Source organism: Macaca mulatta, chromosome 3 (assembly GCF_049350105.2).
Source record: "Macaca mulatta isolate MMU2019108-1 chromosome 3, T2T-MMU8v2.0, whole genome shotgun sequence".
NCBI classification, from domain to species: domain Eukaryota; kingdom Metazoa; phylum Chordata; class Mammalia; order Primates; family Cercopithecidae; genus Macaca; species Macaca mulatta.
Window position 1 is genome coordinate 69,273,192 of NC_133408.1, and position 69,304 is coordinate 69,342,495.

Consider the following 69,304-nt stretch of genomic DNA (forward strand, 5'->3'; position numbering starts at 1 on the left):
GAGGTCAGGAGGCGGGCACTCCTCCATCGTCTTGGGATTTCATTCCGGGGACGGAGAGGGTGGGCAGCAGTTTGTTCAGATGGGGTGAGGATGCAGTCTGGTGAGGTGTGCCTGGGGTCCCCCACCTTCATCTGCTAAACAGGTGCTTCCAGATGAATACGGAAGGTACTTCCGACTCCACCCCTGCGTTCCCTTGGTGGCACTAGCGGTCCGCACCCTGGCCCGGTGCCCATGTGGGAGGACTCCAACGTGCTGGGGGATCAGTTGGAGCACAATCCCAGGCCATTCTGGCTAGCTTTCGATTTCGACTGTCATTCCGGGAAACACGTGGGAGTGAGATGCACTGAGGCTGGCTGGGATGGGGCCTGCATAGGGGCCTCCTCTTTTCCTGACTCCCACGTTTCTCGTGGGTCTAGGGTTTCCTGGGTCTGGCTCCAAGACTTCCACAGTCAACGTTTCCCTGTTCACGGAGGACGACCGTCATGGGGACCGTTGTACGCGTGTTTCCTTCTAAACGCCGTCACGGTGCAAGGACTCGGCTGCTGTGATTCTTTTGGAAGAGTGAATTCCGGCGACATCTGCCCACAAGGAAACTCTGGTCCTCCCAGTTCTCTCAGAGTGCTGCGTGATTCCCGTAGGATGAGAAGCAGGCAACCGTGTCTGGCTTTTGCCTGGTCATCTAGGTTCATTTCATCTGCACGTCCATTGTCCTCGTGGAGGGGCTGTTGCTGGGTGGAACGGCCTCTCGCCTCGGATCTTTGGGCTGCCAGGAACTTCAGGGGGCACAAGGCTCTTGGAGTGGGCTGACTTCAGTCCAGGTCGTGGGTCGTGGTCTCTTTGTAGGGCCCGGGATTGTCTGCACTCTGCTGGAGGCTCTTGATTCCTCTGGCAAGAATCCGTGAACTTGACTTGGACTCCAGCACAAACCTTCTCGTTCTCCCAGGCGGGCCTTGCTTTTGTCTTGCTCTCACGGGGCCCCTCAACAGCACTGGTGGACAACCACTTCAATCTTGCAAATGCCGCAGACGGCCTCTGAGACCCTCTCTCCAACTCACGTGCCCCCGTGGGATGCCAGTTCCAGGGGTGAGACCCCTTCTCCACCGTGTCCTTCCCTTGGTCGCGGTTCCCACTTCTCTCCGACTGCCGTGCTGAGAAGCAGGAGTCCCTAAACAGCCCAGGATGAAGGGAGGCAGTGAGCTCAAGGGTCCCGCAATCTTCCGCTGACACCCTCCTCTGGGGTCTCAGGTATTCATCCATCAGCCGGAGAGCCCTCAACGACTCACCAGACTCCATTCCCAACCCTCTGGGATCCGATTCCTGCACAGAGCCGTTTTCGGGAATGAAGTCTGAAGAGCCCTTTCCAGAGCCCTCCTCGCAGTCTCCCATCGCCTCCTCCTCCAGGGGGAGCCGACCACGGAGACGGCCTCGGGAGGCCCTTTGGGGGAGACTTTTCTCGGCCCGCAATGATGGTCGGAGGCAGCCTATTTCCTCAGCCCAGGCCGGCTCTGCCTGCACCGTGTTCCTTGCTTAGGCAGGCTGACAACCATGCCAGCCTGGCGCCCGAGCCAGCCCCTCCAGTGCGCATGCGCCAGTGGCCGGGCACCTGCCGCGAGTGCTGAGCCCTGGCTTGCGTCACAGTGAAGGTCTTCGTTGCCTGGCGACGAGTCCCTGCGGCTTAGCGGAGAGGGGGGACCTCTGTGATGGGCGTCGGTGTTGGGCTCCCGCCTGCGTTCTCTTGGGGATCCACGGTATAGTCCCACCATCTAGGACAGGGCAGGGCAACCCAGCCTGAGGAAACGTCCAGGGAAGGCCCAGGGATCCACCGCGAAATCCCTAACCATCCAAAAGGATCCGCGCCATGCGTCAAGCCTGCCTGGACCCAGTGAGGGTCAGTCTCCTTAAACGTTGCCCCCTCCCCTCCGTGATTTCTGACTACAGCAGGCCTGTGTTCTCGGGGTGCTCTCTCCTGGGAGGGGTTTCCTGGCGGAGGAGAACCGCGCAGCCTGAGACGGTGCCCGGAGGTGTATTTGTGCGGGATTGTTTCGAGTGTTGGCTGCCCGTGTGTATAGGCGGCACTGGGTGTGTGTGTGTGTGTGTGTGTGTGTCTGTGTGTGTGTGTGTGTGTGTGTCTGTGTGTGTTTGTGCTTGCACGCGCGCGCGTGCTTGTGTGGCTGTGCGCGCGCGTGTGTGTTTGGGCGTGTGTCTCTGTGGGCCTGTGTGCTGTGTGCGTGTACGTGGCGTCTGCCGATAGGAAGATGGCTCAAGCACTGCAGCCCTAATTTGTTTTTTCTTTTCGTGTACCCCTCCCGCCCCCGAGTCCACCGACCTTCTTGTCCGCCACTTTGTGAGGCTCTGCTTGGGTTCCGGAGCTCCGTGTCCTTTGTTTTTTTCCGTGGTTCCTGTATCCGGGGTGAACTGTGGGACTGGCTGAGACTCGCAGGAGCCCTAAGCACCTCCCCCGCCGCAAAGCAGCAACTCTGCTAGCAAGGAAGAGGAGCACACCACCCCCGAGAACAGAAACCTCCGAGTGCCTCATTTTCCTGTGGCCAAGCCGGGGCCCGACCCTAGCAGTCCTGTGCGCAGGGCTCCTCCAATCCCCCTGGAATTCGGTTCCTAGCCGAGCAGCCGCTTCACGTCGTGAGGTCAGGAGGCGGGCACTCCTCCATCGTCTTGGGATTTCATTCCGGGGACGGAGAGGGTGGGCAGCAGTTTGTTCAGATGGGGTGAGGATGCAGTCTGGTGAGGTGTGCCTGGGGTCCCCCACCTTCATCTGCTAAACAGGTGCTTCCAGATGAATACGGAAGGTACTTCCGACTCCACCCCCGCGTTCCCTTGGTGGCACTAGCGGTCCGCACCCTGGCCCGGTGCCCATGTGGGAGGACTCCAACGTGCTGGGGGATCAGTTGGAGCACAATCCCAGGCCATTCTGGCTAGCTTTCGATTTCGACTGTCATTCCGGGAAACACGTGGGAGTGAGATGCACTGAGGCTGGCTGGGATGGGGCCTGCATAGGGGCCTCCTCTTTTCCTGACTCCCACGTTTCTCGTGGGTCTAGGGTTTCCTGGGTCTGGCTCCAAGACTTCCACAGTCAACGTTTCCCTGTTCACGGAGGACGACCGTCATGGGGACCGTTGTACGCGTGTTTCCTTCTAAACGCCGTCACGGTGCAAGGACTCGGCTGCTGTGATTCTTTTGGAAGAGTGAATTCCGGCGACATCTGCCCACAAGGAAACTCTGGTCCTCCCAGTTCTCTCAGAGTGCTGCGTGATTCCCGTAGGATGAGAAGCAGGCAACCGTGTCTGGCTTTTGCCTGGTCATCTAGGTTCATTTCATCTGCACGTCCATTGTCCTCGTGGAGGGGCTGTTGCTGGGTGGAACGGCCTCTCGCCTCGGATCTTTGGGCTGCCAGGAACTTCAGGGGGCACAAGGCTCTTGGAGTGGGCTGACTTCAGTCCAGGTCGTGGGTCGTGGTCTCTTTGTAGGGCCCGGGATTGTCTGCACTCTGCTGGAGGCTCTTGATTCCTCTGGCAAGAATCCGTGAACTTGACTTGGACTCCAGCACAAACCTTCTCGTTCTCCCAGGCGGGCCTTGCTTTTGTCTTGCTCTCACGGGGCCCCTCAACAGCACTGGTGGACAACCACTTCAATCTTGAAAATGCCGCAGACGGCCTCTGAGACCCTCTCTCCAACTCACGTGCCCCCGTGGGATGCCAGTTCCAGGGGTGAGACCCCTTCTCCACCGTGTCCTTCCCTTGGTCGCGGTTCCCACTTCTCTCCGACTGCCGTGCTGAGAAGCAGGAGTCCCTAAACAGCCCAGGATGAAGGGAGGCAGTGAGCTCAAGGGTCCCGCAATCTTCCGCTGACACCCTCCTCTGGGGTCTCAGGTATTCATCCATCAGCCGGAGAGCCCTCAACGACTCACCAGACTCCATTCCCAACCCTCTGGGATCCGATTCCTGCACAGAGCCGTTTTCGGGAATGAAGTCTGAAGAGCCCTTTCCAGAGCCCTCCTCGCAGTCTCCCATCGCCTCCTCCTCCAGGGGGAGCCGACCACGGAGACGGCCTCGGGAGGCCCTTTGGGGGAGACTTTTCTCGGCCCGCAATGATGGTCGGAGGCAGCCTATTTCCTCAGCCCAGGCCGGCTCTGCCTGCACCGTGTTCCTTGCTTAGGCAGGCTGACAACCATGCCAGCCTGGCGCCCGAGCCAGCCCCTCCAGTGCGCATGCGCCAGTGGCCGGGCACCTGCCGCGAGTGCTGAGCCCTGGCTTGCGTCACAGTGAAGGTCTTCGTTGCCTGGCGACGAGTCCCTGCGGCTTAGCGGAGAGGGGGGACCTCTGTGATGGGCGTCGGTGTTGGGCTCCCGCCTGCGTTCTCTTGGGGATCCACGGTATAGTCCCACCATCTAGGACAGGGCAGGGCAACCCAGCCTGAGGAAACGTCCAGGGAAGGCCCAGGGATCCACCGCGAAATCCCTAACCATCCAAAAGGATCCGCGCCATGCGTCAAGCCTGCCTGGACCCAGTGAGGGTCAGTCTCCTTAAACGTTGCCCCCTCCCCTCCGTGATTTCTGACTACAGCAGGCCTGTGTTCTCGGGGTGCTCTCTCCTGGGAGGGGTTTCCTGGCGGAGGAGAACCGCGCAGCCTGAGACGGTGCCCGGAGGTGTATTTGTGCGGGATTGTTTCGAGTGTTGGCTGCCCGTGTGTATAGGCGGCACTGGGTGTGTGTGTGTGTGTGTGTGTGTGTCTGTGTGTGTGTGTGTGTGTGTGTCTGTGTGTGTTTGTGCTTGCACGCGCGCGCGTGCTTGTGTGGCTGTGCGCGCGCGTGTGTGTTTGGGCGTGTGTCTCTGTGGGCCTGTGTGCTGTGTGCGTGTACGTGGCGTCTGCCGATAGGAAGATGGCTCAAGCACTGCAGCCCTAATTTGTTTTTTCTTTTCGTGTACCCCTCCCGCCCCCGAGTCCACCGACCTTCTTGTCCGCCACTTTGTGAGGCTCTGCTTGGGTTCCGGAGCTCCGTGTCCTTTGTTTTTTTCCGTGGTTCCTGTATCCGGGGTGAACTGTGGGACTGGCTGAGACTCGCAGGAGCCCTAAGCACCTGCCCCGCCGCAAAGCAGCAACTCTGCTAGCAAGGAAGAGGAGCACACCACCCCCGAGAACAGAAACCTCCGAGTGCCTCATTTTCCTGTGGCCAAGCCGGGGCCCGACCCTAGCTCTCCTGTGCGCAGGGCTCCTCGAATCCCCCTGGAATTCGGTTCCTAGCCGAGCAGCCGCTTCACGTCGTGAGGTCAGGAGGCGGGCACTCCTCCATCGTCTTGGGATTTCATTCCGGGGACGGAGAGGGTGGGCAGCAGTTTGTTCAGATGGGGTGAGGATGCAGTCTGGTGAGGTGTGCCTGGGGTCCCCCACCTTCATCTGCTAAACAGGTGCTTCCAGATGAATACGGAAGGTACTTCCGACTCCACCCCCGCGTTCCCTTGGTGGCACTAGCGGTCCGCACCCTGGCCCGGTGCCCATGTGGGAGGACTCCAACGTGCTGGGGGATCAGTTGGAGCACAATCCCAGGCCATTCTGGCTAGCTTTCGATTTCGACTGTCATTCCGGGAAACACGTGGGAGTGAGATGCACTGAGGCTGGCTGGGATGGGGCCTGCATAGGGGCCTCCTCTTTTCCTGACTCCCACGTTTCTCGTGGGTCTAGGGTTTCCTGGGTCTGGCTCCAAGACTTCCACAGTCAACGTTTCCCTGTTCACGGAGGACGACCGTCATGGGGACCGTTGTACGCGTGTTTCCTTCTAAACGCCGTCACGGTGCAAGGACTCGGCTGCTGTGATTCTTTTGGAAGAGTGAATTCCGGCGACATCTGCCCACAAGGAAACTCTGGTCCTCCCAGTTCTCTCAGAGTGCTGCGTGATTCCCGTAGGATGAGAAGCAGGCAACCGTGTCTGGCTTTTGCCTGGTCATCTAGGTTCATTTCATCTGCACGTCCATTGTCCTCGTGGAGGGGCTGTTGCTGGGTGGAACGGCCTCTCGCCTCGGATCTTTGGGCTGCCAGGAACTTCAGGGGGCACAAGGCTCTTGGAGTGGGCTGACTTCAGTCCAGGTCGTGGGTCGTGGTCTCTTTGTAGGGCCCGGGATTGTCTGCACTCTGCTGGAGGCTCTTGATTCCTCTGGCAAGAATCCGTGAACTTGACTTGGACTCCAGCACAAACCTTCTCGTTCTCCCAGGCGGGCCTTGCTTTTGTCTTGCTCTCACGGGGCCCCTCAACAGCACTGGTGGACAACCACTTCAATCTTGCAAATGCCGCAGACGGCCTCTGAGACCCTCTCTCCAACTCACGTGCCCCCGTGGGATGCCAGTTCCAGGGGTGAGACCCCTTCTCCACCGTGTCCTTCCCTTGGTCGCGGTTCCCACTTCTCTCCGACTGCCGTGCTGAGAAGCAGGAGTCCCTAAACAGCCCAGGATGAAGGGAGGCAGTGAGCTCAAGGGTCCCGCAATCTTCCGCTGACACCCTCCTCTGGGGTCTCAGGTATTCATCCATCAGCCGGAGAGCCCTCAACGACTCACCAGACTCCATTCCCAACCCTCTGGGATCCGATTCCTGCACAGAGCCGTTTTCGGGAATGAAGTCTGAAGAGCCCTTTCCAGAGCCCTCCTGGCAGTCTCCCATCGCCTCCTCCTCCAGGGGGAGCCGACCACGGAGACGGCCTCGGGAGGCCCTTTGGGGGAGACTTTTCTCGGCCCGCAATGATGGTCGGAGGCAGCCTATTTCCTCAGCCCAGGCCGGCTCTGCCTGCACCGTGTTCCTTGCTTAGGCAGGCTGACAACCATGCCAGCCTGGCGCCCGAGCCAGCCCCTCCAGTGCGCATGCGCCAGTGGCCGGGCACCTGCCGCGAGTGCTGAGCCCTGGCTTGCGTCACAGTGAAGGTCTTCGTTGCCTGGCGACGAGTCCCTGCGGCTTAGCGGAGAGGGGGGACCTCTGTGATGGGCGTCGGTGTTGGGCTCCCGCCTGCGTTCTCTTGGGGATCCACGGTATAGTCCCACCATCTAGGACAGGGCAGGGCAACCCAGCCTGAGGAAACGTCCAGGGAAGGCCCAGGGATCCACCGCGAAATCCCTAACCATCCAAAAGGATCCGCGCCATGCGTCAAGCCTGCCTGGACCCAGTGAGGGTCAGTCTCCTTAAACGTTGCCCCCTCCCCTCCGTGATTTCTGACTACAGCAGGCCTGTGTTCTCGGGGTGCTCTCTCCTGGGAGGGGTTTCCTGGCGGAGGAGAACCGCGCAGCCTGAGACGGTGCCCGGAGGTGTATTTGTGCGGGATTGTTTCGAGTGTTGGCTGCCCGTGTGTATAGGCGGCACTGGGTGTGTGTGTGTGTGTGTGTGTGTCTGTGTGTGTGTGTGTGTGTGTGTCTGTGTGTGTTTGTGCTTGCACGCGCGCGCGTGCTTGTGTGGCTGTGCGCGCGCGTGTGTGTTTGGGCGTGTGTCTCTGTGGGCCTGTGTGCTGTGTGCGTGTACGTGGCGTCTGCCGATAGGAAGATGGCTCAAGCACTGCAGCCCTAATTTGTTTTTTCTTTTCGTGTACCCCTCCCGCCCCCGAGTCCACCGACCTTCTTGTCCGCCACTCTGTGAGGCTCTGCTTGGGTTCCGGAGCTCCGTGTCCTTTGTTTTTTTCCGTGGTTCCTGTATCCGGGGTGAACTGTGGGACTGGCTGAGACTCGCAGGAGCCCTAAGCACCTCCCCCGCCGCAAAGCAGCAACTCTGCTAGCAAGGAAGAGGAGCACACCACCCCCGAGAACAGAAACCTCCGAGTGCCTCATTTTCCTGTGGCCAAGCCGGGGCCCGACCCTAGCAGTCCTGTGCGCAGGGCTCCTCGAATCCCCCTGGAATTCGGTTCCTAGCCGAGCAGCCGCTTCACGTCGTGAGGTCAGGAGGCGGGCACTCCTCCATCGTCTTGGGATTTCATTCCGGGGACGGAGAGGGTGGGCAGCAGTTTGTTCAGATGGGGTGAGGATGCAGTCTGGTGAGGTGTGCCTGGGGTCCCCCACCTTCATCTGCTAAACAGGTGCTTCCAGATGAATACGGAAGGTACTTCCGACTCCACCCCCGCGTTCCCTTGGTGGCACTAGCGGTCCGCACCCTGGCCCGGTGCCCATGTGGGAGGACTCCAACGTGCTGGGGGATCAGTTGGAGCACAATCCCAGGCCATTCTGGCTAGCTTTCGATTTCGACTGTCATTCCGGGAAACACGTGGGAGTGAGATGCACTGAGGCTGGCTGGGATGGGGCCTGCATAGGGGCCTCCTCTTTTCCTGACTCCCACGTTTCTCGTGGGTCTAGGGTTTCCTGGGTCTGGCTCCAAGACTTCCACAGTCAACGTTTCCCTGTTCACGGAGGACGACCGTCATGGGGACCGTTGTACGCGTGTTTCCTTCTAAACGCCGTCACGGTGCAAGGACTCGGCTGCTGTGATTCTTTTGGAAGAGTGAATTCCGGCGACATCTGCCCACAAGGAAACTCTGGTCCTCCCAGTTCTCTCAGAGTGCTGCGTGATTCCCGTAGGATGAGAAGCAGGCAACCGTGTCTGGCTTTTGCCTGGTCATCTAGGTTCATTTCATCTGCACGTCCATTGTCCTCGTGGAGGGGCTGTTGCTGGGTGGAACGGCCTCTCGCCTCGGATCTTTGGGCTGCCAGGAACTTCAGGGGGCACAAGGCTCTTGGAGTGGGCTGACTTCAGTCCAGGTCGTGGGTCGTGGTCTCTTTGTAGGGCCCGGGATTGTCTGCACTCTGCTGGAGGCTCTTGATTCCTCTGGCAAGAATCCGTGAACTTGACTTGGACTCCAGCACAAACCTTCTCGTTCTCCCAGGCGGGCCTTGCTTTTGTCTTGCTCTCACGGGGCCCCTCAACAGCACTGGTGGACAACCACTTCAATCTTGCAAATGCCGCAGACGGCCTCTGAGACCCTCTCTCCAACTCACGTGCCCCCGTGGGATGCCAGTTCCAGGGGTGAGACCCCTTCTCCACCGTGTCCTTCCCTTGGTCGCGGTTCCCACTTCTCTCCGACTGCCGTGCTGAGAAGCAGGAGTCCCTAAACAGCCCAGGATGAAGGGAGGCAGTGAGCTCAAGGGTCCCGCAATCTTCCGCTGACACCCTCCTCTGGGGTCTCAGGTATTCATCCATCAGCCGGAGAGCCCTCAACGACTCACCAGACTCCATTCCCAACCCTCTGGGATCCGATTCCTGCACAGAGCCGTTTTCGGGAATGAAGTCTGAAGAGCCCTTTCCAGAGCCCTCCTGGCAGTCTCCCATCGCCTCCTCCTCCAGGGGGAGCCGACCACGGAGACGGCCTCGGGAGGCCCTTTGGGGGAGACTTTTCTCGGCCCGCAATGATGGTCGGAGGCAGCCTATTTCCTCAGCCCAGGCCGGCTCTGCCTGCACCGTGTTCCTTGCTTAGGCAGGCTGACAACCATGCCAGCCCGGCGCCCGAGCCAGCCCCTCCAGTGCGCATGCGCCAGTGGCCGGGCACCTGCCGCGAGTGCTGAGCCCTGGCTTGCGTCACAGTGAAGGTCTTCGTTGCCTGGCGACGAGTCCCTGCGGCTTAGCGGAGAGGGGGGACCTCTGTGATGGGCGTCGGTGTTGGGCTCCCGCCTGCGTTCTCTTGGGGATCCACGGTATAGTCCCACCATCTAGGACAGGGCAGGGCAACCCAGCCTGAGGAAACGTCCAGGGAAGGCCCAGGGATCCACCGCGAAATCCCTAACCATCCAAAAGGATCCGCGCCATGCGTCAAGCCTGCCTGGACCCAGTGAGGGTCAGTCTCCTTAAACGTTGCCCCCTCCCCTCCGTGATTTCTGACTACAGCAGGCCTGTGTTCTCGGGGTGCTCTCTCCTGGGAGGGGTTTCCTGGCGGAGGAGAACCGCGCAGCCTGAGACGGTGCCCGGAGGTGTATTTGTGCGGGATTGTTTCGAGTGTTGGCTGCCCGTGTGTATAGGCGGCACTGGGTGTGTGTGTGTGTGTGTGTGTGTGTCTGTGTGTGTGTGTGTGTGTGTGTCTGTTTGTGTTTGTGCTTGCACGCGCGCGCGTGCTTGTGTGGCTGTGCGCGCGCGTGTGTGTTTGGGCGTGTGTCTCTGTGGGCCTGTGTGCTGTGTGCGTGTACGTGGCGTCTGCCGATAGGAAGATGGCTCAAGCACTGCAGCCCTAATTTGTTTTTTCTTTTCGTGTACCCCTCCCGCCCCCGAGTCCACCGACCTTCTTGTCCGCCACTCTGTGAGGCTCTGCTTGGGTTCCGGAGCTCCGTGTCCTTTGTTTTTTTCCGTGGTTCCTGTATCCGGGGTGAACTGTGGGACTGGCTGAGACTCGCAGGAGCCCTAAGCACCTCCCCCGCCGCAAAGCAGCAACTCTGCTAGCAAGGAAGAGGAGCACACCACCCCCGAGAACAGAAACCTCCGAGTGCCTCATTTTCCTGTGGCCAAGCCGGGGCCCGACCCTAGCAGTCCTGTGCGCAGGGCTCCTCGAATCCCCCTGGAATTCGGTTCCTAGCCGAGCAGCCGCTTCACGTCGTGAGGTCAGGAGGCGGGCACTCCTCCATCGTCTTGGGATTTCATTCCGGGGACGGAGAGGGTGGGCAGCAGTTTGTTCAGATGGGGTGAGGATGCAGTCTGGTGAGGTGTGCCTGGGGTCCCCCACCTTCATCTACTAAACAGGTACTTCCAGATGAATACGGAAGGTACTTCCGACTCCACCCCCGCGTTCCCTTGGTGGCACTAGCGGTCCGCACCCTGGCCCGGTGCCCATGTGGGAGGACTCCAACGTGCTGGGGGATCAGTTGGAGCACAATCCCAGGCCATTCTGGCTAGCTTTCGATTTCGACTGTCATTCCGGGAAACACGTGGGAGTGAGATGCACTGAGGCTGGCTGGGATGGGGCCTGCATAGGGGCCTCCTCTTTTCCTGACTCCCACGTTTCTCGTGGGTCTAGGGTTTCCTGGGTCTGGCTCCAAGACTTCCACAGTCAACGTTTCCCTGTTCACGGAGGACGACCGTCATGGGGACCGTTGTACGCGTGTTTCCTTCTAAACGCCGTCACGGTGCAAGGACTCGGCTGCTGTGATTCTTTTGGAAGAGTGAATTCCGGCGACATCTGCCCACAAGGAAACTCTGGTCCTCCCAGTTCTCTCAGAGTGCTGCGTGATTCCCGTAGGATGAGAAGCAGGCAACCGTGTCTGGCTTTTGCCTGGTCATCTAGGTTCATTTCATCTGCACGTCCATTGTCCTCGTGGAGGGGCTGTTGCTGGGTGGAACGGCCTCTCGCCTCGGATCTTTGGGCTGCCAGGAACTTCAGGGGGCACAAGGCTCTTGGAGTGGGCTGACTTCAGTCCAGGTCGTGGGTCGTGGTCTCTTTGTAGGGCCCGGGATTGTCTGCACTCTGCTGGAGGCTCTTGATTCCTCTGGCAAGAATCCGTGAACTTGACTTGGACTCCAGCACAAACCTTCTCGTTCTCCCAGGCGGGCCTTGCTTTTGTCTTGCTCTCACGGGGCCCCTCAACAGCACTGGTGGACAACCACTTCAATCTTGCAAATGCCGCAGACGGCCTCTGAGACCCTCTCTCCAACTCACGTGCCCCCGTGGGATGCCAGTTCCAGGGGTGAGACCCCTTCTCCACCGTGTCCTTCCCTTGGTCGCGGTTCCCACTTCTCTCCGACTGCCGTGCTGAGAAGCAGGAGTCCCTAAACAGCCCAGGATGAAGGGAGGCAGTGAGCTCAAGGGTCCCGCAATCTTCCGCTGACACCCTCCTCTGGGGTCTCAGGTATTCATCCATCAGCCGGAGAGCCCTCAACGACTCACCAGACTCCATTCCCAACCCTCTGGGATCCGATTCCTGCACAGAGCCGTTTTCGGGAATGAAGTCTGAAGAGCCCTTTCCAGAGCCCTCCTGGCAGTCTCCCATCGCCTCCTCCTCCAGGGGGAGCCGACCACGGAGACGGCCTCGGGAGGCCCTTTGGGGGAGACTTTTCTCGGCCCGCAATGATGGTCGGAGGCAGCCTATTTCCTCAGCCCAGGCCGGCTCTGCCTGCACCGTGTTCCTTGCTTAGGCAGGCTGACAACCATGCCAGCCTGGCGCCCGAGCCAGCCCCTCCAGTGCGCATGCGCCAGTGGCCGGGCACCTGCCGCGAGTGCTGAGCCCTGGCTTGCGTCACAGTGAAGGTCTTCGTTGCCTGGCGACGAGTCCCTGCGGCTTAGCGGAGAGGGGGGACCTCTGTGATGGGCGTCGGTGTTGGGCTCCCGCCTGCGTTCTCTTGGGGATCCACGGTATAGTCACACCATCTAGGACAGGGCAGGGCAACCCAGCCTGAGGAAACGTCCAGGGAAGGCCCAGGGATCCACCGCGAAATCCCTAACCATCCAAAAGGATCCGCGCCATGCGTCAAGCCTGCCTGGACCCAGTGAGGGTCAGTCTCCTTAAACGTTGCCCCCTCCCCTCCGTGATTTCTGACTACAGCAGGCCTGTGTTCTCGGGGTGCTCTCTCCTGGGAGGGGTTTCCTGGCGGAGGAGAACCGCGCAGCCTGAGACGGTGCCCGGAGGTGTATTTGTGCGGGATTGTTTCGAGTGTTGGCTGCCCGTGTGTATAGGCGGCACTGGGTGTGTGTGTGTGTGTGTGTGTGTGTCTGTGTGTGTGTGTGTGTGTGTGTGTCTGTTTGTGTTTGTGCTTGCACGCGCGCGCGTGCTTGTGTGGCTGTGCGCGCGCGTGTGTGTTTGGGCGTGTGTCTCTGTGGGCCTGTGTGCTGTGTGCGTGTACGTGGCGTCTGCCGATAGGAAGATGGCTCAAGCACTGCAGCCCTAATTTGTTTTTTCTTTTCGTGTACCCCTCCCGCCCCCGAGTCCACCGACCTTCTTGTCCGCCACTCTGTGAGGCTCTGCTTGGGTTCCGGAGCTCCGTGTCCTTTGTTTTTTTCCGTGGTTCCTGTATCCGGGGTGAACTGTGGGACTGGCTGAGACTCGCAGGAGCCCTAAGCACCTCCCCCGCCGCAAAGCAGCAACTCTGCTAGCAAGGAAGAGGAGCACACCACCCCCGAGAACAGAAACCTCCGAGTGCCTCATTTTCCTGTGGCCAAGCCGGGGCCCGACCCTAGCAGTCCTGTGCGCAGGGCTCCTCGAATCCCCCTGGAATTCGGTTCCTAGCCGAGCAGCCGCTTCACGTCGTGAGGTCAGGAGGCGGGCACTCCTCCATCGTCTTGGGATTTCATTCCGGGGACGGAGAGGGTGGGCAGCAGTTTGTTCAGATGGGGTGAGGATGCAGTCTGGTGAGGTGTGCCTGGGGTCCCCCACCTTCATCTGCTAAACAGGTGCTTCCAGATGAATACGGAAGGTACTTCCGACTCCACCCCCGCGTTCCCTTGGTGGCACTAGCGGTCCGCACCCTGGCCCGGTGCCCATGTGGGAGGACTCCAACGTGCTGGGGGATCAGTTGGAGCACAATCCCAGGCCATTCTGGCTAGCTTTCGATTTCGACTGTCATTCCGGGAAACACGTGGGAGTGAGATGCACTGAGGCTGGCTGGGATGGGGCCTGCATAGGGGCCTCCTCTTTTCCTGACTCCCACGTTTCTCGTGGGTCTAGGGTTTCCTGGGTCTGGCTCCAAGACTTCCACAGTCAACGTTTCCCTGTTCACGGAGGACGACCGTCATGGGGACCGTTGTACGCGTGTTTCCTTCTAAACGCCGTCACGGTGCAAGGACTCGGCTGCTGTGATTCTTTTGGAAGAGTGAATTCCGGCGACATCTGCCCACAAGGAAACTCTGGTCCTCCCAGTTCTCTCAGAGTGCTGCGTGATTCCCGTAGGATGAGAAGCAGGCAACCGTGTCTGGCTTTTGCCTGGTCATCTAGGTTCATTTCATCTGCACGTCCATTGTCCTCGTGGAGGGGCTGTTGCTGGGTGGAACGGCCTCTCGCCTCGGATCTTTGGGCTGCCAGGAACTTCAGGGGGCACAAGGCTCTTGGAGTGGGCTGACTTCAGTCCAGGTCGTGGGTCGTGGTCTCTTTGTAGGGCCCGGGATTGTCTGCACTCTGCTGGAGGCTCTTGATTCCTCTGGCAAGAATCCGTGAACTTGACTTGGACTCCAGCACAAACCTTCTCGTTCTCCCAGGCGGGCCTTGCTTTTGTCTTGCTCTCACGGGGCCCCTCAACAGCACTGGTGGACAACCACTTCAATCTTGCAAATGCCGCAGACGGCCTCTGAGACCCTCTCTCCAACTCACGTGCCCCCGTGGGATGCCAGTTCCAGGGGTGAGACCCCTTCTCCACCGTGTCCTTCCCTTGGTCGCGGTTCCCACTTCTCTCCGACTGCCGTGCTGAGAAGCAGGAGTCCCTAAACAGCCCAGGATGAAGGGAGGCAGTGAGCTCAAGGGTCCCGCAATCTTCCGCTGACACCCTCCTCTGGGGTCTCAGGTATTCATCCATCAGCCGGAGAGCCCTCAACGACTCACCAGACTCCATTCCCAACCCTCTGGGATCCGATTCCTGCACAGAGCCGTTTTCGGGAATGAAGTCTGAAGAGCCCTTTCCAGAGCCCTCCTCGCAGTCTCCCATCGCCTCCTCCTCCAGGGGGAGCCGACCACGGAGACGGCCTCGGGAGGCCCTTTGGGGGAGACTTTTCTCGGCCCGCAATGATGGTCGGAGGCAGCCTATTTCCTCAGCCCAGGCCGGCTCTGCCTGCACCGTGTTCCTTGCTTAGGCAGGCTGACAACCATGCCAGCCTGGCGCCCGAGCCAGCCCCTCCAGTGCGCATGCGCCAGTGGCCGGGCACCTGCCGCGAGTGCTGAGCCCTGGCTTGCGTCACAGTGAAGGTCTTCGTTGCCTGGCGACGAGTCCCTGCGGCTTAGCGGAGAGGGGGGACCTCTGTGATGGGCGTCGGTGTTGGGCTCCCGCCTGCGTTCTCTTGGGGATCCACGGTATAGTCCCACCATCTAGGACAGGGCAGGGCAACCCAGCCTGAGGAAACGTCCAGGGAAGGCCCAGGGATCCACCGCGAAATCCCTAACCATCCAAAAGGATCCGCGCCATGCGTCAAGCCTGCCTGGACCCAGTGAGGGTCAGTCTCCTTAAACGTTGCCCCCTCCCCTCCGTGATTTCTGACTACAGCAGGCCTGTGTTCTCGGGGTGCTCTCTCCTGGGAGGGGTTTCCTGGCGGAGGAGAACCGCGCAGCCTGAGACGGTGCCCGGAGGTGTATTTGTGCGGGATTGTTTCGAGTGTTGGCTGCCCGTGTGTATAGGCGGCACTGGGTGTGTGTGTGTGTGTGTGTGTGTCTGTGTGTGTGTGTGTGTGTGTGTCTGTGTGTGTTTGTGCTTGCACGCGCGCGCGTGCTTGTGTGGCTGTGCGCGCGCGTGTGTGTTTGGGCGTGTGTCTCTGTGGGCCTGTGTGCTGTGTGCGTGTACGTGGCGTCTGCCGATAGGAAGATGGCTCAAGCACTGCAGCCCTAATTTGTTTTTTCTTTTCGTGTACCCCTCCCGCCCCCGAGTCCACCGACCTTCTTGTCCGCCACTCTGTGAGGCTCTGCTTGGGTTCCGGAGCTCCGTGTCCTTTGTTTTTTTCCGTGGTTCCTGTATCCGGGGTGAACTGTGGGACTGGCTGAGACTCGCAGGAGCCCTAAGCACCTCCCCCGCCGCAAAGCAGCAACTCTGCTAGCAAGGAAGAGGAGCACACCACCCCCGAGAACAGAAACCTCCGAGTGCCTCATTTTCCTGTGGCCAAGCCGGGGCCCGACCCTAGCAGTCCTGTGCGCAGGGCTCCTCGAATCCCCCTGGAATTCGGTTCCTAGCCGAGCAGCCGCTTCACGTCGTGAGGTCAGGAGGCGGGCACTCCTCCATCGTCTTGGGATTTCATTCCGGGGACGGAGAGGGTGGGCAGCAGTTTGTTCAGATGGGGTGAGGATGCAGTCTGGTGAGGTGTGCCTGGGGTCCCCCACCTTCATCTACTAAACAGGTACTTCCAGATGAATACGGAAGGTACTTCCGACTCCACCCCCACGTTCCCTTGGTGGCACTAGCGGTCCGCACCCTGGCCCGGTGCCCATGTGGGAGGACTCCAACGTGCTGGGGGATCAGTTGGAGCACAATCCCAGGCCATTCTGGCTAGCTTTCGATTTCGACTGTCATTCCGGGAAACACGTGGGAGTGAGATGCACTGAGGCTGGCTGGGATGGGGCCTGCATAGGGGCCTCCTCTTTTCCTGACTCCCACGTTTCTCGTGGGTCTAGGGTTTCCTGGGTCTGGCTCCAAGACTTCCACAGTCAACGTTTCCCTGTTCACGGAGGACGACCGTCATGGGGACCGTTGTACGCGTGTTTCCTTCTAAACGCCGTCACGGTGCAAGGACTCGGCTGCTGTGATTCTTTTGGAAGAGTGAATTCCGGCGACATCTGCCCACAAGGAAACTCTGGTCCTCCCAGTTCTCTCAGAGTGCTGCGTGATTCCCGTAGGATGAGAAGCAGGCAACCGTGTCTGGCTTTTGCCTGGTCATCTAGGTTCATTTCATCTGCACGTCCATTGTCCTCGTGGAGGGGCTGTTGCTGGGTGGAACGGCCTCTCGCCTCGGATCTTTGGGCTGCCAGGAACTTCAGGGGGCACAAGGCTCTTGGAGTGGGCTGACTTCAGTCCAGGTCGTGGGTCGTGGTCTCTTTGTAGGGCCCGGGATTGTCTGCACTCTGCTGGAGGCTCTTGATTCCTCTGGCAAGAATCCGTGAACTTGACTTGGACTCCAGCACAAACCTTCTCGTTCTCCCAGGCGGGCCTTGCTTTTGTCTTGCTCTCACGGGGCCCCTCAACAGCACTGGTGGACAACCACTTCAATCTTGCAAATGCCGCAGACGGCCTCTGAGACCCTCTCTCCAACTCACGTGCCCCCGTGGGATGCCAGTTCCAGGGGTGAGACCCCTTCTCCACCGTGTCCTTCCCTTGGTCGCGGTTCCCACTTCTCTCCGACTGCCGTGCTGAGAAGCAGGAGTCCCTAAACAGCCCAGGATGAAGGGAGGCAGTGAGCTCAAGGGTCCCGCAATCTTCCGCTGACACCCTCCTCTGGGGTCTCAGGTATTCATCCATCAGCCGGAGAGCCCTCAACGACTCACCAGACTCCATTCCCAACCCTCTGGGATCCGATTCCTGCACAGAGCCGTTTTCGGGAATGAAGTCTGAAGAGCCCTTTCCAGAGCCCTCCTCGCAGTCTCCCATCGCCTCCTCCTCCAGGGGGAGCCGACCACGGAGACGGCCTCGGGAGGCCCTTTGGGGGAGACTTTTCTCGGCCCGCAATGATGGTCGGAGGCAGCCTATTTCCTCAGCCCAGGCCGGCTCTGCCTGCACCGTGTTCCTTGCTTAGGCAGGCTGACAACCATGCCAGCCTGGCGCCCGAGCCAGCCCCTCCAGTGCGCATGCGCCAGTGGCCGGGCACCTGCCGCGAGTGCTGAGCCCTGGCTTGCGTCACAGTGAAGGTCTTCGTTGCCTGGCGACGAGTCCCTGCGGCTTAGCGGAGAGGGGGGACCTCTGTGATGGGCGTCGGTGTTGGGCTCCCGCCTGCGTTCTCTTGGGGATCCACGGTATAGTCCCACCATCTAGGACAGGGCAGGGCAACCCAGCCTGAGGAAACGTCCAGGGAAGGCCCAGGGATCCACCGCGAAATCCCTAACCATCCAAAAGGATCCGCGCCATGCGTCAAGCCTGCCTGGACCCAGTGAGGGTCAGTCTCCTTAAACGTTGCCCCCTCCCCTCCGTGATTTCTGACTACAGCAGGCCTGTGTTCTCGGGGTGCTCTCTCCTGGGAGGGGTTTCCTGGCGGAGGAGAACCGCGCAGCCTGAGACGGTGCCCGGAGGTGTATTTGTGCGGGATTGTTTCGAGTGTTGGCTGCCCGTGTGTATAGGCGGCACTGGGTGTGTGTGTGTGTGTGTGTGTGTCTGTGTGTGTGTGTGTGTGTGTGTCTGTGTGTGTTTGTGCTTGCACGCGCGCGCGTGCTTGTGTGGCTGTGCGCGCGCGTGTGTGTTTGGGCGTGTGTCTCTGTGGGCCTGTGTGCTGTGTGCGTGTACGTGGCGTCTGCCGATAGGAAGATGGCTCAAGCACTGCAGCCCTAATTTGTTTTTTCTTTTCGTGTACCCCTCCCGCCCCCGAGTCCACCGACCTTCTTGTCCGCCACTCTGTGAGGCTCTGCTTGGGTTCCGGAGCTCCGTGTCCTTTGTTTTTTTCCGTGGTTCCTGTATCCGGGGTGAACTGTGGGACTGGCTGAGACTCGCAGGAGCCCTAAGCACCTCCCCCGCCGCAAAGCAGCAACTCTGCTAGCAAGGAAGAGGAGCACACCACCCCCGAGAACAGAAACCTCCGAGTGCCTCATTTTCCTGTGGCCAAGCCGGGGCCCGACCCTAGCAGTCCTGTGCGCAGGGCTCCTCGAATCCCCCTGGAATTCGGTTCCTAGCCGAGCAGCCGCTTCACGTCGTGAGGTCAGGAGGCGGGCACTCCTCCATCGTCTTGGGATTTCATTCCGGGGACGGAGAGGGTGGGCAGCAGTTTGTTCAGATGGGGTGAGGATGCAGTCTGGTGAGGTGTGCCTGGGGTCCCCCACCTTCATCTACTAAACAGGTACTTCCAGATGAATACGGAAGGTACTTCCGACTCCACCCCCACGTTCCCTTGGTGGCACTAGCGGTCCGCACCCTGGCCCGGTGCCCATGTGGGAGGACTCCAACGTGCTGGGGGATCAGTTGGAGCACAATCCCAGGCCATTCTGGCTAGCTTTCGATTTCGACTGTCATTCCGGGAAACACGTGGGAGTGAGATGCACTGAGGCTGGCTGGGATGGGGCCTGCATAGGGGCCTCCTCTTTTCCTGACTCCCACGTTTCTCGTGGGTCTAGGGTTTCCTGGGTCTGGCTCCAAGACTTCCACAGTCAACGTTTCCCTGTTCACGGAGGACGACCGTCATGGGGACCGTTGTACGCGTGTTTCCTTCTAAACGCCGTCACGGTGCAAGGACTCGGCTGCTGTGATTCTTTTGGAAGAGTGAATTCCGGCGACATCTGCCCACAAGGAAACTCTGGTCCTCCCAGTTCTCTCAGAGTGCTGCGTGATTCCCGTAGGATGAGAAGCAGGCAACCGTGTCTGGCTTTTGCCTGGTCATCTAGGTTCATTTCATCTGCACGTCCATTGTCCTCGTGGAGGGGCTGTTGCTGGGTGGAACGGCCTCTCGCCTCGGATCTTTGGGCTGCCAGGAACTTCAGGGGGCACAAGGCTCTTGGAGTGGGCTGACTTCAGTCCAGGTCGTGGGTCGTGGTCTCTTTGTAGGGCCCGGGATTGTCTGCACTCTGCTGGAGGCTCTTGATTCCTCTGGCAAGAATCCGTGAACTTGACTTGGACTCCAGCACAAACCTTCTCGTTCTCCCAGGCGGGCCTTGCTTTTGTCTTGCTCTCACGGGGCCCCTCAACAGCACTGGTGGACAACCACTTCAATCTTGCAAATGCCGCAGACGGCCTCTGAGACCCTCTCTCCAACTCACGTGCCCCCGTGGGATGCCAGTTCCAGGGGTGAGACCCCTTCTCCACCGTGTCCTTCCCTTGGTCGCGGTTCCCACTTCTCTCCGACTGCCGTGCTGAGAAGCAGGAGTCCCTAAACAGCCCAGGATGAAGGGAGGCAGTGAGCTCAAGGGTCCCGCAATCTTCCGCTGACACCCTCCTCTGGGGTCTCAGGTATTCATCCATCAGCCGGAGAGCCCTCAACGACTCACCAGACTCCATTCCCAACCCTCTGGGATCCGATTCCTGCACAGAGCCGTTTTCGGGAATGAAGTCTGAAGAGCCCTTTCCAGAGCCCTCCTCGCAGTCTCCCATCGCCTCCTCCTCCAGGGGGAGCCGACCACGGAGACGGCCTCGGGAGGCCCTTTGGGGGAGACTTTTCTCGGCCCGCAATGATGGTCGGAGGCAGCCTATTTCCTCAGCCCAGGCCGGCTCTGCCTGCACCGTGTTCCTTGCTTAGGCAGGCTGACAACCATGCCAGCCTGGCGCCCGAGCCAGCCCCTCCAGTGCGCATGCGCCAGTGGCTGGGCACCTGCCGCGAGTGCTGAGCCCTGGCTTGCGTCACAGTGAAGGTCTTCGTTGCCTGGCGACGAGTCCCTGCGGCTTAGCGGAGAGGGGGGACCTCTGTGATGGGCGTCGGTGTTGGGCTCCCGCCTGCGTTCTCTTGGGGATCCACGGTATAGTCCCACCATCTAGGACAGGGCAGGGCAACCCAGCCTGAGGAAACGTCCAGGGAAGGCCCAGGGATCCACCGCGAAATCCCTAACCATCCAAAAGGATCCGCGCCATGCGTCAAGCCTGCCTGGACCCAGTGAGGGTCAGTCTCCTTAAACGTTGCCCCCTCCCCTCCGTGATTTCTGACTACAGCAGGCCTGTGTTCTCGGGGTGCTCTCTCCTGGGAGGGGTTTCCTGGCGGAGGAGAACCGCGCAGCCTGAGACGGTGCCCGGAGGTGTATTTGTGCGGGATTGTTTCGAGTGTTGGCTGCCCGTGTGTATAGGCGGCACTGGGTGTGTGTGTGTGTGTGTGTGTGTGTCTGTGTGTGTGTGTGTGTGTGTGTCTGTTTGTGTTTGTGCTTGCACGCGCGCGCGTGCTTGTGTGGCTGTGCGCGCGTGTGTGTGTTTGGGCGTGTGTCTCTGTGGGCCTGTGTGCTGTGTGCGTGTACGTGGCATCTGCCGATAGGAAGATGGCTCAAGCACTGCAGCCCTAATTTGTTTTTTCTTTTCGTGTACCCCTCCCGCCCCCGAGTCCACCGACCTTCTTGTCCGCCACTCTGTGAGGCTCTGCTTGGGTTCCGGAGCTCCGTGTCCTTTGTTTTTTTCCGTGGTTCCTGTATCCGGGGTGAACTGTGGGACTGGCTGAGACTCGCAGGAGCCCTAAGCACCTCCCCCGCCGCAAAGCAGCAACTCTGCTAGCAAGGAAGAGGAGCACACCACCCCCGAGAACAGAAACCTCCGAGTGCCTCATTTTCCTGTGGCCAAGCCGGGGCCCGACCCTAGCAGTCCTGTGCGCAGGGCTCCTCGAATCCCCCTGGAATTCGGTTCCTAGCCGAGCAGCCGCTTCACGTCGTGAGGTCAGGAGGCGGGCACTCCTCCATCGTCTTGGGATTTCATTCCGGGGACGGAGAGGGTGGGCAGCAGTTTGTTCAGATGGGGTGAGGATGCAGTCTGGTGAGGTGTGCCTGGGGTCCCCCACCTTCATCTACTAAACAGGTGCTTCCAGATGAATACGGAAGGTACTTCCGACTCCACCCCCGCGTTCCCTTGGTGGCACTAGCGGTCCGCACCCTGGCCCGGTGCCCATGTGGGAGGACTCCAACGTGCTGGGGGATCAGTTGGAGCACAATCCCAGGCCATTCTGGCTAGCTTTCGATTTCGACTGTCATTCCGGGAAACACGTGGGAGTGAGATGCACTGAGGCTGGCTGGGATGGGGCCTGCATAGGGGCCTCCTCTTTTCCTGACTCCCACGTTTCTCGTGGGTCTAGGGTTTCCTGGGTCTGGCTCCAAGACTTCCACAGTCAACGTTTCCCTGTTCACGGAGGACGACCGTCATGGGGACCGTTGTACGCGTGTTTCCTTCTAAACGCCGTCACGGTGCAAGGACTCGGCTGCTGTGATTCTTTTGGAAGAGTGAATTCCGGCGACATCTGCCCACAAGGAAACTCTGGTCCTCCCAGTTCTCTCAGAGTGCTGCGTGATTCCCGTAGGATGAGAAGCAGGCAACCGTGTCTGGCTTTTGCCTGGTCATCTAGGTTCATTTCATCTGCACGTCCATTGTCCTCGTGGAGGGGCTGTTGCTGGGTGGAACGGCCTCTCGCCTCGGATCTTTGGGCTGCCAGGAACTTCAGGGGGCACAAGGCTCTTGGAGTGGGCTGACTTCAGTCCAGGTCGTGGGTCGTGGTCTCTTTGTAGGGCCCGGGATTGTCTGCACTCTGCTGGAGGCTCTTGATTCCTCTGGCAAGAATCCGTGAACTTGACTTGGACTCCAGCACAAACCTTCTCGTTCTCCCAGGCGGGCCTTGCTTTTGTCTTGCTCTCACGGGGCCCCTCAACAGCACTGGTGGACAACCACTTCAATCTTGCAAATGCCGCAGACGGCCTCTGAGACCCTCTCTCCAACTCACGTGCCCCCGTGGGATGCCAGTTCCAGGGGTGAGACCCCTTCTCCACCGTGTCCTTCCCTTGGTCGCGGTTCCCACTTCTCTCCGACTGCCGTGCTGAGAAGCAGGAGTCCCTAAACAGCCCAGGATGAAGGGAGGCAGTGAGCTCAAGGGTCCCGCAATCTTCCGCTGACACCCTCCTCTGGGGTCTCAGGTATTCATCCATCAGCCGGAGAGCCCTCAACGACTCACCAGACTCCATTCCCAACCCTCTGGGATCCGATTCCTGCACAGAGCCGTTTTCGGGAATGAAGTCTGAAGAGCCCTTTCCAGAGCCCTCCTCGCAGTCTCCCATCGCCTCCTCCTCCAGGGGGAGCCGACCACGGAGACGGCCTCGGAAGGCCCTTTGGGGGAGACTTTTCTCGGCCCGCAATGATGGTCGGAGGCAGCCTATTTCCTCAGCCCAGGCCGGCTCTGCCTGCACCGTGTTCCTTGCTTAGGCAGGCTGACAACCATGCCAGCCTGGCGCCCGAGCCAGCCCCTCCAGTGCGCATGCGCCAGTGGCCGGGCACCTGCCGCGAGTGCTGAGCCCTGGCTTGCGTCACAGTGAAGGTCTTCGTTGCCTGGCGACGAGTCCCTGCGGCTTAGCGGAGAGGGGGGACCTCTGTGATGGGCGTCGGTGTTGGGCTCCCGCCTGCGTTCTCTTGGGGATCCACGGTATAGTCCCACCATCTAGGACAGGGCAGGGCAACCCAGCCTGAGGAAACGTCCAGGGAAGGCCCAGGGATCCTCCGCGAAATCCCTAACCATCCAAAAGGATCCGCGCCATGCGTCAAGCCTGCCTGGACCCAGTGAGGGTCAGTCTCCTTAAACGTTGCCCCCTCCCCTCCGTGATTTCTGTCTACAGCAGGCCTGTGTTCTCGGGGTGCTCTCTCCTGGGAGGGGTTTCCTGGCGGAGGAGAACCGCGCAGCCTGAGACGGTGCCCGGAGGTGTATTTGTGCGGGATTGTTTCGAGTGTTGGCTGCCCGTGTGTATAGGCGGCACTGGGTGTGTGTGTGTGTGTGTGTGTGTCTGTGTGTGTGTGTGTGTGTGTGTCTGTGTGTGTTTGTGCTTGCACGCGCGCGCGTGCTTGTGTGGCTGTGCGCGCGCGTGTGTGTTTGGGCGTGTGTCTCTGTGGGCCTGTGTGCTGTGTGCGTGTACGTGGCGTCTGCCGATAGGAAGATGGCTCAAGCACTGCAGCCCTAATTTGTTTTTTCTTTTCGTGTACCCCTCCCGCCCCCGAGTCCACCGACCTTCTTGTCCGCCACTTTGTGAGGCTCTGCTTGGGTTCCGGAGCTCCGTGTCCTTTGTTTTTTTCCGTGGTTCCTGTATCCGGGGTGAACTGTGGGACTGGCTGAGACTCGCAGGAGCCCTAAGCACCTCCCCCGCCGCAAAGCAGCAACTCTGCTAGCAAGGAAGAGGAGCACACCACCCCCGAGAACAGAAACCTCCGAGTGCCTCATTTTCCTGTGGCCAAGCCGGGGCCCGACCCTAGCAGTCCTGTGCGCAGGGCTCCTCGAATCCCCCTGGAATTCGGTTCCTAGCCGAGCAGCCGCTTCACGTCGTGAGGTCAGGAGGCGGGCACTCCTCCATCGTCTTGGGATTTCATTCCGGGGACGGAGAGGGTGGGCAGCAGTTTGTTCAGATGGGGTGAGGATGCAGTCTGGTGAGGTGTGCCTGGGGTCCCCCACCTTCATCTGCTAAACAGGTGCTTCCAGATGAATACGGAAGGTACTTCCGACTCCACCCCCGCGTTCCCTTGGTGGCACTAGCGGTCCGCACCCTGGCCCGGTGCCCATGTGGGAGGACTCCAACGTGCTGGGGGATCAGTTGGAGCACAATCCCAGGCCATTCTGGCTAGCTTTCGATTTCGACTGTCATTCCGGGAAACACGTGGGAGTGAGATGCACTGAGGCTGGCTGGGATGGGGCCTGCATAGGGGCCTCCTCTTTTCCTGACTCCCACGTTTCTCGTGGGTCTAGGGTTTCCTGGGTCTGGCTCCAAGACTTCCACAGTCAACGTTTCCCTGTTCACGGAGGACGACCGTCATGGGGACCGTTGTACGCGTGTTTCCTTCTAAACGCCGTCAGGGTGCAAGGACTCGGCTGCTGTGATTCTTTTGGAAGAGTGAATTCCGGCGACATCTGCCCACAAGGAAACTCTGGTCCTCCCAGTTCTCTCAGAGTGCTGCGTGATTCCCGTAGGATGAGAAGCAGGCAACCGTGTCTGGCTTTTGCCTGGTCATCTAGGTTCATTTCATCTGCACGTCCATTGTCCTCGTGGAGGGGCTGTTGCTGGGTGGAACGGCCTCTCGCCTCGGATCTTTGGGCTGCCAGGAACTTCAGGGGGCACAAGGCTCTTGGAGTGGGCTGACTTCAGTCCAGGTCGTGGGTCGTGGTCTCTTTGTAGGGCCCGGGATTGTCTGCACTCTGCTGGAGGCTCTTGATTCCTCTGGCAAGAATCCGTGAACTTGACTTGGACTCCAGCACAAACCTTCTCGTTCTCCCAGGCGGGCCTTGCTTTTGTCTTGCTCTCACGGGGCCCCTCAACAGCACTGGTGGACAACCACTTCAATCTTGCAAATGCCGCAGACGGCCTCTGAGACCCTCTCTCCAACTCACGTGCCCCCGTGGGATGCCAGTTCCAGGGGTGAGACCCCTTCTCCACCGTGTCCTTCCCTTGGTCGCGGTTCCCACTTCTCTCCGACTGCCGTGCTGAGAAGCAGGAGTCCCTAAACAGCCCAGGATGAAGGGAGGCAGTGAGCTCAAGGGTCCCGCAATCTTCCGCTGACACCCTCCTCTGGGGTCTCAGGTATTCATCCATCAGCCGGAGAGCCCTCAACGACTCACCAGACTCCATTCCCAACCCTCTGGGATCCGATTCCTGCACAGAGCCGTTTTCGGGAATGAAGTCTGAAGAGCCCTTTCCAGAGCCCTCCTCGCAGTCTCCCATCGCCTCCTCCTCCAGGGGGAGCCGACCACGGAGACGGCCTCGGGAGGCCCTTTGGGGGAGACTTTTCTCGGCCCGCAATGATGGTCGGAGGCAGCCTATTTCCTCAGCCCAGGCCGGCTCTGCCTGCACCGTGTTCCTTGCTTAGGCAGGCTGACAACCATGCCAGCCTGGCGCCCGAGCCAGCCCCTCGAGTGCGCATGCGCCAGTGGCCGGGCACCTGCCGCGAGTGCTGAGCCCTGGCTTGCGTCACAGTGAAGGTCTTCGTTGCCTGGCGACGAGTCCCTGCGGCTTAGCGGAGAGGGGGGACCTCTGTGATGGGCGTCGGTGTTGGGCTCCCGCCTGCGTTCTCTTGGGGATCCACGGTATAGTCCCACCATCTAGGACAGGGCAGGGCAACCCAGCCTGAGGAAACGTCCAGGGAAGGCCCAGGGATCCACCGCGAAATCCCTAACCATCCAAAAGGATCCGCGCCATGCGTCAAGCCTGCCTGGACCCAGTGAGGGTCAGTCTCCTTAAACGTTGCCCCCTCCCCTCCGTGATTTCTGTCTACAGCAGGCCTGTGTTCTCGGGGTGCTCTCTCCTGGGAGGGGTTTCCTGGCGGAGGAGAACCGCGCAGCCTGAGACGGTGCCCGGAGGTGTATTTGTGCGGGATTGTTTCGAGTGTTGGCTGCCCGTGTGTATAGGCGGCACTGGGTGTGTGTGTGTGTGTGTGTGTGTCTGTGTGTGTGTGTGTGTGTGTGTCTGTGTGTGTTTGTGCTTGCACGCGCGCGCGTGCTTGTGTGGCTGTGCGCGCGCGTGTGTGTTTGGGCGTGTGTCTCTGTGGGCCTGTGTGCGTGTACGTGGCGTCTGCCGATAGGAAGATGGCTCAAGCACTGCAGCCCTAATTTGTTTTTTCTTTTCGTGTACCCCTCCCGCCCCCGAGTCCACCGACCTTCTTGTCCGCCACTTTGTGAGGCTCTGCTTGGGTTCCGGAGCTCCGTGTCCTTTGTTTTTTTCCGTGGTTCCTGTATCCGGGGTGAACTGTGGGACTGGCTGAGACTCGCAGGAGCCCTAAGCACCTCCCCCGCCGCAAAGCAGCAACTCTGCTAGCAAGGAAGAGGAGCACACCACCCCCGAGAACAGAAACCTCCGAGTGCCTCATTTTCCTGTGGCCAAGCCGGGGCCCGACCCTAGCAGTCCTGTGCGCAGGGCTCCTCGAATCCCCCTGGAATTCGGTTCCTAGCCGAGCAGCCGCTTCACGTCGTGAGGTCAGGAGGCGGGCACTCCTCCATCGTCTTGGGATTTCATTCCGGGGACGGAGAGGGTGGGCAGCAGTTTGCTCAGATGGGGTGAGGATGCAGTCTGGTGAGGTGTGCCTGGGGTCCCCCACCTTCATCTGCTAAACAGGTGCTTCCAGATGAATACGGAAGGTACTTCCGACTCCACCCCCGCGTTCCCTTGGTGGCACTAGCGGTCCGCACCCTGGCCCGGTGCCCATGTGGGAGGACTCCAACGTGCTGGGGGATCAGTTGGAGCACAATCCCAGGCCATTCTGGCTAGCTTTCGATTTCGACTGTCATTCCGGGAAACACGTGGGAGTGAGATGCACTGAGGCTGGCTGGGATGGGGCCTGCATAGGGGCCTCCTCTTTTCCTGACTCCCACGTTTCTCGTGGGTCTAGGGTTTCCTGGGTCTGGCTCCAAGACTTCCACAGTCAACGTTTCCCTGTTCACGGAGGACGACCGTCATGGGGACCGTTGTACGCGTGTTTCCTTCTAAACGCCGTCACGGTGCAAGGACTCGGCTGCTGTGATTCTTTTGGAAGAGTGAATTCCGGCGACATCTGCCCACAAGGAAACTCTGGTCCTCCCAGTTCTCTCAGAGTGCTGCGTGATTCCCGTAGGATGAGAAGCAGGCAACCGTGTCTGGCTTTTGCCTGGTCATCTAGGTTCATTTCATCTGCACGTCCATTGTCCTCGTGGAGGGGCTGTTGCTGGGTGGAACGGCCTCTCGCCTCGGATCTTTGGGCTGCCAGGAACTTCAGGGGGCACAAGGCTCTTGGAGTGGGCTGACTTCAGTCCAGGTCGTGGGTCGTGGTCTCTTTGTAGGGCCCGGGATTGTCTGCACTCTGCTGGAGGCTCTTGATTCCTCTGGCAAGAATCCGTGAACTTGACTTGGACTCCAGCACAAACCTTCTCGTTCTCCCAGGCGGGCCTTGCTTTTGTCTTGCTCTCACGGGGCCCCTCAACAGCACTGGTGGACAACCACTTCAATCTTGCAAATGCCACAGACGGCGTCTGAGACCCTCTCTCCAACTCACGTGCCCCCGTGGGATGCCAGTTCCAGGGGTGAGACCCCTTCTCCACCGTGTCCTTCCCTTGGTCGCGGTTCCCACTTCTCTCCGACTGCCGTGCTGAGAAGCAGGAGTCCCTAAACAGCCCAGGATGAAGGGAGGCAGTGAGCTCAAGGGTCCCGCAATCTTCCGCTGACACCCTCCTCTGGGGTCTCAGGTATTCATCCATCAGCCGGAGAGCCCTCAACGACTCACCAGACTCCATTCCCAACCCTCTGGGATCCGATTCCTGCACAGAGCCGTTTTCGGGAATGAAGTCTGAAGAGCCCTTTCCAGAGCCCTCCTCGCAGTCTCCCATCGCCTCCTCCTCCAGGGGGAGCCGACCACGGAGACGGCCTCGGGAGGCCCTTTGGGGGAGACTTTTCTCGGCCCGCAATGATGGTCGGAGGCAGCCTATTTCCTCAGCCCAGGCCGGCTCTGCCTGCACCGTGTTCCTTGCTTAGGCAGGCTGACAACCATGCCAGCCTGGCGCCCGAGCCAGCCCCTCCAGTGCGCATGCGCCAGTGGCCGGGCACCTGCCGCGAGTGCTGAGCCCTGGCTTGCGTCACAGTGAAGGTCTTCGTTGCCTGGCGACGAGTCCCTGCGGCTTAGCGGAGAGGGGGGACCTCTGTGATGGGCGTCGGTGTTGGGCTCCCGCCTGCGTTCTCTTGGGGATCCACGGTATAGTCCCACCATCTAGGACAGGGCAGGGCAACCCAGCCTGAGGAAACGTCCAGGGAAGGCCCAGGGATCCACCGCGAAATCCCTAACCATCCAAAAGGATCCGCGCCATGCGTCAAGCCTGCCTGGACCCAGTGAGGGTCAGTCTCCTTAAACGTTGCCCCCTCCCCTCCGTGATTTCTGTCTACAGCAGGCCTGTGTTCTCGGGGTGCTCTCTCCTGGGAGGGGTTTCCTGGCGGAGGAGAACCGCGCAGCCTGAGACGGTGCCCGGAGGTGTATTTGTGCGGGATTGTTTCGAGTGTTGGCTGCCCGTGTGTATAGGCGGCACTGGGTGTGTGTGTGTGTGTGTGTGTGTCTGTGTGTGTGTGTGTGTGTGTGTCTGTGTGTGTTTGTGCTTGCACGCGCGCGCGTGCTTGTGTGGCTGTGCGCGCGCGTGTGTGTTTGGGCGTGTGTCTCTGTGGGCCTGTGTGCTGTGTGCGTGTACGTGGCGTCTGCCGATAGGAAGATGGCTCAAGCACTGCAGCCCTAATTTGTTTTTTCTTTTCGTGTACCCCTCCCGCCCCCGAGTCCACCGACCTTCTTGTCCGCCACTTTGTGAGGCTCTGCTTGGGTTCCGGAGCTCCGTGTCCTTTGTTTTTTTCCGTGGTTCCTGTATCCGGGGTGAACTGTGGGACTGGCTGAGACTCGCAGGAGCCCTAAGCACCTCCCCCGCCGCAAAGCAGCAACTCTGCTAGCAAGGAAGAGGAGCACACCACCCCCGAGAACAGAAACCTCCGAGTGCCTCATTTTCCTGTGGCCAAGCCGGGGCCCGACCCTAGCAGTCCTGTGCGCAGGGCTCCTCGAATCCCCCTGGAATTCGGTTCCTAGCCGAGCAGCCGCTTCACGTCGTGAGGTCAGGAGGCGGGCACTCCTCCATCGTCTTGGGATTTCATTCCGGGGACGGAGAGGGTGGGCAGCAGTTTGTTCAGATGGGGTGAGGATGCAGTCTGGTGAGGTGTGCCTGGGGTCCCCCACCTTCATCTGCTAAACAGGTGCTTCCAGATGAATACGGAAGGTACTTCCGACTCCACCCCCGCGTTCCCTTGGTGGCACTAGCGGTCCGCACCCTGGCCCGGTGCCCATGTGGGAGGACTCCAACGTGCTGGGGGATCAGTTGGAGCACAATCCCAGGCCATTCTGGCTAGCTTTCGATTTCGACTGTCATTCCGGGAAACACGTGGGAGTGAGATGCACTGAGGCTGGCTGGGATGGGGCCTGCATAGGGGCCTCCTCTTTTCCTGACTCCCACGTTTCTCGTGGGTCTAGGGTTTCCTGGGTCTGGCTCCAAGACTTCCACAGTCAACGTTTCCCTGTTCACGGAGGACGACCGTCATGGGGACCGTTGTACGCGTGTTTCCTTCTAAACGCCGTCACGGTGCAAGGACTCGGCTGCTGTGATTCTTTTGGAAGAGTGAATTCCGGCGACATCTGCCCACAAGGAAACTCTGGTCCTCCCAGTTCTCTCAGAGTGCTGCGTGATTCCCGTAGGATGAGAAGCAGGCAACCGTGTCTGGCTTTTGCCTGGTCATCTAGGTTCATTTCATCTGCACGTCCATTGTCCTCGTGGAGGGGCTGTTGCTGGGTGGAACGGCCTCTCGCCTCGGATCTTTGGGCTGCCAGGAACTTCAGGGGGCACAAGGCTCTTGGAGTGGGCTGACTTCAGTCCAGGTCGTGGGTCGTGGTCTCTTTGTAGGGCCCGGGATTGTCTGCACTCTGCTGGAGGCTCTTGATTCCTCTGGCAAGAATCCGTGAACTTGACTTGGACTCCAGCACAAACCTTCTCGTTCTCCCAGGCGGGCCTTGCTTTTGTCTTGCTCTCACGGGGCCCCTCAACAGCACTGGTGGACAACCACTTCAATCTTGCAAATGCCGCAGACGGCCTCTGAGACCCTCTCTCCAACTCACGTGCCCCCGTGGGATGCCAGTTCCAGGGGTGAGACCCCTTCTCCACCGTGTCCTTCCCTTGGTCGCGGTTCCCACTTCTCTCCGACTGCCGTGCTGAGAAGCAGGAGTCCCTAAACAGCCCAGGATGAAGGGAGGCAGTGAGCTCAAGGGTCCCGCAATCTTCCGCTGACACCCTCCTCTGGGGTCTCAGGTATTCATCCATCAGCCGGAGAGCCCTCAACGACTCACCAGACTCCATTCCCAACCCTCTGGGATCCGATTCCTGCACAGAGCCGTTTTCGGGAATGAAGTCTGAAGAGCCCTTTCCAGAGCCCTCCTCGCAGTCTCCCATCGCCTCCTCCTCCAGGGGGAGCCGACCACGGAGACGGCCTCGGGAGGCCCTTTGGGGGAGACTTTTCTCGGCCCGCAATGATGGTCGGAGGCAGCCTATTTCCTCAGCCCAGGCCGGCTCTGCCTGCACCGTGTTCCTTGCTTAGGCAGGCTGACAACCATGCCAGCCTGGCGCCCGAGCCAGCCCCTCGAGTGCGCATGCGCCAGTGGCCGGGCACCTGCCGCGAGTGCTGAGCCCTGGCTTGCGTCACAGTGAAGGTCTTCGTTGCCTGGCGACGAGTCCCTGCGGCTTAGCGGAGAGGGGGGACCTCTGTGATGGGCGTCGGTGTTGGGCTCCCGCCTGCGTTCTCTTGGGGATCCACGGTATAGTCCCACCATCTAGGACAGGGCAGGGCAACCCAGCCTGAGGAAACGTCCAGGGAAGGCCCAGGGATCCACCGCGAAATCCCTAACCATCCAAAAGGATCCGCGCCATGCGTCAAGCCTGCCTGGACCCAGTGAGGGTCAGTCTCCTTAAACGTTGCCCCCTCCCCTCCGTGATTTCTGACTACAGCAGGCCTGTGTTCTCGGGGTGCTCTCTCCTGGGAGGGGTTTCCTGGTGGAGGAGAACCGCGCAGCCTGAGACGGTGCCCGGAGGTGTATTTGTGCGGGATTGTTTCGAGTGTTGGCTGCCCGTGTGTATAGGCGGCACTGGGTGTGTGTGTGTGTGTGTGTGTGTGTCTGTGTGTGTGTGTGTGTGTGTCTGTGTGTGTTTGTGCTTGCACGCGCGCGCGTGCTTGTGTGGCTGTGCGCGCGCGTGTGTGTTTGGGCGTGTGTCTCTGTGGGCCTGTGTGCTGTGTGCGTGTACGTGGCGTCTGCCGATAGGAAGATGGCTCAAGCACTGCAGCCCTAATTTGTTTTTTCTTTTCGTGTACCCCTCCCACCCCCGAGTCCACCGACCTTCTTGTCCGCCACTTTGTGAGTCTCTGCTTGGGTTCCGGAGCTCCGTGTCCTTTGTTTTTTTCCGTGGTTCCTGTATCCGGGGTGAACTGTGGGACTGGCTGAGACTCGCAGGAGCCCTAAGCACCTCCCCCGCCGCAAAGCAGCAACTCTGCTAGCAAGGAAGAGGAGCACACCACCCCCGAGAACAGAAACCTCCGAGTGCCTCATTTTCCTGTGGCCAAGCCGGGGCCCGACCCTAGCAGTCCTGTGCGCAGGGCTCCTCGAATCCCCCTGGAATTCGGTTCCTAGCCGAGCAGCCGCTTCACGTCGTGAGGTCAGGAGGCGGGCACTCCTCCATCGTCTTGGGATTTCATTCCGGGGACGGAGAGTGTGGGCAGCAGTTTGTTCAGATGGGGTGAGGATGCAGTCTGGTGAGGTGTGCCTGGGGTCCCCCACCTTCATCTACTAAACAGGTACTTCCAGATGAATACGGAAGGTACTTCCGACTCCACCCCCGCGTTCCCTTGGTGGCACTAGCGGTCCGCACCCTGGCCCGGTGCCCATGTGGGAGGACTCCAACGTGCTGGGGGATCAGTTGGAGCACAATCCCAGGCCATTCTGGCTAGCTTTCGATTTCGACTGTCATTCCGGGAAACACGTGGGAGTGAGATGCACTGAGGCTGGCTGGGATGGGGCCTGCATAGGGGCCTCCTCTTTTCCTGACTCCCACGTTTCTCGTGGGTCTAGGGTTTCCTGGGTCTGGCTCCAAGACTTCCACAGTCAACGTTTCCCTGTTCACGGAGGACGACCGTCATGGGGACCGTTGTATGCGTGTTTCCTTCTAAACGCCGTCACGGTGCAAGGACTCGGCTGCTGTGATTCTTTTGGAAGAGTGAATTCCGGCGACATCTGCCCACAAGGAAACTCTGGTCCTCCCAGTTCTCTCAGAGTGCTGCGTGATTCCCGTAGGATGAGAAGCAGGCAACCGTGTCTGGCTTTTGCCTGGTCATCTAGGTTCATTTCATCTGCACGTCCATTGTCCTCGTGGAGGGGCTGTTGCTGGGTGGAACGGCCTCTCGCCTCGGATCTTTGGGCTGCCAGGAACTTCAGGGGGCACAAGGCTCTTGGAGTGGGCTGACTTCAGTCCAGGTCGTGGGTCGTGGTCTCTTTGTAGGGCCCGGGATTGTCTGCACTCTGCTGGAGGCTCTTGATTCCTCTGGCAAGAATCCGTGAACTTGACTTGGACTCCAGCACAAACCTTCTCGTTCTCCCAGGCGGGCCTTGCTTTTGTCTTGCTCTCACGGGGCCCCTCAACAGCACTGGTGGACAACCACTTCAATCTTGCAAATGCCGCAGACGGCCTCTGAGACCCTCTCTCCAACTCACGTGCCCCCGTGGGATGCCAGTTCCAGGGGTGAGACCCCTTCTCCACCGTGTCCTTCCCTTGGTCGCGGTTCCCACTTCTCTCCGACTGCCGTGCTGAGAAGCAGGAGTCCCTAAACAGCCCAGGATGAAGGGAGGCAGTGAGCTCAAGGGTCCCGCAATCTTCCGCTGACACCCTCCTCTGGGGTCTCAGGTATTCATCCATCAGCCGGAGAGCCCTCAACGACTCACCAGACTCCATTCCCAACCCTCTGGGATCCGATTCCTGCACAGAGCCGTTTTCGGGAATGAAGTCTGAAGAGCCCTTTCCAGAGCCCTCCTCGCAGTCTCCCATCGCCTCCTCCTCCAGGGGGAGCCGACCACGGAGACGGCCTCGGGAGGCCCTTTGGGGGAGACTTTTCTCGGCCCGCAATGATGGTCGGAGGCAGCCTATTTCCTCAGCCCAGGCCGGCTCTGCCTGCACCGTGTTCCTTGCTTAGGCAGGCTGACAACCATGCCAGCCTGGCGCCCGAGCCAGCCCCTCCAGTGCGCATGCGCCAGTGGCCGGGCACCTGCCGCGAGTGCTGAGCCCTGGCTTGCGTCACAGTGAAGGTCTTCGTTGCCTGGCGACGAGTCCCTGCGGCTTAGCGGAGAGGGGGGACCTCTGTGATGGGCGTCGGTGTTGGGCTCCCGCCTGCGTTCTCTTGGGGATCCACGGTATAGTCCCACCATCTAGGACAGGGCAGGGCAACCCAGCCTGAGGAAACGTCCAGGGAAGGCCCAGGGATCCACCGCGAAATCCCTAACCATCCAAAAGGATCCGCGCCATGCGTCAAGCCTGCCTGGACCCAGTGAGGGTCAGTCTCCTTAAACGTTGCCCCCTCCCCTCCGTGATTTCTGACTACAGCAGGCCTGTGTTCTCGGGGTGCTCTCTCCTGGGAGGGGTTTCCTGGCGGAGGAGAACCGCGCAGCCTGAGACGGTGCCCGGAGGTGTATTTGTGCGGGATTGTTTCGAGTGTTGGCTGCCCGTGTGTATAGGCGGCACTGGGTGTGTGTGTGTGTGTGTGTGTGTCTGTGTGTGTGTGTGTGTGTGTGTCTGTGTGTGTTTGTGCTTGCACGCGCGCGCGTGCTTGTGTGGCTGTGCGCGCGCGTGTGTGTTTGGGCGTGTGTCTCTGTGGGCCTGTGTGCTGTGTGCGTGTACGTGGCGTCTGCCGATAGGAAGATGGCTCAAGCACTGCAGCCCTAATTTGTTTTTTCTTTTCGTGTACCCCTCCCGCCCCCGAGTCCACCGACCTTCTTGTCCGCCACTTTGTGAGGCTCTGCTTGGGTTCCGGAGCTCCGTGTCCTTTGTTTTTTTCCGTGGTTCCTGTATCCGGGGTGAACTGTGGGACTGGCTGAGACTCGCTGGAGCCCTAAGCACCTCCCCCGCCGCAAAGCAGCAACTCTGCTAGCAAGGAAGAGGAGCACACCACCCCCGAGAACAGAAACCTCCGAGTGCCTCATTTTCCTGTGGCCAAGCCGGGGCCCGACCCTAGCTCTCCTGTGCGCAGGGCTCCTCGAATCCCCCTGGAATTCGGTTCCTAGCCGAGCAGCCGCTTCACGTCGTGAGGTCAGGAGGCGGGCACTCCTCCATCGTCTTGGGATTTCATTCCGGGGACGGAGAGGGTGGGCAGCAGTTTGTTCAGATGGGGTGAGGATGCAGTCTGGTGAGGTGTGCCTGGGGTCCCCCACCTTCATCTACTAAACAGGTACTTCCAGATGAATACGGAAGGTACTTCCGACTCCACCCCCGCGTTCCCTTGGTGGCACTAGCGGTCCGCACCCTGGCCCGGTGCCCATGTGGGAGGACTCCAACGTGCTGGGGGATCAGTTGGAGCACAATCCCAGGCCATTCTGGCTAGCTTTCGATTTCGACTGTCATTCCGGGAAACACGTGGGAGTGAGATGCACTGAGGCTGGCTGGGATGGGGCCTGCATAGGGGCCTCCTCTTTTCCTGACTCCCACGTTTCTCGTGGGTCTAGGGTTTCCTGGGTCTGGCTCCAAGACTTCCACAGTCAACGTTTCCCTGTTCACGGAGGACGACCGTCATGGGGACCGTTGTACGCGTGTTTCCTTCTAAACGCCGTCACGGTGCAAGGACTCGGCTGCTGTGATTCTTTTGGAAGAGTGAATTCCGGCGACATCTGCCCACAAGGAAACTCTGGTCCTCCCAGTTCTCTCAGAGTGCTGCGTGATTCCCGTAGGATGAGAAGCAGGCAACCGTGTCTGGCTTTTGCCTGGTCATCTAGGTTCATTTCATCTGCACGTCCATTGTCCTCGTGGAGGGGCTGTTGCTGGGTGGAACGGCCTCTCGCCTCGGATCTTTGGGCTGCCAGGAACTTCAGGGGGCACAAGGCTCTTGGAGTGGGCTGACTTCAGTCCAGGTCGTGGGTCGTGGTCTCTTTGTAGGGCCCGGGATTGTCTGCACTCTGCTGGAGGCTCTTGATTCCTCTGGCAAGAATCCGTGAACTTGACTTGGACTCCAGCACAAACCTTCTCGTTCTCCCAGGCGGGCCTTGCTTTTGTCTTGCTCTCACGGGGCCCCTCAACAGCACTGGTGGACAACCACTTCAATCTTGCAAATGCCGCAGACGGCCTCTGAGACCCTCTCTCCAACTCACGTGCCCCCGTGGGATGCCAGTTCCAGGGGTGAGACCCCTTCTCCACCGTGTCCTTCCCTTGGTCGCGGTTCCCACTTCTCTCCGACTGCCGTGCTGAGAAGCAGGAGTCCCTAAACAGCCCAGGATGAAGGGAGGCAGTGAGCTCAAGGGTCCCGCAATCTTCCGCTGACACCCTCCTCTGGGGTCTCAGGTATTCATCCATCAGCCGGAGAGCCCTCAACGACTCACCAGACTCCATTCCCAACCCTCTGGGATCCGATTCCTGCACAGAGCCGTTTTCGGGAATGAAGTCTGAAGAGCCCTTTCCAGAGCCCTCCTCGCAGTCTCCCATCGCCTCCTCCTCCAGGGGGAGCCGACCACGGAGACGGCCTCGGGAGGCCCTTTGGGGGAGACTTTTCTCGGCCCGCAATGATGGTCGGAGGCAGCCTATTTCCTCAGCCCAGGCCGGCTCTGCCTGCACCGTGTTCCTTGCTTAGGCAGGCTGACAACCATGCCAGCCTGGCGCCCGAGCCAGCCCCTCCAGTGCGCATGCGCCAGTGGCCGGGCACCTGCCGCGAGTGCTGAGCCCTGGCTTGCGTCACAGTGAAGGTCTTCGTTGCCTGGCGACGAGTCCCTGCGGCTTAGCGGAGAGGGGGGACCTCTGTGATGGGCGTCGGTGTTGGGCTCCCGCCTGCGTTCTCTTGGGGATCCACGGTATAGTCCCACCATCTAGGACAGGGCAGGGCAACCCAGCCTGAGGAAACGTCCAGGGAAGGCCCAGGGATCCACCGCGAAATCCCTAACCATCCAAAAGGATCCGCGCCATGCGTCAAGCCTGCCTGGACCCAGTGAGGGTCAGTCTCCTTAAACGTTGCCCCCTCCCCTCCGTGATTTCTGACTACAGCAGGCCTGTGTTCTCGGGGTGCTCTCTCCTGGGAGGGGTTTCCTGGCGGAGGAGAACCGCGCAGCCTGAGACGGTGCCCGGAGGTGTATTTGTGCGGGATTGTTTCGAGTGTTGGCTGCCCGTGTGTATAGGCGGCACTGGGTGTGTGTGTGTGTGTGTGTGTGTGTCTGTGTGTGTGAGTGTGTGTGTGTCTGTGTGTGTTTGTGCTTGCACGCGCGCGCGTGCTTGTGTGGCTGTGCGCGCGCGTGTGTGTTTGGGCGTGTGTCTCTGTGGGCCTGTGTGCTGTGTGCGTGTACGTGGCGTCTGCCGATAGGAAGATGGCTCAAGCACTGCAGCCCTAATTTGTTTTTTCTTTTCGTGTACCCCTCCCGCCCCCGAGTCCACCGACCTTCTTGTCCGCCACTTTGTGAGGCTCTGCTTGGGTTCCGGAGCTCCGTGTCCTTTGTTTTTTTCCGTGGTTCCTGTATCCGGGGTGAACTGTGGGACTGGCTGAGACTCGCAGGAGCCCTAAGCACCTCCCCCGCCGCAAAGCAGCAACTCTGCTAGCAAGGAAGAGGAGCACACCACCCCCGAGAACAGAAACCTCCGAGTGCCTCATTTTCCTGTGGCCATGCCGGGGCCCGACCCTAGCAGTCCTGTGCGCAGGGCTCCTCGAATCCCCCTGGAATTCGGTTCCTAGCCGAGCAGCCGCTTCACGTCGTGAGGTCAGGAGGCGGGCACTCCTCCATCGTCTTGGGATTTCATTCCGGGGACGGAGAGGGTGGGCAGCAGTTTGTTCAGATGGGGTGAGGATGCAGTCTGGTGAGGTGTGCCTGGGGTCCCCCACCTTCATCTGCTAAACAGGTGCTTCCAGATGAATACGGAAGGTACTTCCGACTCCACCCCCGCGTTCCCTTGGTGGCACTAGCGGTCCGCACCCTGGCCCGGTGCCCATGTGGGAGGACTCCAACGTGCTGGGGGATCAGTTGGAGCACAATCCCAGGCCATTCTGGCTAGCTTTCGATTTCGGCTGTCATTCCGGGAAACACGTGGGAGTGAGATGCACTGAGGCTGGCTGGGATGGGGCCTGCATAGGGGCCTCCTCTTTTCCTGACTCCCACGTTTCTCGTGGGTCTAGGGTTTCCTGGGTCTGGCTCCAAGACTTCCACAGTCAACGTTTCCCTGTTCACGGAGGACGACCGTCATGGGGACCGTTGTACGCGTGTTTCCTTCTAAACGCCGTCAGGGTGCAAGGACTCGGCTGCTGTGATCCTTTTGGAAGAGTGAATTCCGGCGACATCTGCCCACAAGGAGACTCTGGTCCTCCCAGTTCTCTCAGAGTGCTGCGTGATTCCCGTAGGATGAGAAGCGGGCAACCGTGTCTGGCTTTTGCCTGGTCATCTAGGTTCATTTCATCTGCACGTTCATTGTCCTCGTGGAGGGGCTGTTGCTGGGTGGAACGGCCTCTCGCCTCGGATCTTTGGGCTGCCAGGAACTTCAGGGGGCACAAGGCTCTTGGAGTGGGCTGACTTCAGTCCAGGTCGTGGGTCGTGGTCTCTTTGTAGGGCCCGGGTTTGTCTGCACTCTGCTGGAGGCTCTTGATTCCTCTGTCAAGAATCCGTGAACTTGACTTGGACTCCAGCACAAACCTTCTCATTCTCCCAGGCGGGCCTTGCTTTTGTCTTGCTCTCACGGGGGATCCACAGTGCCCCTCAACAGCACTGGTGGACAACCACTTAAATCTCGCAATCGCCGCAGACGGCCTCTGAGACCCTCTCTCCAACTCACGTGCCCCCGTGGGATGCCAGTTCCAGGGGTGAGACCCCTTCTCCACCGTGTCCTTCCCTTGGTCGCGGTTCCCGCTTCTCTCCGACTGCCGTGCTGAGAAGCAGGAGTCCCTAAACAGCCCAGGATGAAGGGAGGCAGTGAGCTCAAGGGTCCCGCAATCTTCCGCTGACACCCTCCTCTGGGGTCTCAGGTATTCATCCATCAGCCGGAGAGCCCTCAACGACTCACCAGACTCCATTCCCAACCCTCTGGGATCCGATTCCTGCACAGAGCCGTTTTTGGGAATGAAGTCCGAAGAGCCCTTTCCAGCGCCCTCCTCGCAGTCTCCCATCGCCTCCTCCACCAGGGGGAGCCGACCACGGAGACGGCCTCGGGAGGCCCTTTGGGGGAGACTTTTCTCGGCCCGCAATGATGGTCAGAGGCAGCCTATTTCCTCAGCCCAGGCCTGCTCTGCGTGCACCATGTTCCTTGCTTAGGCAGGCTGACTACCATGCCAGGCAGGCGCCCGAGACAGCCACTCGAGTGCGCATGCACCAGTGGCCGGGCACCTGGCGCGAGTGCTGAGCCCTGGCTTGCGTCACAGTGAAGGTCTTCGTTGCCTGGCGACCAGTCCCTGCGGCTTAGCGGAGAGGGGGGACCTCTGTGAAGGGCGTCGGTGTTGGGCTCCCGCCTGCGTTCTCTTGGGGATCCACGGTAAAGTCCCACCATCTAGGACAGGGCAGGGCAATCCAGCCTGAGGAAACGTCCAGGGAAGGCCCAGGGATCCACCGCGAAATCCCTAACCATCCAAAAGGATCCGCGCCATGCATCAAGCCTGCCTGGACCCAGTGAGGGTCAGTTTCCTTAAACGTTGCCCCCTCCCCCCCGTGATTTCTGACTACAGCAGGCCTGTGTTCTCGGGGTGCTCTCTCCTGGGAGGGGCTTCCTGGCGGAGCAGAACCGCGCAGCCTGAGACGGTGCCCAGAGGTGTATTTGTGCGGGATTGTTTCGAGTGTTGGCTGCCCGTGTGTGAAGGCGGCACTGTGTGTGTCTGTGTGTGTGTGTGTGTGTGTGTGTGTGTGTCTGTGTGTGTTTGTGCTTGCACGCGCGCGCGTGCTTCTGTGGCTGTGCGCGCGCGTGTGTGTTTGGGCGTGTGTCTCTGTGGGCCTGTGTGCTGTGTGCGTGTACGTGGCGTCTGCCGATAGGAAGATGGCTCAAGCACTGCAGCCCTAATTTGTTTTTTCTTTTCGTGTACCCCTCCCGCCCCCGAGTCCACCGACCTTCTTGTCCGCCACTCTGTGAGGCTCTGCTTGGGTTCCGGAGCTCCGTGTCCTTTGTTTTTTTCCGTGGTTCCTGTATCCGGGGTGAACTGTGGGACTGGCTGAGACTCGCAGGAGCCCTAAGCACCTCCCCCGCCGCAAAGCAGCAACTCTGCTAGCAAGGAAGAGGAGCACACCACCCCCGAGAACAGAAACCTCCGAGTGCCTCATTTTCCTGTGGCCAAGCCGGGGCCCGACCCTAGCAGTCCTGTGCGCAGGGCTCCTCCAATCCCCCTGGAATTCGGTTCCTAGCCGAGCAGCCGCTTCACGTCGTGAGGTCAGGAGGCGGGCACTACTCCATCGTCTTGGGATTTCATTCCGGGGACGGAGAGGGTGGGCAGCAGTTTGCTCAGATGGGGTGAGGATGCAGTCTGGTGAGGTGTGCCTGGGGTCCCCCACCTTCATCTGCTAAACAGGTGCTTCCAGATGAATACGGAAGGTACTTCCGACTCCACCCCCGCGTTCCCTTGGTGGCACTAGCGGTCCGCACCCTGGCCCGGTGCCCATGTGGGAGGACTCCAACGTGCTGGGGGATCAGTTGGAGCACAATCCCAGGCCATTCTGGCTAGCTTTCGATTTCGGCTGTCATTCCGGGAAACACGTGGGAGTGAGATGCACTGAGGCTGGCTGGGATGGGGCCTGCATAGGGGCCTCCTCTTTTCCTGACTCCCACGTTTCTCGTGGGCCTAGGGTTTCCTGGGTCTGGCTCCAAGACTTCCACAGTCAACGTTTCCCTGTTCACGGAGGACGACCGTCATGGGGACCGTTGTACGCGTGTTTCCTTCTAAACGCCGTCAGGGTGCAAGGACTCGGCTGCTGTGATCCTTTTGGAAGAGTGAATTCCGGCGACATCTGCCCACAAGGAGACTCTGGTCCTCCCAGTTCTCTCAGAGTGCTGCGTGATTCCCGTAGGATGAGAAGCGGGCAACCGTGTCTGGCTTTTGCCTGGTCATCTAGGTTCATTTCATCTGCACGTCCATTGTCCTCGTGGAGGGGCTGTTGCTGGGTGGAACGGCCTCTCTCCTCGGATCTTTGGGCTGCCAGGAACTTCAGGGGATACAATGCTCTTGGAGTGGGCTGACTTCAGTCCAGGTCGTGGGTCGTGGTCTCTTTGTAGGGCCCGGGTTTGTCTGCACTCTGCTGGAGGCTCTTGATTCTTCTGGCAAGAATCCGTGAACTTGACTTGGATTCCAGCACAAACCTTCTCATTCTCCCAGGCGGGCCTTGCTTTTGTCTTGCTCTCACGGGGGATCCACAGTGCCCCTCAACAGCACTGGTGGACAACCACTTCAATCTCGCAATCGCCGCAGACGGCCTCTGAGACCCTCTCTCCAACTCACGTGCCCCCGTGGGATGCCAGTTCCAGGGGTGAGACCCCTTCTCCACCGTGTCCTTCCCTTGGTCGCGGTTCCCGCTTCTCTCCGACTGCCGTGCTGAGAAGCAGGAGTCCCTAAACAGCCCAGGATGAAGGGAGGCAGTGAGCTCAAGGGTCCCGCAATCTTCCGCTGACACCCTCCTCTGGGGTCTCAGGTATTCATCCATCAGCCGGAGAGCCCTCAACGACTCACCAGACTCCATTCCCAACCCTCTGGGATCCGATTCCTGCACAGAGCCGTTTTCGGGAATGAAGTCCGAAGAGCCCTTTCCAGCGCCCTCCTCGCAGTCTCCCATCGCCTCCTCCACCCGGGGGAGCCGACCACGGAGACGGCCTCGGGAGGCCCTTTGGGGGAGACTTTTCTCGGCCCGCAATGATGGTCGGAGGCAGCCTATTTCCTCAGCCCAGGCCGGATCTGCCTGCATCATGTTCCTTGCTTAGGCAGGCTGACAACCATGCCAGCCTGGCGCCCGAGCCAGCCCCTCCAGTGCGCATGCGCCAGTGGCCGGGCACCTGGCGCGAGTGCTGAGCCCTGGCTTGCGTCACAGTGAAGGTCTTCGTTGCCTGGCGACCAGTCCCTGCGGCTTAGCGGAGAGGGGGGACCTCTGTGATGGGCGTCGGTGTTGGGCTCCCGCCTGCGTTCTCTTGGGGATCCACGGTAAAGTCCCACCATCTAGGACAGGGCAGGGCAATCCAGCCTGAGGAAACGTCCAGGGAAGGCCCAGGGATCCACCGCGAAATCCCTAACCATCCAAAAGGATCCGCGTCATGCGTCAAGCCTGCCTGGACCCAGTGAGGGTCAGTCTCCTTAAACGTTGCCCCCTCCCCCCCGTGATTTCTGACTACAGCAGGCCTGTGTTCTCGGGGTGCTCTCTCCTGTGAGGGGCTTCCTGGCGGATCAGAACCGCGCAGCCTGAGACGGTGCCCGGAGGTGTATTTGTGCGGGATTGTTTCGAGTGTTGGCTGCCCGTGTGTGTAGGCGGCACTGTGTGTGTGTGTGTGTGTGTGTGTGTGTGTGTCTGTGTGTGATTGTGCTGGCACGTGCGCGCGTGCTTGTGTGGCTGTGCGCGCGCGTGTGTGTTTGGGCGTGTGTCTCTGTGGGCCTGTGTGCTGTGTGCGTGTACGTGGCGTCTGCCGATAGGAAGATGGCTCAAGCACTGCAGCCCTAATTTGTTTTTTCTTTTCGTGTACCCCTCCCGCCCCCGAGTCCACCGACCTTCTTGTCCGCCACTCTGTGAGGCTCTGCTTGGGTTCCAGAGCTCCGTGTCCTTTGTTTTTTTCCGTGGTTCCTGTATCCGGGGTGAACTGTGGGACTGGCTGAGACCCGCAGGAGCCCTAAGCACCTCCCCCACCGCAAAGCAGCAACTCTGCTAGCAAGGAAGAGGAGCACACCACCCCCGAGAACAGAAACCTCCGAGTGCCTCATTTTCCTGTGGCCAAGCCGGGGCCCGACCCTAGCAGTCCTGTGCGCAGGGCTCCTCGAATCCCCCTGGAATTCGGTTCCTAGCCGAGCAGCCGCTTCACGTCGTGAGGTCAGGAGGCGGGCACTCCTCCATCGTCTTGGGATTTCATTCCGGGGACGGAGAGGGTGGGCAGCAGTTTGCTCAGATGGGGTTAGGATGCAGTCTGGTGAGGTGTGCCTGGGGTCCCCCACCTTCATCTGCTAAACAGGTGCTTCCAGATGAATACGGAAGGTACTTCCGACTCCACCCCCGCGTTCCCTTGGTGGCACTAGCGGTCCGCACCCTGGCCCGGTGCCCATGTGGGAGGACTCCAACGTGCTGGGGGATCAGTTGGAGCACAATCCCAGGCCATTCTGGCTAGCTTTCGATTTCGGCTGTCATTCCGGGAAACACGTGGGAGTGAGATGCACTGAGGCTGGCTGGGATGGGGCCTGCATAGGGGCCTCCTCTTTTCCTGACTCCCACGTTTCTCGTGGGCCTAGGGTTTCCTGGGTCTGGCTCCAAGACTTCCACAGTCAACGTTTCCCTGTTCACGGAGGACGACCGTCATGGGGACCGTTGTACGCGTGTTTCCTTCTAAACGCCGTCAGGGTGCAAGGACTCGGCTGCTGTGATCCTTTTGGAAGAGTGAATTCCGGCGACATCTGCCCACAAGGAGACTCTGGTCCTCCCAGTTCTCTCAGAGTGCTGCGTGATTCCCGTAGGATGAGAAGCGGGCAACCGTGTCTGGCTTTTGCCTGGTCATCTAGGTTCATTTCATCTGCACGTTCATTGTCCTCGTGGAGGGGCTGTTGCTGGGTGGAACGGCCTCTCGCCTCGGATCTTTGGGCTGCCAGGAACTTCAGGGGGCACAAGGCTCTTGGAGTGGGCTGACTTCAGTCCAGGTCGTGGGTCGTGGTCTCTTTGTAGGGCCCGGGTTTGTCTGCACTCTGCTGGAGGCTCTTGATTCCTCTGTCAAGAATCCGTGAACTTGACTTGGACTCCAGCACAAACCTTCTCATTCTCCCAGGCGGGCCTTGCTTTTGTCTTGCTCTCACGGGGGATCCACAGTGCCCCTCAACAGCACTGGTGGACAACCACTTCAATCTCGCAATCGCCGCAGACGGCCTCTGAGACCCTCTCTCCAACTCACGTGCCCCCGTGGGATGCCAGTTCCAGGGGTGAGACCCCTTCTCCACCGTGTCCTTCCCTTGGTCGCGGTTCCCGCTTCTCTCCGACTGCCGTGCTGAGAAGCAGGAGTCCCTAAACAGCCCAGGATGAAGGGAGGCAGTGAGCTCAAGGGTCCCGCAATCTTCCGCTGACACCCTCCTCTGGGGTCTCAGGTATTCATCCATCAGCCGGAGAGCCCTCAACGACCCACCAGACTCCATTCCCAACCCTCTGGGATCCGATTCCTGCACAGAGCCGTTTTTGGGAATCAAGTCCGAAGAGCCCTTTCCAGCGCCCTCCTCGCAGTCTCCCATCGCCTCCTCCACCAGGGGGAGCCGACCACGGAGACGGCCTCGGGAGGCCCTTTTGGGGGAGACTTTTCTCGGCCCGCAATGATGGTCAGAGGCAGCCTATTTCCTCAGCCCAGGCCTGCTCTGCGTGCACCATGTTCCTTGCTTAGGCAGGCTGACTACCATGCCAGCCAGGCGCCCGAGACAGCCACTCGAGTGCGCATGCACCAGTGACCGGGCACCTGGCGCGAGTGCTGAGCCCTGGCTTGCGTCACAGTGAAGGTCTTCGTTGCCTGGCGACCAGTCCCTGCGGCTTAGCGGAGAGGGGGGACCTCTGTGATGGGCGTCGGTGTTGGGCTCCCGCCTGCGTTCTCTTGGGGATCCACGGTAAAGTCCCACCATCTAGGACAGGGCAGGGCAATCCAGCCTGAGGAAACGTCCAGGGAAGGCCCAGGGATCCACCGCGAAATCCCTAACCATCCAAAAGGATCCGCGCCATACATCAAGCCTGCCTGGACCAGTGAGGGTCAGTTTCCTTAAACGTTGCCCCCTCCCCCCCGTGATTTCTGACTACAGCAGGCCTGTGTTCTCGGGGTGCTCTCTCCTGGGAGGGGCTTCCTGGCGGAGCAGAACCGCGCAGCCTGAGACGGTGCCCAGAGGTGTATTTGTGCGGGATTGTTTCGAGTGTTGGCTGCCCGTGTGTGAAGGCGGCACTGTGTGTGTCTGTGTGTGTGTGTGTGTGTGTGTGTGTCTGTGTGTGTTTGTGCTTGCACGCGCGCGCGTGCTTCTGTGGCTGTGCGCGCGCGTGTGTGTTTGGGCGTGTGTCTCTGTGGGCCTGTGTGCTGTGTGCGTGTACGTGGCGTCTGCCGATAGGAAGATGGCTCAAGCACTGCAGCCCTAATTTGTTTTTTCTTTTCCTGTACCCCTCCCGCCCCCGAGTCCACCGACCTTCTTGTCCGCCACTCTGTGAGGCTCTGCTTGGGTTCCGGAGCTCCGTGTCCTTTGTTTTTTTCCGTGGTTCCTGTATCCGGGGTGAACTGTGGGACTGGCTGAGACTCGCAGGAGCCCTAAGCACCTCCCCCGCCGCAAAGCAGCAACTCTGCTAGCAAGGAAGAGGAGCACACCACCCCCGAGAACAGAAACCTCCGAGTGCCTCATTTTCCTGTGGCCAAGCCGGGGCCCGACCCTAGCAGTCCTGTGCGCAGGGCTCCTCCAATCCCCCTGGAATTCGGTTCCTAGCCGAGCAGCCGCTTCACGTCGTGAGGTCAGGAGGCGGGCACTCCTCCATCGTCTTGGGATTTCATTCCGGGGACGGAGAGGGTGGGCAGCAGTTTGCTCAGATGGGGTGAGGATGCAGTCTGGTGAGGTGTGCCTGGGGTCCCCCACCTTCATCTGCTAAACAGGTGCTTCCAGATGAATACGGAAGGTACTTCCGACTCCACCCCCGCGTTCCCTTGGTGGCACTAGCGGTCCGCACCCTGGCCCGGTGCCCATGTGGGAGGACTCCAACGTGCTGGGGGATCAGTTGGAGCACAATCCCAGGCCATTCTGGCTAGCTTTCGATTTCGGCTGTCATTCCGGGAAACACGTGGGAGTGAGATGCACTGAGGCTGGCTGGGATGGGGCCTGCATAGGGGCCTCCTCTTTTCCTGACTCCCACGTTTCTCGTGGGCCTAGGGTTTCCTGGGTCTGGCTCCAAGACTTCCACAGTCAACGTTTCCCTGTTCACAGAGGACGACCGTCATGGGGACCGTTGTACGCGTGTTTCCTTCTAAACGCCGTCAGGGTGCAAGGACTCGGCTGCTGTGATCCTTTTGGAAGAGTGAATTCCGGCGACATCTGCCCACAAGGAGACTCTGGTCCTCCCAGTTCTCTCAGAGTGCTGCGTGATTCCCGTAGGATGAGAAGCGGGCAACCGTGTCTGGCTTTTGCCTGGTCATCTAGGTTCATTTCATCTGCACGTTCATTGTCCTCGTGGAGGGGCTGTTGCTGGGTGGAACGGCCTCTCGCCTCGGATCTTTGGGCTGCCAGGAACTTCAGGGGGCACAAGGCTCTTGGAGTGGGCTGACTTCAGTCCAGGTCGTGGGTCGTGGTCTCTTTGTAGGGCCCGGGTTTGTCTGCACTCTGCTGGAGGCTCTTGATTCCTCTGGCAAGAATCCGTGAACTTGACTTGGACTCCAGCACAAACCTTCTCATTCTCCCAGGCGGGCCTTGCTTTTGTCTTGCTCTCACGGGGGATCCACAGTGCCCCTCAACAGCACTGGTGGACAACCACTTCAATCTCGCAATCGCCGCAGACGGCCTCTGAGACCCTCTCTCCAACTCACGTGCCCCCGTGGGATGCCAGTTCCAGGGGTGAGACCCCTTCTCCACCGTGTCCTTCCCTTGGTCGCGGTTCCCGCTTCTCTCCGACTGCCGTGCTGAGAAGCAGGAGTCCCTAAACAGCCCAGGATGAAGGGAGGCAGTGAGCTCAAGGGTCCCGCAATCTTCCGCTGACACCCTCCTCTGGGGTCTCAGGTATTCATCCATCAGCCGGAGAGCCCTCAACGACTCACCAGACTCCATTCCCAACCCTCTGGGATCCGATTCCTGCACAGAGCCGTTTTTGGGATTGAAGTCCGAAGAGCCCTTTCCAGCGCCCTCCTCGCAGTCTCCCATCGCCTCCTCCACCAGGGGGAGCCGACCACGGAGACGGCCTCGGGAGGCCCTTTGGGGGAGACTTTTCTCGGCCCGCAATGATGGTCAGAGGCAGCCTATTTCCTCAGCCCAGGCCTGCTCTGCCTGCACCATGTTCCTTGCTTAGGCAGGCTGACTACCATGCCAGCCAGGCGCCCGAGACAGCCACTCGAGTGCGCATGCACCAGTGGCCGGGCACCTGGCGCGAGTGCTGAGCCCTGGCTTGCGTCACAGTGAAGGTCTTCGTTGCCTGGCGACCAGTCCCTGCGGCTTAGCGGAGAGGGGGGACCTCTGTGATGGGCGTCGGTGTTGGGCTCCCGCCTGCGTTCTCTTGGGGATCCACGGTAAAGTCCCACCATCTAGGACAGGGCAGGGCAATCCAGCCTGAGGAAACGTCCAGGGAAGGCCCAGGGATCCACCGCGAAATCCCTAACCATCCAAAAGGATCCGCGCCATGCATCAAGCCTGCCTGGACCCAGTGAGGGTCAGTTTCCTTAAACGTTGCCCCCTCCCCACCGTGATTTCTGACTACAGCAGGCCTGTGTTCTCGGGGTGCTCTCTCCTGGGAGGGGCTTCCTGGCGGAGCAGAACCGCGCAGCCTGAGACGGTGCCCAGAGGTGTATTTGTGCGGGATTGTTTCGAGTATTGGCTTCCCGTGTGTGAAGGCGGCACTGTGTGTGTCTGTGTGTGTGTGTGTGTGTGTGTGTGTCTGTGTGTGTTTGTGCTTGCACGCGTGCGCGTGCTTGTGTGGCTGTGCGCGCGCGTGTGTGTTTGGGCGTGTGTCTCTGTGGGCCTGTGTGCTGTGTGCGTGTACGTGGCGTCTGCCGATAGGAAGATGGCTCAAGCACTGCAGCCCTAATTTGTTTTTTCTTTTCGTGTACCCCTCCCGCCCCCGAGTCCACCGACCTTCTTGTCCGCCACTCTGTGAGGCTCTGCTTGGGTTCCGGAGCTCCGTGTCCTTTGTTTTTTTCCGTGGTTCCTGTATCCGGGGTGAACTGTGGGACTGGCTGAGACTCGCAGGAGCCCTAAGCACCTCCCCCGCCGCAAAGCAGCAACTCTGCTAGCAAGGAAGAGGAGCACACCACCCCCAAGAACAGAAACCTCCGAGTGCCTCATTTTCCTGTGGCCAAGCCGGGGCCCGACCCTAGCAGTCCTGTGCGCAGGGCTCCTCCAATCCCCCTGGAATTCGGTTCCTAGCCGAGCAGCCGCTTCATGTCGTGAGGTCAGGAGGCGGGCACTCCTCCATCGTCTTGGGATTTCATTCCGGGGACGGAGAGGGTGGGCAGCAGTTTGCTCAGATGGGGTGAGGATGCAGTCTGGTGAGGTGTGCCTGGGGTCCCCACCTTCATCTGCTAAACAGGTGCTTCCAGATGAATACGGAAGGTACTTCCGACTCCACCCCCGCGTTCCCTTGGTGGCACTAGCGGTCCGCACCCTGGCCCGGTGCCCATGTGGGAGGACTCCAACGTGCTGGGGGATCAGTTGGAGCACAATCCCAGGCCATTCTGGCTAGCTTTCGATTTCGGCTGTCATTCCGGGAAACACGTGGGAGTGAGATGCACTGAGGCTGGCTGGGATGGGGCCTGCATAGGGGCCTCCTCTTTTCCTGACTCCCACGTTTCTCGTGGGCCTAGGGTTTCCTGGGTCTGGCTCCAAGACTTCCACAGTCAACGTTTCCCTGTTCACGGAGGACGACCGTCATGGGGACCGTTGTACGCGTGTTTCCTTCTAAACGCCGTCAGGGTGCAAGGACTCGGCTGCTGTGATCCTTTTGGAAGAGTGAATTCCGGCGACATCTGCCCACAAGGAGACTCTGGTCCTCCCAGTTCTCTCAGAGTGCTGCGTGATTCCCGTAGGATGAGAAGCGGGCAACCGTGTCTGGCTTTTGCCTGGTCATCTAGGTTCATTTCATCTGCACGTCCATTGTCCTCGTGGAGGGGCTGTTGCTGGGTGGAACGGCCTCTCGCCTCGGATCTTTGGGCTGCCAGGAACTTCAGGGGGCACAAGGCTCTTGGAGTGGGCTGACTTCAGTCCAGGTCGTGGGTCGTGGTCTCTTTGTAGGGCCCGGGTTTGTCTGCACTCTGCTGGAGGCTCTTGATTCCTCTGGCAAGAATCCGTGAACTTGACTTGGACTCCAGCACAAACCTTCTCGTTCTCCCAGGCGGGCCTTGCTTTTGTCTTGCTCTCACGGGGGATCCACAGTGCCCCTCAACAGCACTGGTGGACAACCACTTCAATCTCGCAATCGCCGCAGACGGCCTCTGAGACCCTCTCTCCAACTCACGTGCCCCCGTGGGATGCCAGTTCCAGGGGTGAGACCCCTTCTCCACCGTGTCCTTCCCTTGGTCGCGGTTCCCGCTTCTCTCCGACTGCCGTGCTGAGAAGCAGGAGTCCCTAAACAGCCCAGGATGAAGGGAGGCAGTGAGCTCAAGGGTCCCGCAATCTTCCGCTGACACCCTCCTCTGGGGTCTCAGGTATTCATCCATCAGCCGGAGAGCCCTCAACGACTCACCAGACTCCATTCCCAACCCTCTGGGATCCGATTCCTGCACAGAGCCGTTTTCGGGAATGAAGTCCGAAGAGCCCTTTCCAGCGCCCTTCTCGCAATCTCCCATCGCCTCCTCCACCAGGGGGAGCCGAGCAGGGAGACGGCCTCGGGAGGCCCTTTGGGGGAGACTTTTCTCGGCCCACAATGATGGTCGGAGGCAGCCTATTTCCTCAGCCCAGGCCGGCTCTGCCTGCACCGTGTTCCTTGCTTAGGCAGGCTGACAACCATGCCAGCCTGGCGCCCGAGCCAGCCCCTCCAGTGCGCATGCGCCAGTGGCCGGGCACCTGCCGCGAGTGCTGAGCCCTGGCTTGCGTCACAGTGAAGGTCTTCGTTGCCTGGCGACGAGTCCCTGCGGCTTAGCGGAGAGGGGGGACCTCTGTGATGGGCGTCGGTGTTGGGCTCCCGCCTGCGTTCTCTTGGGGATCCACGGTATAGTCCCACCATCTAGGACAGGGCAGGGCAACCCAGCCTGAGGAAACGTCCAGGGAAGGCCCAGGGATCCACCGCGAAATCCCTAACCATCCAAAAGGATCCGCGCCATGCGTCAAGCCTGCCTGGACCCAGTGAGGGTCAGTCTCCTTAAACGTTGCCCCCTCCCCTCCGTGATTTCTGACTACAGCAGGCCTGTGTTCTCGGGGTGCTCTCTCCTGGGAGGGGTTTCCTGGCGGAGGAGAACCGCGCAGCCTGAGACGGTGCCCGGAGGTGTATTTGTGCGGGATTGTTTCGAGTGTTGGCTGCCCGTGTGTATAGGCGGCACTGGGTGTGTGTGTGTGTGTGTGTGTGTCTGTGTGTGTGTGTGTGTGTGTGTCTGTGTGTGTTTGTGCTTGCACGCGCGCGCGTGCTTGTGTGGCTTTGCGCGCGCGTGTGTGTTTGGGCGTGTGTCTCTGTGGGCCTGTGTGCTGTGTGCGTGTACGTGGCGTCTGCCGATAGGAAGATGGCTCAAGCACTGCAGCCCTAATTTGTTTTTTCTTTTCGTGTACCCCTCCCGCCCCCGAGTCCACCGACCTTCTTGTCCGCCACTTTGTGAGGCTCTGCTTGGGTTCCGGAGCTCCGTGTCCTTTGTTTTTTTCCGTGGTTCCTGTATCCGGGGTGAACTGTGGGACTGGCTGAGACTCGCAGGAGCCCTAAGCACCTCCCCCGCCGCAAAGCAGCAACTCTGCTAGCAAGGAAGAGGAGCACACCACCCCCGAGAACAGAAACCTCCGAGTGCCTCATTTTCCTGTGGCCAAGCCGGGGCCCGACCCTAGCAGTCCTGTGCGCAGGGCTCCTCCAATCCCCCTGGAATTCGGTTCCTAGCCGAGCAGCCGCTTCACGTCGTGAGGTCAGGAGGCGGGCACTCCTCCATCGTCTTGGGATTTCATTCCGGGGACGGAGAGGGTGGGCAGCAGTTTGTTCAGATGGGGTGAGGATGCAGTCTGGTGAGGTGTGCCTGGGGTCCCCCACCTTCATCTACTAAACAGGTACTTCCAGATGAATACGGAAGGTACATCCGACTCCACCCCCGCGTTCCCTTGGTGGCACTAGCGGTCCGCACCCTGGCCCGGTGCCCATGTGGGAGGACTCCAACGTGCTGGGGGATCAGTTGGAGCACAATCCCAGGCCATTCTGGCTAGCTTTCGATTTCGACTGTCATTCCGGGAAACACGTGGGAGTGAGATGCACTGAGGCTGGCTGGGATGGGGCCTGCATAGGGGCCTCCTCTTTTCCTGACTCCCACGTTTCTCGTGGGCCTAGGGTTTCCTGGGTCTGGCTCCAAGACTTCCACAGTCAACGTTTCCCTGTTCACGGAGGACGACCGTCATGGGGACCGTTGTACGCGTGTTTCCTTCTAAACGCCGTCACGGTGCAAGGACTCGGCTGCTGTGATTCTTTTGGAAGAGTGAATTCCGGCGACATCTGCCCACAAGGAAACTCTGGTCCTCCCAGTTCTCTCAGAGTGCTGCGTGATTCCCGTAGGATGAGAAGCAGGCAACCGTGTCTGGCTTTTGCCTGGTCATCTAGGTTCATTTCATCTGCACGTCCATTGTCCTCGTGGAGGGGCTGTTGCTGGGTGGAACGGCCTCTCGCCTCGGATCTTTGGGCTGCCAGGAACTTCAGGGGGCACAAGGCTCTTGGAGTGGGCTGACTTCAGTCCAGGTCGTGGGTCGTGGTCTCTTTGTAGGGCCCGGGATTGTCTGCACTCTGCTGGAGGCTCTTGATTCCTATGGCAAGAATCCGTGAACTTGACTTGGACTCCAGCACAAACCTTCTCGTTCTCCCAGGCGGGCCTTGCTTTTGTCTTGCTCTCACGAGGCCCCTCAACAGCACTGGTGGACAACCACTTCAATCTTGCAAATGCCGCAGACGGCCTCTGAGACCCTCTCTCCAACTCACGTGCCCCCGTGGGATGCCAGTTCCAGGGGTGAGACCCCTTCTCCACCGTGTCCTTCCCTTGGTCGCGGTTCCCACTTCTCTCCGACTGCCGTGCTGAGAAGCAGGAGTCCCTAAACAGCCCAGGATGAAGGGAGGCAGTGAGCTCAAGGGTCCCGCAATCTTCCGCTGACACCCTCCTCTGGGGTCTCAGGTATTCATCCATCAGCCGGAGAGCCCTCAACGACTCACCAGACTCCATTCCCAACCCTCTGGGATCCGATTCCTGCACAGAGCCGTTTTCGGGAATGAAGTCTGAAGAGCCCTTTCCAGAGCCCTCCTCGCAGTCTCCCATCGCCTCCTCCTCCAGGGGGAGCCGACCACGGAGACGGCCTCGGGAGGCCCTTTGGGGGAGACTTTTCTCGGCCCGCAATGATGGTCGGAGGCAGCCTATTTCCTCAGCCCAGGCCGGCTCTGCCTGCACCGTGTTCCTTGCTTAGGCAGGCTGACAACCATGCCAGCCTGGCGCCCGAGCCAGCCCCTCCAGTGCGCATGCGCCAGTGGCCGGGCACCTGCCGCGAGTGCTGAGCCCTGGCTTGCGTCACAGTGAAGGTCTTCGTTGCCTGGCGACGAGTCCCTGCGGCTTAGCGGAGAGGGGGGACCTCTGTGATGGGCGTCGGTGTTGGGCTCCCGCCTGCGTTCTCTTGGGGATCCACGGTATAGTCCCACCGTCTAGGACAGGGCAGGGCAATCCAGCCTGAGGAAACGTCCAGGGAAGGCCCAGGGATCCACCGCGAAATCCCTAACCATCCAAAAGGATCCGCGCCATGCGTCAAGCCTGCCTGGACCCAGTGAGGGTCAGTCTCCTTAAACGTTGCCCCATCCCCCCCGTGATTTCTGACTACATCAGGCCTGTGTCTCGGGGTGCTCTCTCCTGGGAGCGGCTTCCTGGCGGAGCAGAACCGCGCAGCCTGAGACGGTGCCCGGAGGTGTATTTGTGCGGGATTGTTTCGAGTGTTGGCTGCCCGTGTGTATAGGCGGCACTGGGTGTGTGTGTGTGTGTGTGTGTGTGTGTGTGTGTGTCTGTGTGTGTTTGTGCTTGAAAGCGCACGCGTGCTTGTGTGGCTGTGCGCGCGCGTGTGTGTTTGGGCGTGTGTCTCTGTGGGCCTGTGTGCTGTGTGCGTGTACATGGCGTCTGCCGATAGGCAGAAGGCTCAAGCACTGCAGCCCTAATTTGTTTTTTCTTTTCGTGTACCCCTCCCGCCCCCGAGTCCACCGACCTTCTTGTCTGCCACTCTGTGAGGCTCTGCTTGGGTTCCGGAGCTCGGTGTCCTTTGTTTTTTTCCGTGGTTCCTGTATCCGGGGTGAACTGTGGGACTGGCTGAGACTCGCAGGAGCCCTAAGCACCTCCCCCGCCGCAAAGCAGCAACTCTGCTAGCAAGGAAGAGGAGCACACCACCCCCGAGAACAGAAACCTCCGAGTGCCTCATTTTCCTGTGGCCAAGCCCGGGCCCGACCCTAGCAGTCCTGTGCGCAGGGCTCCTCCAATCCCCCTGGAATTCGGTTCCTAGCCGAGCAGCCGCTTCATGTCGTGAGGTCAGGAGGCGGGCACTCCTCCATCGTCTTGGGATTTCATTCCGGGGACGGAGAGGGTGGGCAGCAGTTTGCTCAGATGGGGTGAGGATGCAGTCTGGTGAGGTGTGCCTGGGGTCCCCCACCTTCATCTGCTAAACAGGTGCTTCCAGATGAATACGGAAGGTACTTCCGACTCCACCCCCGCGTTCCCTTGGTGGCACTAGCGGTCCGCACCCTGGCCCGGTGCCCATGTGGGAGGACTCCAACGTGCTGGGGGATCAGTTGGAGCACAATCCCAGGCCATTCTGGCTAGCTTTCGATTTCGGCTGTCATTCCGGGAAACACGTGGGAGTGAGATGCACTGAGGCTGGCTGGGATGGGGCCTGCATAGGGGCCTCCTCTTTTCCTGACTCCCACGTTTCTCGTGGGCCTAGGGTTTCCTGGGTCTGGCTCCAAGACTTCCACAGTCAACGTTTCCCTGTTCACGGAGGACGACCGTCATGGGGACCGTTGTACGCGTGTTTCCTTCTAAACGCCGTCAGGGTGCAAGGACTCGGCTGCTGTGATCCTTTTGGAAGAGTGAATTCCGGCGACATCTGCCCACAAGGAGACTCTGGTCCTCCCAGTTCTCTCAGAGTGCTGCGTGATTCCCGTAGGATGAGAAGCGGGCAACCGTGTCTGGCTTTTGCCTGGTCATCTAGGTTCATTTCATCTGCACGTCCATTGTCCTCGTGGAGGGGCTGTTGCTGGGTGGAACGGCCTCTCGCCTCGGATCTTTGGGCTGCCAGGAACTTCAGGGGGCACAAGGCTCTTGGAGTGGGCTGACTTCAGTACAGGTCGTGGGTCGTGGTCTCTTTGTAGGGCCCGGGTTTGTCTGCACTCTGCTGGAGGCTCTTGATTCCTCTGGCAAGAATCCGTGAACTTGACTTGGACTCCAGCACAAACCTTCTCGTTCTCCCAGGCGGGCCTTGCTTTTGTCTTGCTCTCACGGGGGATCCACAGTGCCCCTCAACAGCACTGGTGGACAACCACTTCAATCTTGCAATCGCCGCAGACGGCCTCTGAGACCCTCTCTCCAACTCACGTGCCCCCGTGGGATGCCAGTTCCAGGGGTGAGACCCCTTCTCCACCGTGTCCTTCCCTTGGTCGCGGTTCCCGCTTCTCTCCGACTGCCGTGCTGAGAAGCAGGAGTCCCTAAACAGCCCAGGATGAAGGGAGGCAGTGAGCTCAAGGGTCCCGCAATCTTCCGCTGACACCCTCCTCTGGGGTCTCAGGTATTCATCCATCAGCCGGAGAGCCCTCAACGACTCACCAGACTCCATTCCCAACCCTCTGGGATCCGATTCCTGCACAGAGCCGTTTTCGGGAATGAAGTCCGAAGAGCCCTTTCCAGCGCCCTCCTCGCAATCTCCCATCGCCTCCTCCACCAGGGGGAGCCGAGCAGGGAGACGGCCTCGGGAGGCCCTTTGGGGGAGACTTTTCTCGGCCCACAATGATGGTCGGAGGCAGCCTATTTCCTCAGCCCAGGCCGGCTCTGCCTGCACCGTGTTCCTTGCTTAGGCAGGCTGACAACCATGCCAGCCTGGCGCCCGAGCCAGCCCCTCCAGTGCGCATGCGCCAGTGGCCGGGCACCTGCCGCGAGTGCTGAGCCCTGGCTTGCGTCACAGTGAAGGTCTTCGTTGCCTGGCGACGAGTCCCTGCGGCTTAGCGGAGAGGGGGGACCTCTGTGATGGGCGTCGGTGTTGGGCTCCCGCCTGCGTTCTCTTGGGGATCCACGGTATAGTCCCACCATCTAGGACAGGGCAGGGCAACCCAGCCTGAGGAAACGTCCAGGGAAGGCCCAGGGATCCACCGCGAAATCCCTAACCATCCAAAAGGATCCGCGCCATGCGTCAAGCCTGCCTGGACCCAGTGAGGGTCAGTCTCCTTAAACGTTGCCCCCTCCCCTCCGTGATTTCTGACTACAGCAGGCCTGTGTTCTCGGGGTGCTCTCTCCTGGGAGGGGTTTCCTGGCGGAGGAGAACCGCGCAGCCTGAGACGGTGCCCGGAGGTGTATTTGTGCGGGATTGTTTCGAGTGTTGGCTGCCCGTGTGTATAGGCGGCACTGTGTGTGTGTGTGTGTGTGTGTGTGTGTGTCTGTGTGTGATTGTGCTGGCACGTGCGCGCGTGCTTGTGTGGCTGTGCGCGCGCGTGTGTGTTTGGGCGTGTGTCTCTGTGGGCCTGTGTGCTGTGTGCGTGTACGTGGCGTCTGCCGATAGGAAGATGGCTCAAGCACTGCAGCCCTAATTTGTTTTTTCTTTTCGTGTACCCCTCCCGCCCCCGAGTCCACCGATCTTCTTGTCCGCCACTCTGTGAGGCTCTGCTTGGGTTCCAGAGCTCCGTGTCCTTTGTTTTTTTCCGTGGTTCCTGTATCCGGGGTGAACTGTGGGAATGGCTGAGACTCGCAGGAGCCCTAAGCACCTCCCCCGCCGCAAAGCAGCAACTCTGCTAGCAAGGAAGAGGAGCACACCACCCCCGAGAACAGAAACCTCCGAGTGCCTCATTTTCCTGTGGCCAAGCCGGGGCCCGACCCTAGCAGTCCTGTGCGCAGGGCTCCTCCAATCCCCCTGGAATTCGGTTCCTAGCCGAGCAGCCGCTTCACGTCGTGAGGTCAGGAGGCGGGCACTCCTCCATCGTCTTGGGATTTCATTCCGGGGACGGAGAGGGTGGGCAGCAGTTTGCTCAGATGGGGTGAGGATGCAGTCTGGTGAGGTGTGCCTGGGGTCCCCCACCTTCATCTGCTAAACAGGTGCTTCCAGATGAATACGGAAGGTACTTCCGACTCCACCCCCGCGTTCCCTTGGTGGCACTAGCGGTCCGCACCCTGGCCCGGTGCCCATGTGGGAGGACTCCAACGTGCTGGGGGATCAGTTGGAGCACAATCCCAGGCCATTCTGGCTAGCTTTCGATTTCGGCTGTCATTCCGGGAAACACGTGGGAGTGAGATGCACTGAGGCTGGCTGGGATGGGGCCTGCATAGGGGCCTCCTCTTTTCCTGACTCCCACGTTTCTCGTGGGCCTAGGGTTTCCTGGGTCTGGCTCCAAGACTTCCACAGTCAACGTTTCCCTGTTCACGGAGGACGACCGTCATGGGGACCGTTGTACGCGTGTTTCCTTCTAAACGCCGTCAGGGTGCAAGGACTCGGCTGCTGTGATCCTTTTGGAAGAGTGAATTCCGGCGACATCTGCCCACAAGGAGACTCTGGTCCTCCCAGTTCTCTCAGAGTGCTGCGTGATTCCCGTAGGATGAGAAGCGGGCAACCGTGTCTGGCTTTTGCCTGGTCATCTAGGTTCATTTCATCTGCACGTTCATTGTCCTCGTGGAGGGGCTGTTGCTGGGTGGAACGGCCTCTCGCCTCGGATCTTTGGGCTGCCAGGAACTTCAGGGGGCACAAGGCTCTTGGAGTGGGCTGACTTCAGTCCAGGTCGTGGGTCGTGGTCTCTTTGTAGGGCCCGGGTTTGTCTGCACTCTGCTGGAGGCTCTTGATTCCTCTGTCAAGAATCCGTGAACTTGACTTGGACTCCAGCACAAACCTTCTCATTCTCCCAGGCGGGCCTTGCTTTTGTCTTGCTCTCACGGGGGATCCACAGTGCCCCTCAACAGCACTGGTGGACAACCACTTCAATCTCGCAATCGCCGCAGACGGCCTCTGAGACCCTCTCTCCAACTCACGTGCCCCCGTGGGATGCCAGTTCCAGGGGTGAGACCCCTTCTCCACCGTGTCCTTCCCTTGGTCGCGGTTCCCGCTTCTCTACGACTGCCGTGCTGAGAAGCAGGAGTCCCTAAACAGCCCAGGATGAAGGGAGGCAGTGAGCTCAAGGGTCCCGCAATCTTCCGCTGACACCCTCCTCTGGGGTCTCAGGTATTCATCCATCAGCCGGAGAGCCCTCAACGACTCACCAGACTCCATTCCCAACCCTCTGGGATCCGATTCCTGCACAGAGCCGTTTTTGGGAATGAAGTCCGAAGAGCCCTTTCCAGCGCCCTCCTCGCAGTCTCCCATCGCCTCCTCCACCAGGGGGAGCCGACCACGGAGACGGCCTCGGGAGGCCCTTTGGGGGAGACTTTTCTAGGCCCGCAATGATGGTCAGAGGCAGCCTATTTCCTCAGCCCAGGCCTGCTCTGCCTGCACCATGTTCCTTGCTTAGGCCGGCTGACTACCATGCCAGCCAGGCGCCCGAGACAGCCACTCGAGTGCGCATGCACCAGTGGCCGGGCACCTGGCGCGAGTGCTGAGCCCTGGCTTGCGTCACAGTGAAGGTCTTCGTTGCCTGGCGACCAGTCCCTGCGGCTTAGCGGAGAGGGGGGACCTCTGTGATGGGCGTCGGTGTTGGGCTCCCGCCTGCGTTCTCTTGGGGATCCACGGTAAAGTCCCACCATCTAGGACAGGGCAGGGCAATCCAGCCTGAGGAAACGTCCAGGGAAGGCCCAGGGATCCACCGCGAAATCCCTAACCATCCAAAAGGATCCGCGCCATGCGTCAAGCCTGCCTGGACCCAGTGAGGGTCAGTTTCCTTAAACGTTGCCCCCTCCCCCCCGTGATTTCTGACTACAGCAGGCCTGTGTTCTCGGGGTGCTCTCTCCTGGGAGGGGCTTCCTGGCGGAGCAGAACCGCGCAGCCTGAGACGGTGCCCAGAGGTGTATTTGTGCGGGATTGTTTCGAGTGTTGGCTGCCCGTGTGTGAAGGCGGCACTGTGTGTGTCTGTGTGTGTGTGTGTGTGTGTGTGTGTCTGTGTGTGTTTGTGCTTGCACGCGCGCGCGTGCTTCTGTGGCTGTGCGCGCGCGTGTGTGTTTGGGCGTGTGTCTCTGTGGGCCTGTGTGCTGTGTGCGTGTACGTGGCGTCTGCCGATAGGAAGATGGCTCAAGCACTGCAGCCCTAATTTGTTTTTTCTTTTTGTGTACCCCTCCCGCCCCCGAGTCCACCGACCTTCTTGTCCGCCACTCTGTGAGGCTCTGCTTGGGTTCCGGAGCTCCGTGTCCTTTGTTTTTTTCCGTGGTTCCTGTATCCGGGGTGAACTGTGGGACTGGCTGAGACTCGCAGGAGCCCTAAGCACCTCCCCCGCCGCAAGGCAGCAACTCTGCTAGCAAGGAAGAGGAGCACACCACCCCCGAGAACAGAAACCTCCGAGTGCCTCATTTTCCTGTGGCCAAGCCGGGGCCCGACCCTAGCAGTCCTGTGCGCAGGGCTCCTCCAATCCCCCTGGAATTCGGTTCCTAGCCGAGCAGCCGCTTCACGTCGTGAGGTCAGGAGGCGGGCACTCCTCCATCGTCTTGGGATTTCATTCCGGGGACGGAGAGGGTGGGCAGCAGTTTGCTCAGATGGGGTGAGGATGCAGTCTGGTGAGGTGTGCCTGGGGTCCCCCACCTTCATCTGCTAAACAGGTGCTTCCAGATGAATACGGAAGGTACTTCTGACTCCACCCCCGCGTTCCCTTGGTGGCACTAGCGGTCCGCACCCTGGCCCGGTGCCCATGTGGGAGGACCCCAACGTGCTGGGGGATCAGTTGGAGCACAATCCCAGGCCATTCTGGCTAGCTTTCGATTTCGGCTGTCATTCCGGGAAACACGTGGGAGTGAGATGCACTGAGGCTGGCTGGGATGGGGCCTGCATAGGGGCCTCCTCTTTTCCTGACTCCCACGTTTCTCGTGGGCCTAGGGTTTCCTGGGTCTGGCTCCAAGACTTCCACAGTCAACGTTTCCCTGTTCACGGAGGACGACCGTCATGGGGACCGTTGTATGCGTGTTTCCTTCTAAACGCCGTCAGGGTGCAAGGACTCGGCTGCTGTGATCCTTTTGGAAGAGTGAATTCCGGCGACATCTGCCCACAAGGAGACTCTGGTCCTCCCAGTTCTCTCAGAGTGCTGCGTGATTCCCGTAGGATGAGAAGCGGGCAACCGTGTCTGGCTTTTGCCTGGTCATCTAGGTTCATTTCATCTGCACGTCCATTGTCCTCGTGGAGGGGCTGTTGCTGGGTGGAACGGCCTCTCGCCTCGGATCTTTGGGCTGCCAGGAACTTCAGGGGGCACAAGGCTCTTGGAGTGGGCTGACTTCAGTCCAGGTCGTGGGTCGTGGTCTCTTTGTAGGGCCCGGGTTTGTCTGCACTCTGCTGGAGGCTCTTGATTCCTCTGGCAAGAATCCGTGAACTTGACTTGGACTCCAGCACAAACCTTCTCGTTCTCCCAGGCGGGCCTTGCTTTTGTCTTGCTCTCACGGGGGATCCACAGTGCCCCTCAACAGCACTGGTGGACAACCACTTCAATCTTGCAATCGCCGCAGACGGCCTCTGAGACCCTCTCTCCAACTCACGTGCCCCCGTGGGATGCCAGTTCCAGGGGTGAGACCCCTTCTCCACCGTGTCCTTCCCTTGGTCGCGGTTCCCGCTTCTCTCCGACTGCCGTGCTGAGAAGCAGGAGTCCCTAAACAGCCCAGGATGAAGGGAGGCAGTGAGCTCAAGGGTCCCGCAATCTTCCGCTGACACCCTCCTCTGGGGTCTCAGGTATTCATCCATCAGCCGGAGAGCCCTCAACGACTCACCAGACTCCATTCCCAACCCTCTGGGATCCGATTCCTGCACAGAGCCGTTTTCGGGAATGAAGTCCGAAGAGCCCTTTCCAGCGCCCTTCTCGCAATCTCCCATCGCCTCCTCCACCAGGGGGAGCCGAGCAGGGAGACGGCCTCGGGAGGCCCTTTGGGGGAGACTTTTCTCGGCCCGCAATGATGGTCAGAGGCAGCCTATTTCCTCAGCCCAGGCCGGCTCTGCCTGCACCATGTTCCTTGCTTAGGCAGGCTGACAACCATGCCAGCCTGGCGCCCGAGCCAGCCCCTCGAGTGCGCATGCGCCAGTGGCCGGGCACCTGGCGCGAGTGCTGAGCCCTGGCTTGCGTCACAGTGAAGGTCTTCGTTGCCTGGCGACGAGTCCCTGCGGCTTAGCGGAGAGGGGGGACCTCTGTGATGGGCGTCGGTGTTGGGCTCCCGCCAGTGTTCTCTTGGGGATCCACGGTATAGTCCCACCATCTAGGACAGGGCAGGGCAATCCAGCCTGAGGAAACGTCCAGGGAAGGCCCAGGGATCCACCGCGAAATCCCTAACCATCCAAAAGGATCCGCGCCATGCGTCAAGCCTGCCTGGACCCAGTGAGGGTCAGTCTCCTTAAACGTTGCCCCCTCCCCTCCGTGATTTCTGACTACAGCAGGCCTGTGTTCTCGGGGTGCTCTCTCCTGGGAGGGGTTTCCTGGCGGAGGAGAACCGCGCAGCCTGAGACGGTGCCCGGAGGTGTATTTGTGCGGGATTGTTTCGAGTGTTGGCTGCCCGTGTGTATAGGCGGCACTGTGTGTGTGTGTGTGTGTGTGTGTGTGTGTCTGTGTGTGATTGTGCTGGCACGTGCGCGCGTGCTTGTGTGGCTGTGCGCGCGCGTGTGTGTTTGGGCGTGTGTCTCTGTGGGCCTGTGTGCTGTGTGCGTGTACGTGGCGTCTGCCGATAGGAAGATGGCTCAAGCACTGCAGCCCTAATTTGTTTTTTCTTTTCGTGTACCCCTCCCGCCCCCGAGTCCACCGATCTTCTTGTCCGCCACTCTGTGAGGCTCTGCTTGGGTTCCAGAGCTCCGTGTCCTTTGTTTTTTTCCGTGGTTCCTGTATCCGGGGTGAACTGTGGGAATGGCTGAGACTCGCAGGAGCCCTAAGCACCTCCCCCGCCGCAAAGCAGCAACTCTGCTAGCAAGGAAGAGGAGCACACCACCCCCGAGAACAGAAACCTCCGAGTGCCTCATTTTCCTGTGGCCAAGCCGGGGCCCGACCCTAGCAGTCCTGTGCGCAGGGCTCCTCCAATCCCCCTGGAATTCGGTTCCTAGCCGAGCAGCCGCTTCACGTCGTGAGGTCAGGAGGCGGGCACTCCTCCATCGTCTTGGGATTTCATTCCGGGGACGGAGAGGGTGGGCAGCAGTTTGCTCAGATGGGGTGAGGATGCAGTCTGGTGAGGTGTGCCTGGGGTCCCCCACCTTCATCTGCTAAACAGGTGCTTCCAGATGAATACGGAAGGTACTTCCGACTCCACCCCCGCGTTCCCTTGGTGGCACTAGCGGTCCGCACCCTGGCCCGGTGCCCATGTGGGAGGACTCCAACGTGCTGGGGGATCAGTTGGAGCACAATCCCAGGCCATTCTGGCTAGCTTTCGATTTCGGCTGTCATTCCGGGAAACACGTGGGAGTGAGATGCACTGAGGCTGGCTGGGATGGGGCCTGCATAGGGGCCTCCTCTTTTCCTGACTCCCACGTTTCTCGTGGGCCTAGGGTTTCCTGGGTCTGGCTCCAAGACTTCCACAGTCAACGTTTCCCTGTTCACGGAGGACGACCGTCATGGGGACCGTTGTACGCGTGTTTCCTTCTAAACGCCGTCAGGGTGCAAGGACTCGGCTGCTGTGATCCTTTTGGAAGAGTGAATTCCGGCGACATCTGCCCACAAGGAGACTCTGGTCCTCCCAGTTCTCTCAGAGTGCTGCGTGATTCCCGTAGGATGAGAAGCGGGCAACCGTGTCTGGCTTTTGCCTGGTCATCTAGGTTCATTTCATCTGCACGTTCATTGTCCTCGTGGAGGGGCTGTTGCTGGGTGGAACGGCCTCTCGCCTCGGATCTTTGGGCTGCCAGGAACTTCAGGGGGCACAAGGCTCTTGGAGTGGGCTGACTTCAGTCCAGGTCGTGGGTCGTGGTCTCTTTGTAGGGCCCGGGTTTGTCTGCACTCTGCTGGAGGCTCTTGATTCCTCTGTCAAGAATCCGTGAACTTGACTTGGACTCCAGCACAAACCTTCTCATTCTCCCAGGCGGGCCTTGCTTTTGTCTTGCTCTCACGGGGGATCCACAGTGCCCCTCAACAGCACTGGTGGACAACCACTTCAATCTCGCAATCGCCGCAGACGGCCTCTGAGACCCTCTCTCCAACTCACGTGCCCCCGTGGGATGCCAGTTCCAGGGGTGAGACCCCTTCTCCACCGTGTCCTTCCCTTGGTCGCGGTTCCCGCTTCTCTACGACTGCCGTGCTGAGAAGCAGGAGTCCCTAAACAGCCCAGGATGAAGGGAGGCAGTGAGCTCAAGGGTCCCGCAATCTTCCGCTGACACCCTCCTCTGGGGTCTCAGGTATTCATCCATCAGCCGGAGAGCCCTCAACGACTCACCAGACTCCATTCCCAACCCTCTGGGATCCGATTCCTGCACAGAGCCGTTTTTGGGAATGAAGTCCGAAGAGCCCTTTCCAGCGCCCTCCTCGCAGTCTCCCATCGCCTCCTCCACCAGGGGGAGCCGACCACGGAGACGGCCTCGGGAGGCCCTTTGGGGGAGACTTTTCTAGGCCCGCAATGATGGTCAGAGGCAGCCTATTTCCTCAGCCCAGGCCTGCTCTGCCTGCACCATGTTCCTTGCTTAGGCCGGCTGACTACCATGCCAGCCAGGCGCCCGAGACAGCCACTCGAGTGCGCATGCACCAGTGGCCGGGCACCTGGCGCGAGTGCTGAGCCCTGGCTTGCGTCACAGTGAAGGTCTTCGTTGCCTGGCGACCAGTCCCTGCGGCTTAGCGGAGAGGGGGGACCTCTGTGATGGGCGTCGGTGTTGGGCTCCCGCCTGCGTTCTCTTGGGGATCCACGGTAAAGTCCCACCATCTAGGACAGGGCAGGGCAATCCAGCCTGAGGAAACGTCCAGGGAAGGCCCAGGGATCCACCGCGAAATCCCTAACCATCCAAAAGGATCCGCGCCATGCGTCAAGCCTGCCTGGACCCAGTGAGGGTCAGTTTCCTTAAACGTTGCCCCCTCCCCCCCGTGATTTCTGACTACAGCAGGCCTGTGTTCTCGGGGTGCTCTCTCCTGGGAGGGGCTTCCTGGCGGAGCAGAACCGCGCAGCCTGAGACGGTGCCCAGAGGTGTATTTGTGCGGGATTGTTTCGAGTGTTGGCTGCCCGTGTGTGAAGGCGGCACTGTGTGTGTCTGTGTGTGTGTGTGTGTGTGTGTGTGTCTGTGTGTGTTTGTGCTTGCACGCGCGCGCGTGCTTCTGTGGCTGTGCGCGCGCGTGTGTGTTTGGGCGTGTGTCTCTGTGGGCCTGTGTGCTGTGTGCGTGTACGTGGCGTCTGCCGATAGGAAGATGGCTCAAGCACTGCAGCCCTAATTTGTTTTTTCTTTTTGTGTACCCCTCCCGCCCCCGAGTCCACCGACCTTCTTGTCCGCCACTCTGTGAGGCTCTGCTTGGGTTCCGGAGCTCCGTGTCCTTTGTTTTTTTCCGTGGTTCCTGTATCCGGGGTGAACTGTGGGACTGGCTGAGACTCGCAGGAGCCCTAAGCACCTCCCCCGCCGCAAGGCAGCAACTCTGCTAGCAAGGAAGAGGAGCACACCACCCCCGAGAACAGAAACCTCCGAGTGCCTCATTTTCCTGTGGCCAAGCCGGGGCCCGACCCTAGCAGTCCTGTGCGCAGGGCTCCTCCAATCCCCCTGGAATTCGGTTCCTAGCCGAGCAGCCGCTTCACGTCGTGAGGTCAGGAGGCGGGCACTCCTCCATCGTCTTGGGATTTCATTCCGGGGACGGAGAGGGTGGGCAGCAGTTTGCTCAGATGGGGTGAGGATGCAGTCTGGTGAGGTGTGCCTGGGGTCCCCCACCTTCATCTGCTAAACAGGTGCTTCCAGATGAATACGGAAGGTACTTCTGACTCCACCCCCGCGTTCCCTTGGTGGCACTAGCGGTCCGCACCCTGGCCCGGTGCCCATGTGGGAGGACCCCAACGTGCTGGGGGATCAGTTGGAGCACAATCCCAGGCCATTCTGGCTAGCTTTCGATTTCGGCTGTCATTCCGGGAAACACGTGGGAGTGAGATGCACTGAGGCTGGCTGGGATGGGGCCTGCATAGGGGCCTCCTCTTTTCCTGACTCCCACGTTTCTCGTGGGCCTAGGGTTTCCTGGGTCTGGCTCCAAGACTTCCACAGTCAACGTTTCCCTGTTCACGGAGGACGACCGTCATGGGGACCGTTGTATGCGTGTTTCCTTCTAAACGCCGTCAGGGTGCAAGGACTCGGCTGCTGTGATCCTTTTGGAAGAGTGAATTCCGGCGACATCTGCCCACAAGGAGACTCTGGTCCTCCCAGTTCTCTCAGAGTGCTGCGTGATTCCCGTAGGATGAGAAGCGGGCAACCGTGTCTGGCTTTTGCCTGGTCATCTAGGTTCATTTCATCTGCACGTCCATTGTCCTCGTGGAGGGGCTGTTGCTGGGTGGAACGGCCTCTCGCCTCGGATCTTTGGGCTGCCAGGAACTTCAGGGGGCACAAGGCTCTTGGAGTGGGCTGACTTCAGTCCAGGTCGTGGGTCGTGGTCTCTTTGTAGGGCCCGGGTTTGTCTGCACTCTGCTGGAGGCTCTTGATTCCTCTGGCAAGAATCCGTGAACTTGACTTGGACTCCAGCACAAACCTTCTCGTTCTCCCAGGCGGGCCTTGCTTTTGTCTTGCTCTCACGGGGGATCCACAGTGCCCCTCAACAGCACTGGTGGACAACCACTTCAATCTTGCAATCGCCGCAGACGGCCTCTGAGACCCTCTCTCCAACTCACGTGCCCCCGTGGGATGCCAGTTCCAGGGGTGAGACCCCTTCTCCACCGTGTCCTTCCCTTGGTCGCGGTTCCCGCTTCTCTCCGACTGCCGTGCTGAGAAGCAGGAGTCCCTAAACAGCCCAGGATGAAGGGAGGCAGTGAGCTCAAGGGTCCCGCAATCTTCCGCTGACACCCTCCTCTGGGGTCTCAGGTATTCATCCATCAGCCGGAGAGCCCTCAACGACTCACCAGACTCCATTCCCAACCCTCTGGGATCCGATTCCTGCACAGAGCCGTTTTCGGGAATGAAGTCCGAAGAGCCCTTTCCAGCGCCCTTCTCGCAATCTCCCATCGCCTCCTCCACCAGGGGGAGCCGAGCAGGGAGACGGCCTCGGGAGGCCCTTTGGGGGAGACTTTTCTCGGCCCGCAATGATGGTCAGAGGCAGCCTATTTCCTCAGCCCAGGCCGGCTCTGCCTGCACCATGTTCCTTGCTTAGGCAGGCTGACAACCATGCCAGCCTGGCGCCCGAGCCAGCCCCTCGAGTGCGCATGCGCCAGTGGCCGGGCACCTGGCGCGAGTGCTGAGCCCTGGCTTGCGTCACAGTGAAGGTCTTCGTTGCCTGGCGACGAGTCCCTGCGGCTTAGCGGAGAGGGGGGACCTCTGTGATGGGCGTCGGTGTTGGGCTCCCGCCAGTGTTCTCTTGGGGATCCACGGTATAGTCCCACCATCTAGGACAGGGCAGGGCAATCCAGCCTGAGGAAACGTCCAGGGAAGGCCCAGGGATCCACCGCGAAATCCCTAACCATCCAAAAGGATCCGCGCCATGCGTCAAGCCTGCCTGGACCCAGTGAGGGTCAGTCTCCTTAAACGTTGCCCCCTCCCCCCCGTGATTTCTGACTACAGCAGGCCTGTGTTCTCGGGGTGCTCTCTCCTGGGACGGGCTTCCTGGCGGAGCAGAACCGCGCAGCCTGAGACGGTGCCCGGAGGTGTATTTGTGCGGGATTGTTTCGAGTGTTGGCTGCCCGTGTGTGTAGGCGGCACTGTGTGTGTGTGTGTGTGTGTGTGTGTGTCTTTGTGTGTTTGTGCTTGCACGCGCGCGCGTGCTTGTGTGGCTGTGCGCGCGCGTGTGTGTTAGGGCGTGTGTCTCTGTGGGCCTGTGTGCTGTGTGCGTGTACGTGGCGTCTGCCGATAGGAAGATGGCTCAAGCACTGCAGCCCTAATTTGTTTTTTCTTTTCGTGTACCCCTCCCGCCCCGGAGTCCACCGACCTTCTTGTCCGCCACTCTGTGAGGCTCTGCTTGGGTTCCGGAGCTCCGTGTCCTTTGTTTTTTTCCGTGGTTCCTGTATCCGGGGTGAACTGTGGGAATGGCTGAGACTCGCAGGAGCCCTAAGCACCTCCCCCGCCGCAAAGCAGCAACTCTGCTAGCAAGGAAGAGGAGCACACCACCCCCGAGAACAGAAACCTCCAAGTGCCTCATTTTCCTGTGGCCAAGCCGGGGCCCGACCCTAGCAGTCCTGTGCGCAGGGCTCCTCCAATCCCCCTGGAATTCGGTTCCTAGCCGAGCAGCCGCTTCACGTCGTGAGGTCAGGAGGCGGGCACTACTCCATCGTCTTGGGATTTCATTCCGGGGACGGAGAGGGTGGGCAGCAGTTTGCTCAGATGGGGTGAGGATGCAGTCTGGTGAGGTGTGCCTGGGGTCCCCCACCTTCATCTGCTAAACAGGTACTTCCAGATGAATACGGAAGGTACTTCCGACTCCAACCCCGCGTTCCCTTGGTGGCACTAGCGGTCCGCACCCTGGCCCGGTGCCCATGTGGGAGGACTCCAACGTGCTGGGGGATCAGTTGGAGCACAATCCCAGGCCATTCTGGCTAGCTTTCGATTTCGGCTGTCATTCCGGGAAACACGTGGGAGTGAGATGCACTGAGGCTGGCTGGGATGGGGCCTGCATAGGGGCCACCTCTTTTCCTGACTCCCACGTTTCTCGTGGGCCTAGGGTTTCCTGGGTCTGGCTCCAAGACTTCCACAGTCAACGTTTCCCTGTTCACGGAGGACGACCGTCATGGGGACCGTTGTACGCGTGTTTCCTTCTAAACGCCATCAGGGTGCAAGGACTCGGCTGCTGTGATCCTTTTGGAAGAGTGAATTCCGGCGACATCTGACACAAGGAAACTCTGGTCCTCCCAGTTCTCTCAGAGTGCTGCGTGATTCCCGTAGGATGAGAAGCGGGCAACCGTGTCTGGCTTTTGCCTGGTCATCTAGGTTCATTTCATCTGCACGTCCATTGTCCTCGTGGAGGGGCTGTTGCTGGGTGGAACGGCCTCTCTCCTCGGATCTTTGGGCTGCCAGGAACTTCAGGGGATACAATTCTCTTGGAGTGGGCTGACTTCAGTCCAGGTCGTGGGTCGTGGTCTCTTTGTAGGGCCCGGGTTTGTCTGCACTCTGCTGGAGGCTCTTGATTCCTCTGGCAAGAATCCGTGAACTTGACTTGGATTCCAGCACAAACCTTCTCATTCTCCCAGGCGGGCCTTGCTTTTGTCTTGCTCTCACGGGGGATCCACAGTGCCCCTCAACAGCACTGGTGGACAACCACTTCAATCTCGCAATCGCCGCAGACGGCCTCTGAGACCCTCTCTCCAACTCACGTGCCCCCGTGGGATGCCAGTTCCAGGGGTGAGACCCCTTCTCCACCGTGTCCTTCCCTTGGTCGCGGTTCCCGCTTCTCTCCGACTGCCGTGCTGAGAAGCAGGAGTCCCTAAACAGCCCAGGATGAAGGGAGGCAGTGAGCTCAAGGGTCCCGCAATCTTCCGCTGACACCCTCCTCTGGGGTCTCAGGTATTCATCCATCAGCCGGAGAGCCCTCAACGACTCACCAGACTCCATTCCCAACCCTCTGGGATCCGATTCCTGCACAGAGCCGTTTTCGGGAATGAAGTCCGAAGAGCCCTTTCCAGCGCCCTTCTCGCAATCTCCCATCGCCTCCTCCACCAGGGGGAGCCGAGCAGGGAGACGGCCTCGGGAGGCCCTTTGGGGGAGACTTTTCTCGGCCCGCAATGATGGTCAGAGGCAGCCTATTTCCTCAGCCCAGGCCGGCTCTGCCTGCACCATGTTCCTTGCTTAGGCAGGCTGACAACCATGCCAGCCTGGCGCCCGAGCCAGCCCCTCGAGTGCGCATGCGCCAGTGGCCGGGCACCTGGCGCGAGTGCTGAGCCCTGGCTTGCGTCACAGTGAAGGTCTTCGTTGCCTGGCGACGAGTCCCTGCGGCTTAGCGGAGAGGGGGGACCTCTGTGATGGGCGTCGGTGTTGGGCTCCCGCCAGTGTTCTCTTGGGGATCCACGGTATAGTCCCACCATCTAGGACAGGGCAGGGCAATCCAGCCTGAGGAAACGTCCAGGGAAGGCCCAGGGATCCACCGCGAAATCCCTAACCATCCAAAAGGATCCGCGCCATGCGTCAAGCCTGCCTGGACCCAGTGAGGGTCAGTCTCCTTAAACGTTGCCCCCTCCCCCCCGTGATTTCTGACTACAGCAGGCCTGTGTTCTCGGGGTGCTCTCTCCTGGGACGGGCTTCCTGGCGGAGCAGAACCGCGCAGCCTGAGACGGTGCCCGGAGGTGTATTTGTGCGGGATTGTTTCGAGTGTTGGCTGCCCGTGTGTGTAGGCGGCACTGTTTGTGTGTGTGTGTGTGTGTGTGTGTGTCTTTGTGTGTTTGTGCTTGCACGCGCGCGCGTGCTTGTGTGGCTGTGCGCGCGCGTGTGTGTTAGGGCGTGTGTCTCTGTGGGCCTGTGTGCTGTGTGCGTGTACGTGGCGTCTGCCGATAGGAAGATGGCTCAAGCACTGCAGCCCTAATTTGTTTTTTCTTTTCGTGTACCCCTCCCGCCCCGGAGTCCACCGACCTTCTTGTCCGCCACTCTGTGAGGCTCTGCTTGGGTTCCGGAGCTCCGTGTCCTTTGTTTTTTTCCGTGGTTCCTGTATCCGGGGTGAACTGTGGGAATGGCTGAGACTCGCAGGAGCCCTAAGCACCTCCCCCGCCGCAAAGCAGCAACTCTGCTAGCAAGGAAGAGGAGCACACCACCCCCGAGAACAGAAACCTCCAAGTGCCTCATTTTCCTGTGGCCAAGCCGGGGCCCGACCCTAGCAGTCCTGTGCGCAGGGCTCCTCGAATCCCCCTGGAATTCGGTTCCTAGCCGAGCAGCCGCTTCACGTCGTGAGGTCAGGAGGCGGGCACTCCTCCATCGTCTTGGGATTTCATTCCGGGGACGGAGAGGGTGGGCAGCAGTTTGCTCAGATGGGGTGAGGATGCAGTCTGGTGAGGTGTGCCTGGGGTCCCCCACCTTCATCTGCTAAACAGGTGCTTCCAGATGAATAGGGAAGGTACTTCCGACTCCACCCCCGCGTTCCCTTGGTGGCACTAGCGGTCCGCACCCTGGCCCGGTGCCCATGTGGGAGGACTCCAACGTGCTGGGGGATCAGTTGGAGCACAATCCCAGGCCATTCTGGCTAGCTTTCGATTTCGGCTGTCATTCCGGGAAACACGTGGGAGTGAGATGCACTGAGGCTGGCTGGGATGGGGCCTGCATAGGGGCCACCTCTTTTCCTGACTCCCACGTTTCTCGTGGGCCTAGGGTTTCCTGGGTCTGGCTCCAAGACTTCCACAGTCAACGTTTCCCTGTTCACGGAGGACGACCGTCATGGGGACCGTTGTACGCGTGTTTCCTTCTAAACGCCATCAGGGTGCAAGGACTCTGCTGCTGTGATCCTTTTGGAAGAGTGAATTCCGGCGACATCTGACACAAGGAAACTCTGGTCCTCCCAGTTCTCTCAGAGTGCTGCGTGATTCCCGTAGGATGAGAAGCGGGCAACCGTGTCTGGCTTTTGCCTGGTCATCTAGGTTCATTTCATCTGCACGTCCATTGTCCTCGTGGAGGGGCTGTTGCTGGGTGGAACGGCCTCTCTCCTCGGATCTTTGGGCTGCCAGGAACTTCAGGGGATACAATGCTCTGG